Source organism: Eubalaena glacialis, chromosome 13, assembly GCF_028564815.1.
Source record: "Eubalaena glacialis isolate mEubGla1 chromosome 13, mEubGla1.1.hap2.+ XY, whole genome shotgun sequence".
Taxonomy (NCBI): Eukaryota; Metazoa; Chordata; class Mammalia; order Artiodactyla; family Balaenidae; genus Eubalaena; species Eubalaena glacialis.
The window spans coordinates 40,106,795-40,178,883 of NC_083728.1; the positions used below are offsets into that span (position 1 = coordinate 40,106,795).

The window sequence follows — 72,089 nt, forward strand, 5'->3', positions numbered from 1 at the left end:
GCTCACCCAAATCCACCAGTTTTAACAAAATTTGAAAATTCATCATCTCGTTGGGGAAGGCACACTTCCCTCTTAGCCTCCATTAGTAACAAGCATTGGTACAAACTATACTTTCTTAAGCTCACAGATGGTGAGAGGGAGAGGGAGCTGTTCCCTCATTTCTAACCATACCTTGACCCCAGCCTCAAGATTCAGAACGTTGAGGGGGATGATGGTTGCCTGAGTCAGATGACTCTGCAAAAGTTCATCTTGGACTGCAGGGTATTGCAAGGCCAAGGAGAAGTTAGGAAGAAGAAAGCTCAATCCCTTGCAGCTGTTTGTCTCTCTCTCTCTCTTTCTACTCTCACTCTTTTTCCTGACACAAGTCCAGTTATCCAGTGCTGCCCGCCCCTAGCTGGCACACCACCCATGGCAACTGAATTTACTCCATGCTCTTAACATTTTCTCTGTGAGCTGCACTACAATTGCTTCTGCTTCTCTGGTTAATGCAGGTTCCGTCTCCCTCGCTGGACCTATGCTGCTCACCTCTCATTAATAGAATCCAACCTCAGTCTGTGCGTTGCCTCCACCCCACTCACCAGTTCCTTTCCTTTCCTCTGACAGATTCACCTTTATCCCGCAGGACTGACTTCCTTTTGGACCCCAAGAGCCTCCTAGCTCAGTAGCTTCCAGTCATGAGAACAAAAGCAGAGACCCCCTTTTAGATCTGCATGGCATCATCATAAACAAGAATCCTGCAACACCAGTAGTGGAATGGGAGCCATTCATCTTCAGAAGAAAGGCTTTTTTCTGAATCTTCCTTTCCCAACTGATAACCAGTCTGTCACCGCAAGAGGGAAGGGTGGGGTGGCAAGGCATTGAAGAAAGGGGAGGAGGGTGCAGAGCAGCAAGCTTATTAACCTTTCCAAGAGGCTTGTGATTCAAGCTTGTGGAGCTTAACATTTTTTTTCTCTCCCAATTATTTTAATGATGCTGCAGAAAGTCCTAACTTCTGTGCTGAGACTGTGTTGCTGCCACAGTCTGGGCTGATCACATGGTAACATTCCGACCCAGGCTGGGTCACCCCTTAAGAAAAATCAGCTTGGGAAAACCACTCCTCCTGCTGCGTGCATCTCACTCTCTCTCTTAAGGGCGGGGTGGCGGGGGGGGAAGCCTCCTTTTTAAGAGCTTTGAAGCTTAAGTCTCAGATGTGAGCTTTTGCTTCAGAGTTTATTAGTTATTTTTTATCCCCATCTACCACCCCCCTCCAAAAAGTTTATGTTCACTCAGAATGGCAATTATTTGACTCTAATTCAAACCATTTTTGTGTCATTTAGATCCAGGCGCATTGCTTGATCTCAATAATAAGGGAACGTACCAAATATTTTTGTTGCTAGAGGAACTATAGTCATATAAGCCAGTTCATCAATCATGTGTTTTTTCCTTTCGCAGTCTTAATGTATTCCTCATTTCATTTTTGAGCAAGAAAATTAATCCTATAACATAAACTTAAAAGCCAACTACTGTAGTCTGTACTTTGAACCCAGATACAAAAGCAAACATTCCTTCCTATTAGGTTTAGATCAAGATGTATTGATTTAGGAGGTTAACTAATACTTAGCAGGAGGCTGATTGGGGTCTGGAAATGTGGGAGGCAGAAGGCAGGGGGAAGCAGAAGAAGAAGTGGCTTTTCTTCTTGTATATGCACATATATACTTATCTGCAGGCATTGCTAGATTTTCAATAATCCACCATGAACATCACCATGACTATGGGGACTGTAAAGATGGAGAACATCTTTCTGCAAGGCCAGGCTCCCTTCCCATTTAACAAGAGCAACTAAACATTGCTGGGGATTAGATGTTCCAGTCTGGATTGTCACCTGCCATATATTAATTTTTTAAACTTTTATTGACATATCATCCACATAGGAAGAATTGTGCTTATTGTAAGTGTACATTTTGATGAATTTTCACAACTTGAACACACCTGTGTAACAAGAGTCCAGATTATAAAATGAAACATCAATAGCACCTAGAAGCCACTCACACACAACCCCACCCAGTTACTATCTCACCAAGGGTATCCACTATCCTAAATTCTAATACCATAGTTTAATCTTTTTCTTTGAAGTTTCTATAAATGGAATAATATAGCATTTATTCTTTTATGTCTGGCTTATTTCACTCAATATTATGTTTGAGAAATTCATCCTTGTTATTGTGTGTAGTTGCAGACTGTCTACCCTCTTTGCTATTGATATTCATTGTATGAGTACACCAAAAATGTCTATATCCATTCTACTGCTGATGGCTATTAGGGCAATTTCCAGTTGGCTATTATGAATAGTGCTGTTATGAACATTCTAATACATGTCTTTTGGTGAATATATGTCCACATCTTTGCTGGGCTTATTCCTAGGAGAGGATTGCTGAATGTGGAGTGTGCATGTGATTAATTTTAGTAGAGACTGCTAAACAGTTTCCACGCTGGCTGTAACTAATTGATTCTCGCACTAACAATGTATGAGAGTCCCAGTTGCTCTATATCCTCACCAGTACTTGATATGTTCAGTGTTTATTTTAGTTATTTTGGAAGGCAGGTAGTGATATTGCATTGTAATTTGACTTTGCATGTTCCACACCCATTTTCATTTCTATGCTTCAGTTAATTTCCAATCATCCCTTAACCTAGCAAAGGCCAAACTGACCAAGCAGTCTTCCCTCTGCAAAGACTATCTTTCCTATAATGATATCCCCACATCACCTCCTCCACCCACCAACATGGACTTTTCCTTTTGTCGAGCTCTTATTGAATTTATGCACGCAACCACCCCATTTACGCTTGATTAGCCACTGGGTAGTGTTATGCTCCAAATGTTTCTCCTGTGTTATTCTGTCTTTCCAACTGGTGGCAGAGTCCCTTGAGGACAGAGTCCAACTCAGCAGGCCATGTATACCCACACAAATCCACCGGGCTGAGTTCACATGAATACAGGCTATGCCCGGATTGGACTGAACTTTGCACTTTTTGCCCAATCATTATGATGCCCAAGAGCTTTAGCCTAGATGTCTGATATTGATTTAAAAAACCACTCAAGACTTAAGACGTTAAATAGGGCAGGAAGTTGAATAATATGGTTTAAAAAAATGGTTCTTGGAGTTAGAGTTGGATTTGAATCTCACACAGACCAATTTGGTTCTTTGTAATCTTAAGAAGTTATTTTATGATTCTGAACCTCAGTTTCCACATATACAGAAAGAACAGAGTTGTAGTGAGGATTTAACAAGAATAGATAGCTAAGTGTCTGGCATGTTGTAGGTGCTGCAAAAGTCCATTCTTTTTTCCATACTCTCCTTCTTTGAAGAGGTCTCAATTTCTCAGTCTTGTAAGAGGATAAAACTCAAACAGCTTTGTAGATCTTTCATTGGCCAAGCCTTCTTTGTCAGCCTCTCTGAAATCAAGCAGTATCCTGAATTAGGTGGTGAATTTTGAAATAAATTTAATAACATTTTCCAACAAATAACTTTTTTGAACTAAAATTAAAAAGAATGTATTTTCTGAAATCTAATTAGGCCCCTTAACAGCAAAATCTTCTTTGAGGCAAGACTAGTTAATGGCTTTCTATGTAATCTCCATCTTTCTATCTGCTCAGCCCACTAGATAGAGGTACCTTAAGTGCAGACAATGCAATTTTCACCCACCTCTGTTCTTAAGTACATGATTAAAGTTCCAACATGTCTACTTCCAGAAGGGCTCTTAAGAAAGTGAATAAAGAAAGGATTTGTCTTAGGGCTTTCTTGCTCTTCCCTGGAGGTTTTTGGCAGCCTTTCTCAATGGACAGGCAAGTTCTGGAGTCATGTACTGACTTTGGCCCTTAAAAGTGACTCAGGGCTTGGAATGGTGGCCTCTATTTTTCTTCTTCTTGAACCTTACTGTGCTGTGCCAGGGTGGGTTGGTGTGTCCAAAACTAATTTGGCAGGTCATTCATTTGTTTCCTCTGATAATGCTACACTGGAGGCAGGTTTACAAAATACATTCCAGCTGGCTGGACTTCTGATATGAGTATCTCAAAAAGGTTCCACAGCCTTTAGTTAGATTTAGTGGTCAAGATTCCGGTAGAATCCCCTTTCTCTTTCCTTTTTAATTTCCAGCCAATTTCAATAGAACCACATTATAATACAGCTCAATGTATTATATATATTTTTAATGCCACAGGTCAAACCATGAAGTAGGAATCTTAGATGTTAATCCTGTAACCTGATTTGCTTATAAAGAGGTTCCCATATAGATGCTTGCTTTCTGCCCCCAGTAGGAGAGGGATGAATGGGAGTGTTAGAGGGAGAGACATAGAATATGCATTTGTTAACTTTTCCAAGGCTCTGTCACTTAATCATGTGACTTCCAAGAGGAAGAGGTATTATTATGTCCATTTTACAGAGGTGAGACAACAAAAGCTCAAAGTGGTTTACTCTCTTGTTCAAGGTCACAAATTGGAATCAGAATCTTGGACTTGAATTTTTCCAAAGTCTGAACTCTTTCTTCTCTCCTACCTAGAATCCATGTAACCTTGACATAAATCTTTCAATATTAGACTTAGACATGACCTAAGAGGTCAACTCATGTCCTATCAAGTACAGGAATTGCCTCTGTGAGGTCCACGACAGCTCCCTGTGCTTCAGGTGACCTACAATAATGACTACCTCATTCCTTCACAGGGCAGCTGATAGCCATTTTGGATGGCTCTTCCTCTTATTTAGAAAAAATCTGCTTCCTTGAGACCTCTACCCAACGGCGCACTAGAGCGGGTCCGTGCTTATTCACACCAACTCAAGAGCTGACTGTGCACATCTATTCCTAACTCCACGCTTGGTGACCTCAAGTTGGCACCTTGAAATCAACTATGGTGGGTGTGTTTACACTACAGAAGTTGCCAAAAGCCACAAATCAGGGCTTCTCTCCCCACCCCCTCCCACAGTGAGAGACCATTATTGAACATTTATCACCACACCACTGCTTCTACCCCTTGGGGGTGATTCTGCCTTTTGTCCTCACAGAAAAAAAGTCCAAGTCTTCTACAGCAGCTTCTCAGAGATTTCAGGACAGCTGTCCACTCTGTCTTTCTATGATAGCTTCAGAGAAACTGAAGTTTGAGTCTCAGGTCCATTCTTTAGTTGTTGTGGAACCATAAACAAATTATTTAATTTTTCTAAGTTTCAATTTTCATATATGAAAAATAGGGATGATAAAAAATCTTTACCTCTGGGGTGAATGAGGCTTAAATGGGACAATGCATATAAAATACACTGCTTGACCTACAGAAACCTCTCAATTAACTTTGCTATCAGAATCATTATTACTATTAACCAGAGTACCACAAACATTTAAAGAGTTGCTCAGGACTTCTAGGAAAAGAAATTATATTTTTCAGGGTCTGAGCAGGAGCAGGTGGTCCATACAAAGAGTCTGGTTACAGAGAGTTTAATGCCTAGACCATGTGCAAAAGAGTGAAGATAGTTGGAGAGTTAAGGGAACTAATAAGGGATATTGAGATACCCAGAATCCACCAACAGGAAGGAATTTTTACCATCCTAATTCTGAAGGCACAAGAAAAGCTACACAGGAGTTGTAGCACAGCATAAGATCATATCCACTCTCAGAAATGAGGCCCAGAAGGAAGAGATTCTGAGAACAAATACTGTGATTTCTCCATCTCTCTCTTGCCCTCCAACCTCCTGTCAGTACCTCCCAGAAGCCAAGCCCGAGGACACAGGGATGGGATGATTCCATCCATAGATATCACTTCATGGGGCATAAAGCAGGATAGAACAAGGAGGAATGTGGATTGGGGGTGGGGTGGCATGGGGTGGGTGTGGGAACAAACAGAATAACCAACCAGCGTTTGAATTTTCAATCTTATATTCAATCTATTGAATCCACCTCTGGCCTCTTTTTCCTGTAGAAGATCCAGACTAAGAAATTGTACAAAAATATAATTGTCAAGAGTGGGGCAAGTTCTCAGTGTGAGGAAGTGTGTTTTGTTCTTGGGCTTAATTATGCTTTAAATTCAATATGATGCACTGAAAAAAAATCTACACCTGGGATTGGCAGAATGCCTATTATTATAATGTGACATTAGAGTTCCCTCAACACCCCACCAAGGGAAAAATGTCCCATGTTACCTTATTGATTTATATGATCCCATTTAGATTTTGGTCTTATCCAGTGCTTGCCTTTATTTTCTTTCTCTTCAAAAATGTATCTTTTGGTAAATGCCATTGCTGTTGTCTATGCATGTGTGTGTTTCATATTTTAAGGGTCTTCAACTGTTCCATTCTAATAGCATTCCCCTCCCCTTTGAACTACCTGTGTAGTCTATTACAAAAAATCTGCAGGACCTGAAATGTATTAAAGTCCTCAGATTTCCCCAGTACAATGTTTCCATCTGTTTTTAAAAAAGAGACATTTTATAGCTTTGGGAGAGTCACTTAAGAATTTCATGTACTGAGGCAGCACGTGCCCCTGTGTGCTGAGAAGTCTTGACTGACAAGAACAGCTTCCCTCTCACCTGGGTCTCCCTAATCCTGTCAGGTACAAAGAGGTCAATGACTTTCCTCAACTCACTCTTTATATACAAAATTCTGTGGTTATTCACACAATTCACTAAGGATAGTATCATTTACCCTTTAAAAGCTATTTCCAGAAATTATTTTTTTACAAAAATGAAAGTGGAGGCTTGATGGTTCAAATAAATCCTAATGATCTGAGGAGATAAATTCTTGAGCCCAGCCACCTCATACATTTTTATGTCTAGATCCATATGCTGTCTACAGAACAAAGATGGAAGCGATAACACTCTCCACAAGTGAGCATGTATGTACCACAGATTGACCACTGTCAAACTCACTGTCATTTGCACGCTTCTAGTATAAATGAGTATAATTCAGGCTTTCAAACTCAAATGCCTACAACAGCCATGAGTGAAGTAAAACAGGTATAAGAAAACATTCCTTGGCATTCATAAAGGCTCTCGGTCTCTCTTTTTCTTACAGTTAATGATAGAGATGTTCATACAAAACGTATTTTACTTTTATCTTATTCTATATTTAAAAGGAACAATATGTGAGTGTGTTGATAAATGGCCACAGAGACCAAGGACAATAGGGAGTAATAGGGTCTGTGGAAAACTGGGGAACATGTATCCCCAGAGAGACACCCCACTGCATTGGCCCAGCATGCTGGGGTTATATGGGAATGAAGACTTGGTGTTTTCAAATCTCTCTCTTTCAAAAAGCAGGAATTCTAAGTTTTTACAGAAATTTTTCCAAATTTTAGATATTGGCAACAAATTTGCAAAAGTTATTATGTTCTTCATAGGCCAAATCTAACTAACACTTCTTAAGCTAGATAGCACCTACTGCTACCAGTTAGCAGCTACTAGACTCAATGAGTCCATGAATGAAAAGCCACTGGGCAGAGTTTTACATGCAGTAAGAAGAGGGCTGGCTGCTCCAATTTCCTTCTACAATGATAAAAGTACAGAAACTGTAGAATGTTCTAGAAGCCACTAAGAAGTTACTCAACTGCTTTTTGGAGCAATCCTGACTCCTGATCACCTTCTTCCTATGCCTCAGGGTCCCCTCTTCCCCAACGTCCTCATGCACAAATACTCCACTCTTACATACATACACACACACACACACACACACACACACACACACACAGAGCATGGTTATCTAAGGATACCATCCTTAACATCCAGTCTTTGTCTACACGATGTAACTCCCTTCTTGTGTATTTTGCCATTACTATGTGAAAATATCTCTAGAACTATATTCCCATTTTGCCAAACTCTAATTTATCCTTGATTCAAAGTCGTCTAGGCACAGCCATTGAAAACCTCTGGCTCACGTGATCTGTAAGCATTTCCCAGGTGCCTCTTTACTAGCAGTATAAGTCGACGGCTGATTTATAAGCACTCGCCTGGATCTCATTGACAGCAGCATAATGTGTGCTAAACACGAAGGAGAATCTTGGGATTTCACAATCCATTGATCTGGTTAGATAATCCGTCTAAATGATTGTTTATCATTGTACAGATAAAGGCTCCTCAAATGAGGGATAAGTATAGGGGATTGTGTATGTCAGAAGACATTCTTCAGTACTTTAAGGCTTTCCAGAGCAAGCCTGTGGCTCCTGCTCCTAGGAGGGACATGTCACAACCCTACAGTATCTGAGTGCCATAAGGAAACAGGATAACTCTGAAAGTAGCCCATGAGACAGTCTCTTGCCTCTATTTCCCCTCCCTCTGTCTCTGGACTGTCTGATTGGGGTTGTTACGGTTCTGGCATTGGCCTGCTGGCTGGACTCACATCCTCTGGCTTTCTGAAATGGTCTGCGTCATGTTTGCTGCATTTGCTTTCCTCAGGTTCTGTTGTCAGTTTTTCCAACCAAAGTGCATTAACTTTGAACCCTTGACTTCTTTGCTAAGAGGATGCTGTCCTTGACAGCATGAGGCCAATTTCCCACCCCCTCCAAGAGCATCTACCTCATGGAAGGATACACAAATTTTTTCCCCTGACAACAACCCCTCTTGCCAGACTCCATGCCTTGGAAACCCTGCCTGAACATTGCCCATTGTTTGCACTGAGTTACATTGGCTGACTACTTGTGCACAGGGACATACCAGAGTCACAGCATTGGAAATATTATTTTATGTCTTTCCCTTTGGTTTTAAAAAGAGATTTAAAAACAAACTGGTTCCATAATGAACAGAAAGCATGACGTTATTGACCTGAAAATAAAAAAGGCAAATGCTTATTAAGGCATGTTGGTCACTATGTGTTAGAGGACAGGAATTCCCAGTGACGCAATCTGCCTCATCCAAAAACTGAGCACAGAAAACCTTTTCATATGTGCTAAGTCTGCAGCTGCAATAAAGCCTCCATGCAAACAGTCAGCTCTGACTGCAGATCGTAGCCTCTCTACTGAGGTTCAGATCCCTGGGGGTGCAGTGGCATTTCCTGATGGAATCCAGCATGCACGTTCTATATGCAGGCCCCCAGATTGATACCTTGCAAGAAAATAAAATGGCTTATGGGGAAGTATTGCTACCAGGTCTTAGTGGTCCTGAGGTCAATAAAAAATGTTATTTGAGGAAAAGAATCATCAGTGTTAAAGATTAATTATCTGTTAAATCATGGTAGTGAGAGTAGCTTTTTCTAATGGGTGATGAGTTTTTACGCATTACATGCCATGCATGAGTTTGACGTACTGCACACTTGACAAAACAGAGAATGTACAGTGAGGGCCCCATAGAAAGGTAAATTAAAGAGAATTTGATTGCATCTGAGTATATAATTCATTCTCTTGAGCAACTCAACTTTCATGTCCTCTAAATGAGCAACTAGAATTATATGTCCATGTGTATGAAAAACAGCTCATTTAGCTCAGGAGAAAATAAAAATTAACATGAGTGTCATAACATCCTTAATATAGGCAAATGGTACAGTCTGTCTATAAAAATGCCAGGCCAATAAAACAACACTATTCCTGCAAGCTTTATATCAGAAACAATAAAAAAAAAACAAAAAAAAACTGCTTATGGGTATCTGTGAGAATTCAGTCAGGAAAACTGGAATCATTTTAGGTGTTTCAAACAGAAGGGATTTAATAGAGGGACTCAATGACAGAGATGAGGAGGAGGTAAGAAGCCCTACAGGGGATAGTGAGGCAATCCAAAGATTAATAGCGAGAAGCAGATACCACCTCTAAGGTTAACAGAAGGAAAAGTGATTCCCAGGACCAGCATCTGGGTTCATCTATTGGAAGCTAGAATTCATGGTGAGGGTTTCCCAGTGAAAGCTGAAATCACAGAGATGATGTAGTCTGAAGCAGTGGGAGTAGGGGAGAAATATCCTGGCTTCTCACATCTTCCATCCCCCAGTCTTCCATCAAAGCCTCCCTTTGGCTGAACCTACCAGGAAGCCAGGGTGCAAGAGAGCCTGGGAAATGTAGTTTCCAGAGCAGAGTGTGGGAAACATTGATGACTGGCAAATGACTAGCACATTTGGCATCTCTGAAGACATGTATATTTGTATATTTGCATTAGCTAATTGATCTATATCTTAAGTGGGCTTTGATGAGCAAATTTTAGCTCCCCTTTCATTCATTTTCATTCTGAAAAATGAACGAAGGAAAACCACAGATGATCCGGCTGTGATGTGTTTGCCAGTAATTTACCCTGTGAGGTATCTAGTGAGGTCTCTCTGTACCCATATATCTTCATTTCTCCTTAAATGTTCCTTGCTGTCTCCCCAGTTCCTTTTTTTATTTTAGCTTTGGGATTATCCAGTAAACAAGAATGATGATTTCATTCATTTTTATAACCTAATCCCTCACAGGGAGAGGCAAGCTGCGGAGTGGGGGAGTACATGCTGGTAACTATATTAGACTTGTAAGTTTTATAAGTTCAAATATCTTACTCAGTGCTAGAACATGAGTAGGGAAATGCTTGGTTCAACGACGTAAACACAGCAAACATCCGCCTAGAATGTAAGAAGGGAAATACAAGCCAAAGAGTTTTTCAGAAGCATCCCTGCTTTTCAGACACTAGCATTTTCTTTGGCCTGAATTGCTCAAGTTCATTAGAGCTTTGAACAACCTTTTTACTTGCTACCATGGGGATCCATTCTCTGAAATCCAAAATGCAGAATGGTTTGCTTTTGAACTGTATTGAGTACAATCTGCTTCTAAACCTATAAGGCACATTCAAAAGGACGTGTGTGTTTTATTTAACAAATACTACCATTTTTGTCTATTATTTGCCAGCACTATTCTAAGCTATTAAGACATTTGACCCTTTAAACAATTGCATAAGGTACAGGTAAGAGGACAGGTGTTTGACTCTAGACTATTATTTCTCCTCATTCTATGAATGAGGAAACTGAGACACAGAGAGATTAAGTAATAGTCCTGAGGTTAAACAGCCAGGTAGAGCCAGGATTTTCAGAGTTACTGCTTGGCAATTCTGGGCTCCAGGAATGAGTGTTTCAGTGAACAAGGTGGAAGCTACCTGGCCTTTTAGGATTTGGCAACAGAAGTCACCTAGTGTAACTTCTTCTGTATCTTGTTTGGAGTAGTGACAAGTCCAATCAGATCTAGCAGTGCAGGAGGGGTATCCAAGTGTCAAAGTATTTGCAACCATGCTTTGAAGCCATCACAGTGAGCAAAGTACCAGCAGCAATGACCACAATATATGATACCCAGATGGTGGGTTGGTTTTTATTTGCTGAAATGACCTTATGGTTTCCTATATTTGGTCCTCATTTATCTACAACAGGAAATGGAAGGAAATAGAGTCTTTCCTTAAGGCAGTTTTCTGTTCCAATTGGTATTCTTCTAACGCCTCCATTTGCTCTGACAACTTTCTAAATGGCATCGGACAAGACTTCCACTGACTCAAGTTTCATTGATGTAGTTGTACCCAAATAGAAAATGTTCTGTTGCCTATATTCAAAACACATTGCTAAGCCAATTTTCTTTAAATTCTCCTGAATTTCCTCCCCTGAGAGGATCAAACAACTGCCAAGTTTGAGTTTTAAACTTTCAGATACTTTTGAGTAATACTCAGCGGAGAGAAAAAAAAAGCATTTCGGTAAGGTGATGTTGGTGTGTGTGCGAGTGTGCTGTACTCAGAGGAAAATGCAGGTTTTCTATTTTAACTTCACTGTAAAATGCTGAACTAATTTAGCTCAAATCTTTTGAAAACACGTTCGATTTATGGGGCCAGTGACTATCAAAAATTTTAAGCTGAAAAATATTGGAAAAACCACTCAACTCACCAGAATTCTGTTTTTGATTAAAATCTGAGTTTGTGACCAAGTGTTGCTTTTTAAAAAATAGCTCTGGTGAATGCCTCAATTAGAGTATTCAATGACGTTTCTTTATGATGTGTCCCGAGGGAACAATTTGATTGGTATACAGAGAAAATTTTCAGAAGAGGAACATTTCCTTCTGTGCCATGGTCTAAGACAGGAATTGCACATGCAAAGAGGCAAACATTGGAGTGATCTGGCTGGGTCATCTGTCGTGCCTTCACGGCCAATGTTAATTCTAATCACATGGCTGGCTGCCAAATCTGTCCTTTTCTCCCTCACCAAGGCATAAGTAGACAAAAGATGGCTCACTGCAACCTAACAGTTCACTGTTACATTTTCTTTGTCAACCTCTAAATGTGCAGACAAAAAGGAGCTATCAATAAAATTGTTTTTATTGATTAAGAATGAGCCAATATGAAGTCGAATCATCCAAACAATTCAATAAGAACTTTGTAAACCCAGTCACCAGGAGTATTGTACATGGAGTATCTAAATGAATGGATGGAGTTGACTTAATTAGAAAGCTAGCACAGTCTTCTTAGGACAACCAAACTTTTTTTAAGGTCACATGTGCAATACAGAAAGCCTCATGTGACTTGGCAGTATAAAGTAAGGGTTAAAATCACCACTTCTGGGACTGGACCCCCAAGATTTGAGTACTATTTCTACTACTTGGAGCTGGGTAGCTTTGGAAAAATTACTTTACCATCCTGTACCTTTTATTTTCCCTCTGTAAAAAAAGGATAATTAAAGTGCATATTTTATGGTGCTACTGTGAGGAGCAAATGAGTTCATTCATGCTCAGTGCCCAGTCGGGTATCTGGCACATTGTACATGTTCAATAAATATGGCTATCATTTATGCTATTGTCTGCTTCTGATATTCTTACCAATTTATCGACATGCTTTCTCTAGCCACCAAAACTGAAAAAAATTTATCGACATGCTTTCTCTAGCCACCAAAACTGAAAAAGTAGGATAAGTCCTACCTTCAACATAATCATCTGGTGGCCATGGTGAAGTTATTTATTGTCAATGAACTTCGTGGGATTTTAAGGCTATTCTTACACAGTGGCATCTGCTTTTAAATCAAGCAAATTAAAACACATGACATAGCACATGGTAAATAAATAGTTGATATGCAGAGTCTAAAGAAAAATGGCAGAGTGAAACAGAACAATAATAAGTTAAAAAAAAAGGAAAAGAATTAGAAAAAAAAAAAAAGAAAGAAAGAAATATACCAATAGGGATCAATAAAAGGAAAAGGCACACTACCTAAAGGAACACCTTTGAAATGTAACAGTCAGAATCAGAAAGAAACGAGAAACTCTGGCATCCCCCCACCTCCCAAATGGACACTTCACTTCTACCCAAGCTCAAACAGATGGAACAAAGACTGTGAGTGGACATCTATCTCAAATTTGTAGTGATGTGCACTCAGAGGGTGTGAAGGCAGTCCATGGAAAATGTGAAGAAAACTTCTCATAAAGAAGTCATGGGTTGAGGGTCTTGAGCATCACCTTCTGGGGAACCCAAAGATCCAGGAGGAGTCAAGCTGTGACTAGACTTCTGATAGACTCATCACAGAAGCTGAACCCAAACTGGATCCTGTCTTCTCAGATGGCCAGTGAAGAAGATTCCTGGGAAGGTTCCTCACAACATATCTCAGGAGTATTAATAAAGAACCTTAGTAACTTTACTCTCAAAAAAAAAAAAAAAAAATCCAATTACAAACTCCCAAGAGATAAACAGGGGGAGCTCCATGTATCAAAGCCCATAGCCTAGTCACTTTTCAGAAGAATGTCTGTGAACTTCAGTTCATTTTAAACAAAAGGCTGAAAGCAAGTGAACCATATGCAACTCAAGAAACTAGAAGAAATGAAGATGAACAGCACTTGATCAATAAAAACAAAAAATGGCTGTTAAAAAGGGAGGTTTGCTCAAAGAAAAGATACCAATAGGCCAGGGTTTTGAATCTCACCACTACAACCATTTGGGGCCAAGTGATTCTTTGCTGTGCCCTGTCCTGTGCACTTAAGATGTTTAGCAGCATCCCTGACCCTTTCCACTAGATGCCAGTAGCACCTTCCTCCCCAGTTCTGAGAGTCAAAAATGTCTTCAGATATTACCAAATGTCCTGGGGGGAGGGGGATAAAATTGTACCTGGTTGAGAACCATTTTAATAGACATTGGAAAGGAGAAACGGGACAACAAATAGACAAACTCAATCATGATTATTAAGTAGGACTTTACCCCAATCAATTTAGAAGACTCAATAAAATGGTGATCATCCAGGAAGATATAAAATTACAGTCTGAATCATGAAAGAAAACGGAGCAATAACAATTTAGAAAAACTGCTATGTCAGAGATGTACCCCAAGGTAAATTGTTTATTGTTCAAATATCCACTGTCCTTCCCAGGAGAATTATGCTGCATGGTCCCATCACTGCAGGCTTGGACGTGTGACTGGCTCTGCCCAATGGAAGAGGAGCAAAACTGATGAGTCACTGTTAGGCAAATGCTTTTAAGAACCAGTGCCTTGGGAATTCCCTGGTGGTCCAATGGTTAGGACTCCTGTTCGATCCCTGGTACAGGAACTAAGATCCTGTAAGCCACTCGGTGTGGCCAAAACAAAACAAAAACAAACAACAACAAAAAAAAGCCAGTGTCTGGTTGGCTACACTGGCTTCTCTTGCCCAAGATGACCTGTAACGTTCCAGATCAGGGGTTGTTTGGTTTTTTGTTTTTTGTTTTTTAAGTGTAGTTGGTGTACAATATTATATATTTCAGGTGTACAACATAGTGATTCACAATTTTTAAAGGTTATATTCCACTTATAGTTATTATAAAATATTGGCTTTATTCCCTGTGAAGAGCAGGGGCTCTTTTTTTTTTAAATAAATTTACTTTATTTATTTAAAAAAAAAAAAAAAGAAGTCATGGGGATGTAATGTACAGCAAGGTGACCATAGTTATAGTACTGTATTACAAATTTGAAAGTTACCAAGACAGTAGATCTTAAAAGTCCTCATCATAAGGAAAAAAAAATTTGTAACTGTGTAAGTGACAGATGTTAACTAGACTTATTGTGGTGATCATTTTGCGATATATACAAATATTGAATCATTATGTGGTATACCTGAAACTAACCTCAATTATACTTCAATTGTACTTTAATTTAAAAAGTTTAAATTTTTTTTTTAAAAAAGAACCTGACAAGTAATGCTAACATACGGAAGAGAGAAGGGGATTAAGACATACACAGGAGAAAATGTCACCTAAATGAAAATGATTTAAATTAACAAATCTATTAAAGGGGTTATGTAGTGTGTTCTAAGGTAAACTAATAAATAATGACAAACACAGGCACGTCAGCTAAAATTTGAACGTCAAGGATCAAGATGTTTTTCTTCAGGAATACAGATAGAAAAAGCAAGTAAAGTATAAGGGTAAAAGTCAAGCTGGCTTCAGACTTCTTTACAGCAATATCTGTTGTCTTCAAGTTATTTGGGTTGGAGGAGTTGATACAAAAATCCTAAACCAAGCCAAGAGGGTATATAAATTTAAGGTCAATTAAATTATATGCAAAAGTTCAAGAACAATACCTTTTTGTGATTAAGTTACTTAATATCTACAAAGCACATAGAACACTGCCAGGCAGATAGAAAGTACTATGTAAGTGTTAGTTAATTCATTAAACAAGAATAAAATAAATCTCATGAAACCCATGAGCTCTTTTTAATAAAATCTACCTTAGGAGAAGCCCTGATCAGACTACAGGTGGGTGCACTGAACCTATTTACACATAGAACAAAAATTAAATCAACATGGGAAATATGATTTCAGAAAGTCCATATTCTAAATATTGAAATTTAAAAAATAATAATAGAACAACAGGAAATCCGGAGATGAAAGGCAAAGCTAAGGAGATGTGTCTGTGTACTAATCTCCCATTTTTATATGGACAATCAAAAGATTATATCTAAAGTTGATGAACGAAGAAATAGAGCTTTTTATTATTCATGTGTTCAACTAGTATTTTTGAAAACCTACTATGCATCAGCAACTGTTCTAAGTGGTATGGATTTAACTGCAAACAAGGCATATAAGATCCCTGCTCCTTCACAATTTAGTAGGAAAAGACTAGGCCATGCAATTAGATAAGAAAAAAAGAAGTGGGTGAACAGATCAATGAAAGATTCTTAAATATAAATGAGAAATTACATGATAAAGATGTCATTTCAAACCAGTAACAATAGATGGATAACAATAAGTGTTATGGGAAACTGAGAAGTCAAAAAAAAATTCCAGATGAGTCAAAGATTTAAAGATAAATATTGAAATCCATTAAAATATTATAAGAAAGCATTGGTGAATCTATGATCTTGCAGTATGAAAAGTCCTTTTGAAGTAAGACATACAACACAAAAGTCACAAAATTAAAGTTTAATTCATTTAATTACAAAAATATTTGAAATTTCTATACAGAAAAAATGCATCATAAAATCATAAGCCATCAACAGATGGAATAAATATTTATAACACATTTCTGACAAAAGACTAATTTCTTTAATATGTAAAGAACATGTAAAAATTAATTTAAAAATTTAAGTGTGATAATAGTATCATAATATTTTTCTGTTTGCTTGCTTAAGTCAATGAGAAAGAGACAAGCAATCTAGAAAAATAGGTAAAGAATGTGACCAAACATTGAAATATAATAGCCAGTAGCATAAGGTAAGACTTTCAACCATGCATAATAAGAAATACAAATTGTAATATAGTGTTTGTACCTAATCATTTTACCAACATTTGATGACACACAAGATTGACGAGGATTCTGTTGATGGTAGAATAAATCAGTATATACTTTTTTGAAGGACAGTTCAGCTATACTCTTTCAATTTTTTTTTTAATAAACATATTCTGACCCAGAAAATTTATTGTTAGAAATGTACCCTCTGAATATTCTTGCCAACTTTTACATGAATTTCTTATTAAACCATTCTTATAAGAGCAAACAAAACAAAACAAAACCTGAAAATATCTAAAATATCAGGAGGGGGAGATTAAAGAAATCATGGCAATAATACTACCTTTATAGTAAGACAGATCTGTGTGGTCTGTCTTATATATATATACATATATCTCCATGATATATGTATTTTAAAAATCAAAAGATGTGGATATCAGTGTGTAGGATATCAGTCCTTTGTGCAAAATGTTTTCACACAAATACACATACATGCATACATGCAAATGTGTATGTATATGTGTAATGTCTTGATTTCCATAAGATTACATATGCATCCATTAACCTTGGTTACCTTTAGAAAAAGTCATTTTGGGGTAGAAAAGGAGGAGGGAGACCTTTATTTTCATTTTATGCATTTTGGTAATGTTTAATTTTTTTATATACATGTGGATCATTTTTTAAGTTAACAGGAGTTATCTGGGTAACAGAATCATGAGTCATCATAAATTTCTTTCTCTGCTTTTCTCTATTAAAAATGCTTTAAAATATTATTTAAAATAAAATGTGGCATCATCATTATTCAATTTTTAATAGTTTATAAACTTCTCTTATGTTAAAAAGAAAGTGAATTCTGTAAAGTATTCAGGTATTTTGTAAACCGGGAGCAATGCTTTCAGTTTATAGTGTGAGGAGTGATCTGGGGGTTAAACAAGGCTATCATCATTGGCTCTTGGTATTCTCTTTCTCCCCTGGTGGTAACCTGGTCCATATGGCAAGACAATGGCTTCTTCCCCTAGTTCTCCTTCTCCAAAGTGAAATCTTTAAACTCCATTAAAAACAGATATCCCTGGAGGCTTTCCTAGTATGTGGACTTGGAGGAGAGACCACAGAGCTCTGAAAACAGTATGAAGCAGAAAAGGAAAAGCAAGTTAGAATACACTTCTGAAAGTGTTCATTAAAGCAGGATTTCATGAAAGAATTAATTAGTCATTCATTTTTAAGATCCGTTCACCTTACTCAAGTTATTTCAAAAAGAGAAAGATAACTGAGGAGCTGGTACCATTCAACTTCCATTGTGGCTTAACTGAAGGTAGAAGCCAAATTGACAAAATGGGAAAAGCATCCAGTTTTGATTTTTAATTACTGACATAGGACATGAAGCAAGAGTCAGCTGATCTGAAAGTTTCTTCCTATCTAAAAGTGCTTCATTTGTTGAGTGTTGAAAATGAAGGCGGACATATGGGGATGTAATTCAGACATCTCTTGGTAGTGCCATAATGAAAATCACTCAGTATACATAAATGAAATAAATTATAGTAAATACACTTATACTGAAAATGGCCAAATAGTTCTGGTTCTGTCTGATTCTATGTTTGGCACTTCGGGACACTGTATTAACTCTTTAGCTAAAGTCAAGCAAACTTAAATTTACCCTGAATTCAAATAACAAGAACACTCAAACAACCAGAGATCTTTATTCCTTTATACTACTTTCATGACAAATGAATGAATAGCAGGTAGAACTAATTTCTTACCCCCTCCCTCCCTCCTTCCTTCCCTCCCTTCCTTTCTTTCTTCCTACCTCCCTTTTATTTTTCTTTCTTTGAAACACCCACTCCATAGTGTCTCAAATGATTAAGACAAATATGATGTAATTTCTATATATTATTTTTAGATTAACAGCTGGTACAAGGATAATACTTGGTCATTATCAAGTATTATGGTACTGAGGTTTTCATTATAGAAAACTTAGCAAACTTAAAATTTTCAAAAATATATTAAATTGTGCTTAGAGACATTTGCTTATAATTATATGTAATGTATAAATAAGTAAAATGTAAACTTGCATTTTGATTTCACTTTTGAAACTTTACATATGATAGGTCTATTCATCTGCATATTAAAATAACTAAGTCACCTAAGTCCCCATCTTTTCTGTATGCATTTTCTGTTTACTTGCCTAATAAGATGCTTAAACAGTAATTTGCTGAGTTAGCAAAAATTAATTGTTAGAAAAGGAGGAGGACTACTGTTAACATTAATTTTCAAGGCATGGAATGTAATGATGGCTGATTTCCTTAATTGTCTTACAACTTTTCTACCCTGGATTAGACCAAATATTGCCCATCTTTTAGCTACTTCATGAATGCCAATTGGTCTTTTATTAATTGTTCACACACAAAATGGCACACTAGTAACTTAAATTTACTAGTTTCAGACTGTAAGTAGACTTAGTTTACTGCTGGATATATACTTACTGGCATGAATGACCTTGAGGGAATAATCTTAAGAACACAATCACTGATAGTTGAATCTTAAGGACATAATCATTGATAGTTTAAAATTGAAATTTTGGATTCTGGAAGCCACATGAGTTTTTTCAAGAATTTTCTCAATCTCTATATATTTGTAAGTTGAGCCCTTCCTACACTTTCTACATCTCCTTTTTCATTCCTCATGGGCAGTTAAGTGCCATCAGATCTTATCTTTTCAATCTCCTATAGCCTTCTCATTCACCCCATGCATCTGCTGAGTTCAAGGACGCCCCATCTCTTGCTTAAATAATTATAACAGCCTTTTAATTTGTTCAGAAGAAAAAATAGCACCTTCAGTCTGGCGCTACTCCAAGGCATCATGCTCCCTTCTACCAAAAAGCTTTTTCTCAAAGTAGATTCTATGGGGAAAAGTCCAAATTCCTTTGCCCAGCAAAGTGCTGGCACCCCTCTCTCCTCTTCTGTCCAGCCACAGTAAATTGTCAACCATTTCTTTAATGCATCTTGATGTTTTATGCTTTCCTGCCTTTACCCCTACTGTTCCTCCTGTCTGGAATTCCCTTCCCCCTTTCCTATCTGCTCAACACCTGCTCAGTTTTCATGATTCAACTCAAGTATTATGTCCTCCCAGCAAACCTCTGACCTACAAGGGTAGGTGGTAACTCTATTATTAGTTAACATTCTGGACCTTCTGTAAGCTTCTATTTGATCAATTTGCATAATTCGCTGTATTCATCTTTGTAGCCCCAGAAACTTAGCAGTCTGGAAAAGTAAAAGTCACTGAATGAGTAAAAGTAAAAGTCATTGAACAAATGCAGGAGGTAGGTTGCTAAAGCTAACCATTTTATTTCATTCTTGGAATAGTGCAATCTGAATTTGAGGTGCTATCTTAGGTCAGTAGAATACCCAGGGTTTATTTGAAGTTCCTCTAGAAGCTGACACTAAGACAAGGGTTTTAGTACAGGTAGGTTACAGCGAGGTGGAGAAAACACAATTAGGGAAATGGGGAAGTGAGGAGGGAAAGGGAAGGCCAGTAAAGGATGCATTATCAAGCCAGTTACACTGGGGGTGACAGGGGCTGTGGGAGTTCAGATCACCATGCACCCCAGAGTTATCCCTCCCAGAGATGTGAGGGAGGTGAGGTACTCACTCACTAAGTCCCATTGGTCATTGATTGAGGGCTGTTCCTGGGAGGTATTAACTCCCTAGCACATCTGGCCAGCAGCACATGTGGGCAAAGCAAACTCCACCAAATGGGGGAAATTGGCAATCAGGTGTGTACTGGTGTGGTCAGGGCATTGACATGTGGGCTGCATCTGGTCTTTGGTGACACTGAGTGGTCATTGTAAATATGAGAGGATGAAATATGATATGATTTCTCAAAATCTCTTAGCCACATATACCCCACATTATTTGCTCAGCAAACAAGTTCTATAGTAGTTAGGGCAGGAAGCAAAATCTTTTGTGTCTAATTAAGACAATTTGTGAAATATGCCCAGGATGAGAATATCCCTTAAGAGTCACCAGTCAGAGTGATTCTCTTGGATTGCTACTATTCATAGCAAAATGAATTTTATCATAATTCTAAAGTCACAGCCCTCAAACCCCTTTTGCCTTTGCAAAATTCTCTTACTGAACTCCTAGGTAACCAAGATGAAAAGGATTTGCGGTCGAGCCCATGAGAACACTGTGGAGAGATGAACATGACTGACAGTTCAGTGATAACTGTGCCAGGCTTCTCAGGCTTCCTGTACTCCCAGAAACTGCGAAAGGTGCAGAAATATGCAAATAAAGTTTTAAGTAGACGAAGAAGCTCTAGGTATTAATTACAATGTTAAAATATACTATTACGCTAGGAGATTCCTTCTTGTAAAAAGCAAATGACCACACAAAACTTCTCCAACAAAGCCAATTATACAAACTTGTTATTGATTTTGGTAAGGCTCCCAGAGAACTTCTACTATTTCATGAACTATTTGGAGATACTTTTCACATACTGATAATTCCTTCTCTTTCACTCATTTACTCAACCTCCTCAGTACTCCTACCTCAGTTCCATGAAGCCCCCTCCCCACTTCACTCTTCTTTTATACCTGTCATCTAGAAACATCGCCAAGGAGATCTTGTTAATTCTCAGTCTCTCAGTTGTCCCCCAGACCTCACAAGCATTAGGACTGTGGACATGATTCCTCTTCTGGAAGCTCCTCTCTGATGAATTCTAAGACAAATTACCATTGTCTGTTTTTCACTTCTCTGAAACTTTTCCTTCAACATCTATGCCCTTCCTTGGCAATCTTTTCCTCTCCAAATGGTTAAGCCTTAGCTCAGAAATCTGCAATGCACCTAATCCTTTTCCTGAACTACAGGCCCACCTGCTCTAGACTTCCACGAGGATATTTGACCAGAGCCTCATAGGTAATTCCAAAAAGAACCACCCCTGCATCTCTCATCTGGCTTCTGCACACACTCCGCTCTGTTAAGGGCACCACTAGGTTTTTGTCACCTGGGCTCCAAACCCTATAGATATTGTTGATTCTCCCCCTACCCAACGACATTGTCTTGTTCTTCACGTGGACTTCAGGCCCCCATTACCACCTGAGTGTATAATTACAGAAGCTACTATCCAGTTCCTTCATCTCCAGTCTCTGTCTGTACTCTCTACTCCTACCACTATACTCCACCAAATATGACATTGGTTTTCCTAACATGCATCTCCAACCAGAGCACTCCTCTGGTAAAATCATTTCACAGTGATCCATTTACACGGGATAGAGTTCAAACTCCTTAGACTAGCACTCAAGAGTCTTGAGGTCCTGAAGTTTGCTTATGTTTCAAAATATACTAAATATCTGTACCCAGATCCACTCTTCACCTTGTTCTGTGCCTGAGAGGCTGATCTCTATGGCTGCATGGACTGACATTCCCAGCCTCTACAGGATCCCCTCCCCTTGAGTATGATCTGGATCTACAGATATAATGGAGGGATATTACTCCCCTTATTAGGTTATGTTATATGGCAATGAGTGATGGGATTTTTGCAGATGTAATTAAGGTCCCTAATCAATTTAATTTGAGCTAATCAATGGGGAGATTATGCTGGGTAGGCCTAGTATAATCAGGTAAGTCTTTTATTTTATTTTTTTTTAACTTTTTATTTTATATTGGAGTACAGCCGATTAACAATGTTGTGATAGTTTCAGGTGCACAGCAAAGGGACTCAGCCATACATATACATGTATCTATTCTCCTCCAAACTCCCCTTCCATCCAGGCTGCCACATAACAGTGAGCAGAGTTCCCTGTGCTCTACAGTAGGTCCTTGTTGGTTATCCATTTTAAATATAGCAGTGTGTACACGTTGATCCCTTTTAGAAGACAGTCTAGTAGTCAGAGATTTCTCCTGCTGGCATTGATGATCATGAGTGAGTTCTGCTGCTGCAAGGTCATGAATTCTGCCAACAACCCTATAAGCTTAAATGAGTACCCTGAGCCTTAAATGAGGCTGCATTCCTGGCCACCATCTTGACTGTAGCCTTGTGAGATCCTTGGTAGAGAACCAGCTAAGTTGCTCCTGGATTGCTGACCCACATGAGATAAGAAATGGGCATAAAGCCACTAAGTCTGTGGTAACCTGTTACACAGCAATAGCTAACTAATACCCTTGTCCTTCTGGGCAAATTAGGTCAATGGAATATATCAAGATTGTTCAGAGAGTAGGAGGAAAGAGATCTTGAGATACTTATTCTCCCTGCCAGCTCCTTGCCAGCTGACACCCTACCAGAGCTCCCCACTGCCCCCAACTTCTGCCAATGGCTTCTCTTTAGCTGCAGCCATCTCAGGGAGCTAGTAACTGTCCCTCCTGTGCCCCTGTAGACTTAAGGTTGGTAAAGCATCTGGTTTGGATTCCTAATGTAGGGCCAGAGTACTTCATTATCCCTGGTTATTTTTCCTCAACTCTCCCCACACCTTGAGTAAATGTCCCTTTGCTAAACTTTGTTAAATTCTTTTTTAAAGAATGTTATTACTATTACTTTCCTGCTGGGATCTTACCTAAAGAATAAACTTACCTCCTAGTATCCTATCCAAACCCACCTCCAAATCTGAACTACCAGCCATGCTCCGCAGAACACAATCCGACATTTTCCCACCTGATGTCTTGCCTTTGGGTTGCTTCTACTGTCTAGAATCTAGAGACTGTTGGCATGATGGGGGAAGAAAATCCAAACAAACAAAAACATGAGTTCTAGAACAAACTACTGACTGTGCTCCTTGCTACCTGTGTGACCTTGGGAAACTGTCTTAACCTCTCTAGGCAGTTTCTTCATCTGTAAGATGGGCGTAATAATACCCACTGAGCAAGGGTCTTGTGATGATTAAATGAAAAAAATAAGTGAAAAGCATCTAGTACATGAAACTCAGTAACTAAAGGTGTTGGTGGAAATTCTGCTGCTGCTAATGCTTTCATTCATAAAGACACCTACTGATCCTACTGAAATTTTACACACCCTGAATTTTTCTCTCAAGTTCTCTCACGTCTATGAATTTAGTGAGTTCACATTTCAGAAATGAGATTGCTCTCCATTAAACCTATAGAAATTGTTTCTCACTTCTCTTAAAGTTCTTACTTCATATGTCTTATATTCATTTACCTGCAAACATGTCCCATTGTTAGGGGAAACACTGACTGAAACTGCCCACCCTGGCCAGGCACCACAGTAACCATTTTCACGAGTTATTTTACAATAGGAGGTCCTGGTAAGGAACAGGGAACTAATAAGCCACCACAAACTGGAAGAATTCAGGAAAGGTCAAAAGGAGATGCAAGTCCATATGTCTTACCAACCTCCTGTGTTAATTATATTATGAAGAGTCAAAGATAATATTTCTCATTATCATCCTCGCTGGAATCCATGTTGGCTGAGCCATGCGTGCGCCACCAGGAAGGACCCTGAGTCAGAACAACTGACAAGAGACAACTCAGAAACTAATCTCATCACCATAAAACCTGAGACTGCAAACCACATGGCAGAGCAGTCCTCCTGGTTTCACTTCCCCTGCTGCTCTCTGCCCCCCAGATGCCCCTTCCCAATAAAGTCTCTTGCTTTGTCAGCATGAGTGTCTCCTCAGACAATTCATTTCTGAGTGTTAGACAAGATCCCACTCTCGGGCCCTGGAAGGGGTCCCCCTTCCTGCAACACCATCTCTTCTGCTGAATTCTAAATGCATTACGGGCAGAGATTTTATATCTTTGTATTTCCTGGGCCCGAAGTGGACAGTGCCATGCCCATAATAGCTGCTCAAGAATATTTTCAGACTGGATATGTAAACAGAAATATTATCATTGACTCTTCACAATATAATTAACACAGATTTTAATATCATTGACAAGATATGCAAATATATTGATATGAATATAATAAAATAATATTTAATGGATATCTAAAACAACATATTAGGAAGCTTATAATTATTTTTCAGAAGCGTGTGCTCATTTAACATTGATTTTTGCTGTCTACCAAGTACAAAAGAAAATAACATGAAACAAAATTAATCGTCCAAGAACCACTGACGTTAATTTGCATGTGTGTAGTAATTCAAATTGGGCAAATTTTGTTGTCTTGACACATGTCTTCTCACTTATTTTTCACGACAGCTCTGTGAGGAGATAAGCAGTTAATCTCTACATATTATTCATGAGGGAGCTGAGACTATCAGAATTTGTTATTGGCTTAATCAACCTCAGTGGTAAACTTTCTGATGAAATACCCACTGCTAGGCAACATGATAAAAGCTGTTAGAAAAGAAAAAGAAGAAAAGCATACGAAGTCTATCTCAAAATCAGGCCATAATATTTCAGGCAGAAGGCCAAGAAATACATTTAAAGATACATAGAGTAAATAGCAATCAAAACCTTGTGTTTGTATGGCATTTTTTACTTCTCCAAGTCCACACATGCTAAGCATTTGACCTTTATCATGCCATCTGAGGCAGGTAGAACATATCTATTTACCTCGATTAACAGATGAGGCCAAGAGATGGTCATTTTAATTTCAGCCATCCATAGCCAAACCAGAATTAGAATGTAAGTCAGCCAACTATGTCTTGGGCCGTAAGCAACGTGTGTATAGAGCACCTACTATGTGTATCCTACAATACAATACAATCTAGTTAAATGCATAAAATTTATTGTCTCTTAATTTTTAAGGAGTAGTCAGTATTTGCCTGAAAGGAATAACCCAGACTCAGAATACTAGGCCTACTAGTTGGCAAATAAGTCCCTTTACCCCACCCATCCTTCCACCACATCTAATTATACATCACATAGGTAAAAGTTTGATTTACCAGATGCTGCTCTTTGCTGTGGCTCCTGGTTCCTGTGAAAGAACCTCATCCAGGTGAAGTGGAATTGCTGTTAAGTGTCACACTAGTTACAAGGTGACAGGTATGCTACCAAGCCTAGAGGTTTCCCTGAGGAGTTGATGCAGGTTTCAGTGGAATAACAATTACAAGGTAGATGGATCATTTCATGCCTTCTGTGACCTTTACAATATGTGAGAGTCATTATTTTAATGTTAATTTGCATAATGGTAGGTCTGAAAGAACAATGGTGAATGCTAATAGCTGCAGGATGCAATAAAATTAAACATCATCTGGGCTGAACTGCTAAAGGAAAAGTTGCCAAAGTATGACTGTTCAAGCACTTAATTTCATCCCAGGTCATGTCCACATTCAATCAAATGCGATTTCTGGTATCTCTTGAAAAACTGGCAATAAGTGACTGGAAGGGAATAGCAGCAACCTCCTTTATGTAGAATCCTAACCTGGTAGGCTTTGCTTTTTTACATAACTTGTGTGTCCCCTCTGAGGAAGTTGAATTTGCAACTACCATCACCTTCCCCAAATGACACCTGACCCCAGCTCTCACCACTCCCCACATCTGGCACATACACTAAATTTGATACACCCAGAAAGAAAGACTCTTACCTTATGGGCTGAAAAACTTGCAATAAACCTTTGAAGAAGGTAGCATGGACCATGGCTAGCAGCAAGTGATATTTTCAAGGGAAATAGACACTGTCACCTCAAAGTAATAACCCTGCATTCTGAGCTGCAGGTGGGAAGGTGGCTGTGCACAAAGAGAATAAAAAGAGGTCATCTCCATTTAGATTTATTGTTTCAAACTATTCCTAATGCCTAGAAAATGGGTAGGTTCGATCATCCTGTACTTCGCACCCCAAATCAGTCTTTGGAGATTATTTATTTACTAATATATTTACTTCTTTATTTATTGACTTCTTTCTCCCAAGCGTTCAAACTCATTTCCACCACAAGAGGGCAGCCATCTCTAAAAAACAGCCAGAGAGCCTGGATCTTAAGAGAAATAGGGCCAACATTTAGGAAGTTGTGCGTGGGCAGGGCATTCAGCAGACCCTGGGTAGTCACATATCACACACAAGAGGTTCTGTGATGGGCAACACTGAAATGGGATAGAGTGTCCAGAAGTGCCAATTTTCCCTCCGATTCTTGATGATCAAAGATTATTTCACAGACTGACAAGGCTCCCAAGTTATGAAGGCCTGCAGCTGTGAGACATCCTTGATGTCAACACCAAAGATTTATTTTTCATCCTTACTTGAGGCACATTCAATAGCCGTCAGCTTTCTCCTCCTCTTTAAAAGCTACACACTGATTTAGGTTTCATATAAGTTTTGTTTTGTTTTTTAAATCTCACTGATGACAGAAACTATTGTTAACTCCTCAATTAAACTTGATAGGGAAGGAAATTGTTTCAGAAGCACAATAAACACTTTCTGACTTAAAGTGTCTGTGAAGAGAATATGTTCTCTTGCCAACTTGTTTGGTCTCCAATGATTCAGAGTGCATTTTCAGGGAAAAATAGTACCATGTTCCTGAATATTTTGTCCCTCCTCCTCCCCATTTATTTTCCTAGTAGGCAGGCTTCCTCATAAATACCTTATTTGACCTTTATACTTGCAGAAACAGCGAGTGCCTAATTCCCCTCTGTGAGTTGCTAATCCGATTTACGTGAGCGGAACCTAGAATTATTTTAGCTTTCCAACTGAAAAAATAATACACATGGATAATAGATTGTTATGAGTTCCTGCTTCAGGCTTTTCTCTTTCTGCTCTGCAGGCTGAAGGTTCTGTGCAAGCGAACTTGATTTTGCCCATCTGGCTTTTTCCAAAAATTTTCTCCCTTTGGGTAAACTTGTTGAGCTGTGCATGGGGGATCCTGGAATCCTGGAAAGGATTGAAAGCCTTAGCCTTGAAATTTGTGGTGCAGCAAATTTGGGGACTCTCTCAGCTGAGGAAGACAAGTCACTTGACCACATGTCACAGATCAGCTGCTGGGGCCTGGTGTAAGTGGGTGGGGCAGAAGGTTCTAAGGTCTCAGACCAGAATTGTCCTGTCTGCTTGGCTCACACTGTGCGTTATTTTACCTTCCTCTGAGTTGCCTCTGAGCTGGGCAAGATAAATAGCACAAGGCATGAAGTGATTGCTACCATAAGAAGAAATAAAATCCCTCTCATCCTCTCTTCTCTCTCTCTCTCACACACACACAGAGTCCATTATGCGCATGTCACGTATAGCAGGACATCCATTTCACATAGACATATATTTACAGAAATGTGCGCTTTCGTTAGCAAGTATTTACATATATGGATATATTTAGAGACATACACGTGTATATTTGTGTATTACATATATACTTATTGGAGTAATAGTGCACATTTATATAAATACATTTACATATGTAAATAAATATATCTCTCTGTGCTAAAGTTTAAGTAACACCCAATATCCAATCTCTAGTTTTCTTTTAATTCTCCTCCCACCCCGGGGAAACACAGAAGTGTGTACCCCAAGCCTATGCCAAGATGCCTTGTAACTTGGTTGAGTTCTTCTTTTAATCGACTATTATTGAACATCTTCAAACTGAAAGTTGAATAACGGGCCGGGAGGGGCAATAAGGCCCGACCCAGCATTCGTCCGGGATTTCGCTCCCGGAGTCCTAGCCAGGGGCCGCCGCTCCGACGGATCTCCCCTCTGAGGGCAGGGGCTGGAGGCGCGAGCACCCCCTCTGCGGCCGCGAGTCCCCGCCCTCGGCCCCACCCCGCCGCGGCTGCCCCGGCGCGCCGTCCACACCCCTGCGCGCTGCTCCCGCCCGCTCGGGGATCCCCGGCGAGCCGCGCCACCGAGGGGGAGGTGTTCGGCCTGGGCCGGGAGGGAGACGGCAGGCGGCGTCCCCTTTAAAAGCCGCGAGCGCCGCGCCACGGCGCCGCCGCCGCCGCCGTCGCCGCCGGAGTCCTCGCCCAGCCGCGCCGCGCTGCGCCCGGCTCGCGCTGCGCCCGCCGCTCCGCTTCCCACACCCGGCCGGGGATTGGCAGCCGCCGCCGGACATCGGCTGCCACAGGCTCCGCCGCCCACCCGGACGACCTCGGGGCGAGCGCCTCGCGGATTACTGCGGGCTCCGAGGCACCCGCGCCCGCAGACCCTGCGCGGGTTGGAGCACCCGGCCGTGCGCGCCGCTGCGCCGTGGCCTCGGCTGCCCGGGCCGCGCCGGAGCCGAAGACCGGCGTGCAGAGCGCCGGGGAGCCGGGAGCCGAGCCCGAGCGCCGCGATGCCGATCACCTCCCGCCGGAGCTCGGGAGCCTGGGACATGCCGGCCGAGGTGTGATCGGACCCCAGGCTGGCCACAAAGGGCACAGCGGCTTGGCCCGGGGGCGAGGAGAGCGAGGGGAGAGCGCGGCCACCCGCTTCGGCGGCCCGAGACTCGGCTCGACTCGCTGGAGAATGCGCCCGAGGACGCCGGAGCGCCGGAGCCGCGGTGGTTTCAACTGGCTAGCGCTAATGGGGGTGCGCTGGAGGAAGGCAGAGTGATGCGGGGGGGCAACTCGCCCGGCACCGAGATCGCCGCTGCGCCCTTCCCCGGACCCGGCGTCTCCCAGGATGTCTGGCCCGAGCCATGGGCCCCGGCGGAGCTAGCGCCGAGCGCCCGACCCCCGCCCCCAGAGTCCCGGAGCCAGCCCCCCGCGGGGCCACGCGTCCCGCGGGCTCTGGTTCCTAAGGACGACGACAGCACCAGCTTTTACTTTCTCCCTTCCCTTCCCTGCTCCGCACTCCTCCCCCTGCTCGCTGTTGTTGTGTGTCAGCACTTGGCTGGAGACTTCTTGAACTTGCAGGGAGAGTAACTTGCGCTCCCCACTTCGCGCCGGTGCCTCTGCCCCAGCGGACCCAGCCTCGCCGCCTGCGAACCCCGCCTACCCTCCACTCCACCGCTGGGCCCGACCCGAGACGCCGTTCCCTGCGTTCGGAGAGAGACTGCCCGGCCGGCACCCGGGAGGAGAAGGAGGAGGCGAAGGAAGGGAACCCGGTCCCTGCGCCAGGTCCTTCAGCCAGAGCTTTTTCCATGTGGAGGCTCTTTCAATGGACGTGTCCCCGCGTGCTTCTTAGACGGTCTGCGGTCTCCTAAAGGTAGACAACGTGGCCCGGGGCCGAGGCCGGGGCTGTGGGTGGGCGCGGGGCCCCGGCGGATGAGCCCTTCCCGGGGCCAGGTTGGGCCGGACGTAAACAGAGCAGGTCCACGTGCTGCCGAGCTCCTGCGGGGATGCCCCCATCCTACCGCCGCCAGGCGACCGTGGGCTTTGCACTCCCGGCTCGCACTCTTCCGCCCCTCCTCCCTCCCTTCTTTTCGGCATTTTATTAGGGCTGTTAACACTTAGATGATTTTTTTTTTTTAAGTCAAAGAAATCCCTTGGAGAGGGTGGCCCCTGGATTTCACCCGTTAGCTGCCAACCTATACGCCTTGCCCTGGCGATCCCTTCTGACTTTTTCAAGTTTCTCCGGGAGACCTGCTCTCTGTACTCAGAGCTGCGTCCCATTTGGGAAAATATTAGAAGTTGGGATTCTCCCTGTTTGTTTCCAGGAATGCGAGGGGGCAGTTCTTTCGTGCCACCTTGTGCTGACACGGGAATTAATAGATATTAACCATCTACGTAATCCTATGAAGATACCTGCGTATCTTGACTGCATTGGGGGGAGGGGGTTCGGGGATGGAGTGGCCTGCCCTGACACCTCTGAGGTTAGAGACGTGGGCCACAGGTTGCAAGTGACTTCGGAAGTTGTGCCCTTGAGTTTACTGGCTCTGGAAGTTATAGACTGTGTGTGTGTATCAGGAAGTTCTATACAGTGCCTCTAAGGAAGTCACATGCACCATTTGTGAGTGTTTATATGCAAGCGAGCGCTGTGTGATTGGGTTAGTTTAGGGGACGGAGGGGTGTGAGACCAAACGGTGGTTTCCCCAGGTTCCCTGCACAGGCTGTCAGCGTGTCACAGAAAGAAAAGGTGACAGTCACTGACGCGGGGTGGGGTGGGGGCAAATCTTGTCAGACGGATTGAGAATGGAATGGGAGGGGGAAATCCATCTGGCTCAGGAACTAAGGGTCTTCCATTCTCCCAAACGTTTGAGCTTCAGCTCCTCTGAAGTGTCTCCGCGAGTGTTGTCAGCCGGGTGGGCACCCTCGAGGAGGAAGCAAGGGGACCGAGCGGGAGCCGGGACCGCGGGGGCGGAAGGGGGGAGGGCTGGGCGGAGAACTCCGTGACTCACGTCGGCCCTGTCCTCAGGTCGACCATGGTGGCCGGGACCCGCTGTCTTCTAGCGTTGCTGCTTCCCCAGGTCCTCCTGGGCGTTGCGGCCGGCCTCATTCCCGAGCTGGGCCGGAGGAAGTTCGCGGTGTCTGCTGGCCGGTCTTCGTCCCAGCCCTCGGACGACGTCCTGAGTGAGTTCGAGTTGCGGCTGCTTAGCATGTTCGGCCTGAAGCAGAGACCCACCCCCAGCAGGGGTGCCGTGGTGCCCCCCTACATGCTGGACCTGTACCGCCGGCACTCGGGCCAGCCTGGCGCGCCCGCCCCGGACCACCGGCTGGAGAGGGCAGCCAGCCTCGCCAACACCGTGCGCAGCTTCCACCACGAAGGTGAGGCTTGGAGCCGGGGCGCGGGGGCGGAGACGGGGGCGGGGAGTCGTCCAGCCAAGCGCCCCACAGTGGGCAGACAGCAGGCGTCCCTGGAAGGGCAGCTTGGCCGGGGCGCTGCAGACGTTTCCATGTTTGCCTCTGTAAGAACCTTTACGAACCTGGCATTCACTCACTGCCTGTGTGGCGGGAGAGCCAGGGATTCCCCTTTGGTAAATCTGCACCCTTTTCCTGGCTGGCGGCCAGAAGAGCGACTCCTCCTCCAGGAACTGGAGAGAAATCAAGTGATGGGGAAGATGAGGGCAAAAGGCTTGCCCCTAGTCAGCTAAACGTGCAAGAATTCCATAGGAGAAGAATGAGAAGGAGGGGGACAGATTGGGATCTCTTTAGGTCTGTTTGGAAGCCTTTGCTCTATAAATCTGCTTCTCTTGCTTAAGCCGGGGTTTCAAGCATGACAGAGCCAAGGGCAGAATTTTCAGAGATAGTATTGAAAAATCAAAGCCCAGGGCTCCAATGTCTTTCTAATTTACAGTAGATCTGGACCTGGTTTGGAATATTTCAAATCCCTATCTAATCCTCGTGGGAGATCAATTCCACAATCAATCTTATTGTTTCCACAATGACTTTCTTGTCTTGTGCTTAAATCTGAGATGAACTCCGGAGTGGAGACAAGGCTAGCCTTCAGATAAAAGCTTTTGCAGCAACTGCCTGTTTTCCTTCATGTGCATTGAAATGTGGGGTTTTTTTTCTTTTATGATACTGGATGTGGTTTTTCTAAGGTAGGATATTTATGCTTGTTTCATCAGAAAGGCATTTAGTGGATTTGAAATGTCTTAGAGCAGCTAGTGAGATCTGTTGTACCCAAGTTCTTAGGGCAATTGGTCAAAAATATTTTCCACTTCAATTCTTTTTCTACACTTTTAAGTGTTCCTTTGGCTTAACACATTCTAAACGAGCCCAGGTTCGTTCAAGTTCTAGAGAATGGTCCAAAGTTGTATATCACAGAGCAGCCACTTGTAGGATATCAGGGAACTGAGATATTGTTCCAGTTTTCTTGCCTTGCCTTGCTGAGGTGGTCAATTTCAAGTGGAAATCTACCCTCTGATATAAACAAATCAGTAGTGTCACAGCCAGGCATTTTCTGCCAGTGTGAAGGAGAACTTATACTTGTGAGAACAGCAGTCGATAGTGGGAAGGGGTCCTAAAGGCCGGTCACATAACAAAAGGGACTTCATCAAGGCAACCATACATAATGAAGGGGACATGAATTGAAAAATCAATTCATTTTTCAGCACATTTCTAAGTGAGGTGCTCTCTGCTAGCAGAAATCATATTTGAAAGGAAATAAGATCTCATTTTACTCCTTCAGGATTCATCCACTGAAAGCAGAAGTTGTCTGTTGTCATGCAGAAATGTTCTTGTTCCTGTACATTCTGTCATCACCACCTTGGGGAGATTATAGATCCAGCTCATCATTCCCAGCTGCTGCTGATTAGAATTGATTTCTGGATAGAAAAGTAATAAGAATTGCTATTTCAGCCACCTCTCCTGGAGATATAGCATGGAAACCATTCTGAACTTTATTTTTAAGGCCAAGAAGGCACTGTGTATGTCTCTTAGAACTTTAAAGGAAGATAGATCATTTAAGGCATTTGACACCTAAAAACGTTCAGTTGCATGAGGATTCCGTCAATGAAGTCTGCATATTTCTCCTTCCTCTGGAAGTGGCTCGACCAAAACTAAACAGGCTAGAACTTATTGGAGTGTATGATTTTAACTTAAATAGCATGCTTGAGTTTATAAGTCAGAATTTATGTCTTTAAACGTGTAAATGTTATACACCAAATAGTGCAGAAGTTACCAACTTGCTTAAAATCAACTTGCAATAACTTCAGATCTTTATGCAGTTAGATAATAAAAAAAAGCTATGTAATGTTTGCCCCAAGTTTCAACAAACCCATTTCTTTTCTTCTTAAGACTAGCATATAATCATTAAGCTACAAATTACCCTTTTTTGAAGACCGTTTCATTTTTACGTAAACCAGAATTTGGTTTTTGTAAACATTCTTGTTTATAAAACATCCATGCATGACACTAAAAAATCTTTTAATAAACCATGTGATTAAGGCTGCAGGTTTAAGAGCAGAATTTGGTCCCTAGAGCCTTTGTGGACGTTTATTTGGTAAAGGACCAAAGGACCTGATTACGAGAATTACCTCTTGGTTTTATTTGCGGGTGGGATCTGGGTGATTTGGCGGAATACAAGACAAGAAGTATCATGATGGCATTCTTTCAACCGATGCGTGAAGATAATGGGTCCACATCATAGGTGATCTGACACAGAAATTATCAGTTGTCATTTCTCCTATTAAGCTTTGTCTAGTCCTTTCTCCAGTGGCTTTTATTCGGGAGAGCCCAAGCGCTGGAAAAATTTTCTTTTTTCAGAGTTGTTAAAAAGTGCTTCGGAACTGCCACTGAGGATAGAAAAATCACTTCTTCAACTGGAAACAGTGTTTTGTGTTTTGCTTGTAGTTAAAAACACATTGAAATTGGTTGACTTTATTGGCCTTGCAAAAAATCTTCATTCTTTCCTGTCAGATTGGAATATGGAAGGACCACGTGCTCGCTCTCCAGACTCTGAAGGACACAGTTCTCTTTTTGCCCAAAATAACTGAATTATTTGCCTCTATGACTGAAGCTTTGAAAGAGAGATTAACCCTGTTCCCACAAATGTAATTTTCTTGAAAATATCCATTTAAAAAGAAAGTTCAAGAAACAACCACTGCTCTGTGATGGAGCACTGGTATCACAAATTCCCAGTGCAACCAAAGGATTTGGACACATACATCCCCCCAAACCAGTGCTCACTTGGGGTGCTTCCCTAGTGTCCCCAGGTATTTCATTGTGATTGTGAAAGGCCCCCTTTAGGTAGAACAGGCGTTCTATTTGGAAATGCTCATAGAGATTGAGGCTTTGGTGCCCAGAGATAGTTCTTGCACTTATGTTTTCCATTCTGCCTCTTTTTTACTGGTTCCTCTCTGTTCCCCCTTGATCCCTCCTCATGGAGCTATTTTTTCTTTTTTTAAGATTTGCCCCTTTGTGTATTTCACCAAATAAGCAACAATAAGAGGGCCCTGGATCATTCCAAAGGTGTTGGAGCTAAGAGAGTGGGTAGAGGCCAAATCAGGGTTGGTGACCACGACCATGCTCTTTCTTTTAGCTGCCATCTCCTTTGTTGTCTTTGTTTTTTTAACTGATTCATTTTAACCTTTTGTATTTTATCGGTTTTTTTTCTCCTTGATACATCAATTCTCTAACCATTATTTTATATTTTGGAAAATTTTATTTATTATTCTCCACTACTTTCATTTTATTTCAGGGCAGTGATTTCCAACCTTACTGATTTGCTAGAACTTTCCGAGGTTTTTATTGTTGTTTTCTTAATGGACATTTTTTGTCTAAAGAGTGTTGCAAAATTCTCAAAATGTAATGACAACTCACTTTTTGCTAAAACTCGGCAAAACTTGTCCTCGTCATACTGTAGGACAAACAGGCAGTCACAAAATATCAGTGGTTCCACACAAGATCTGTATGTTCCAGTGGCCCCTGCCACTTTACTTTTCTGCTTTACTTTTCTGTTCTGTCTGCTTCTTCCACCATTTCTATCCCTTTAACTGGGACAGAACTTGCCCTACAGTTATCATTGTGTTAAATATAAATCTGCCTCTAATGGTTTTGACTTTTGCTTGAGTTTTTGACTCCTCCCCTATGTTAGATGGTGCCGTCTAGTGGCCAGAAACTTGGGAGCTGCAGTAGACTCAAGTTCATAGCTATGTTCTTAGTTTACTAGCTCTGTGACCTTAGGAAAGTCACATAACCTCTCTGAGCTCCAACTATTTCATTTACAAAATGGAGCTAGTAACAGTTCCTCTCTAACTGATTTGTCATAAGGTAATTCATATAAGGTTCTTAGTGCCAGACCTGGCACAAACAACCATTCAGCACACTTGCTGTCATTATCGTGATGACTTGTTTCTTTATGTCCTATTCTCCGCTGGTCTAGGGAAGAGGAGGCCAAAGTGGATCTAGGCTAGCTGAGGGAATTCAATCTCATCTTTTCGAATGTAGATGAATAATTGACAGCATAGATGATTAAGTTAGAACTTCACTTTTTGGAGGAGAGGTCAAATGTCATTGTTGCCTTATTTTTCTTTACTTTCCCACATTTTTGCAGCCATAGCTCCATCTATTTGGATAAGAACTTAGAGGTTCAAGAACCGATGTCTAAGATAGGCTGGAATCCTCCGATCCCTTGGCAAGTGCAGCTTATTCAATAAGGGTTATTTACAGAGAATTAATAATTGTATATACCTCTAGAAAAGCATACATTACCTACTTAGGTAAATGCTCCATATTTTCAGAATCCCTAGGTTTGATTGATGTGGTGATTTGCAGATTCTTTACTTCATTTCAAAAGGTTCAGATTTTTTTCTACCTTCTAGAAAAAATTCATGTTCCCTTGAAGATCAAAGGAGAGGGTAGTAGGTGCCCTAACCTTGGTCAGTTGTTTTCCTGGGTTTGGGGGTTCCTGTGACCTTCTGACTTATCTCTGTGACCAGAGTCTGCAGTCAGCAGTCTTGTCATGGAGGCCTTTGTATTAAGGAGGGATAGTGGTCCTTCAGGGATTAGGCTGATTGAGATGAAACTGCAAAGTTGGAGAGGGATCTTCACATTACTTGTTAATGTTTAATAGTGTAATTTTTTCCTTTGCTAAGTGATTATCCTTTTGGCCACTTACCTCCAATGAGATTTTGAAGCACATGAAACTGCTTTTTTATAGGTTAAATCCAGTTGAATGATGGCAGTTTTATATAATTCAGTCTCATATTAGTCTTTTGGAGGGTTATTGTTCTATTTAATGCCCCTTTTATAACCATCCTCTTTACTTCATTTACTTGTCTCTCGTGCTTACCTGGGAGATTGTTCCTTCATCCTCCTCCTGGCTGTGTGTGTGTGTGTGTGTGTGTGTGTGTGTGTGTGTGTATGTATGATTTCTCTGGGCACCTTTGTTAATACAGCTGTTCCCCAAAGGCCCTGGATAATGTGCCATTCCTTCCTCTCCTTAAAAGAAGAGAGAGCGCTTTTAGGTGTGCTGGGATCAGCGAAGTCAGTTGCCCGGGTCCAGGCCTTGGCTTTGTGTCATCGTGTCTGAAGGATGTGCTGATTTTTAGGTCACTCTTCTTTTCTCTGGTAGCTGGTGGCTTCTCTGCTGAAAGAATGCCTTCAGGGGAAACATCAGAGGGCTCCTGAATTGCAGGGAGGAAAGGAAAGAAGGGGCTAAACACAACCCTTGATACTTGTCGGAGCCACAGAGGAGAGCTCTGGTTGATTGGTGGGAGGGTTATTTTAAAAATAGTGCCTGGCCCGAAGTACCATTAGCCAGCAGCGGGGTTTAGAGCGGCTCCCCAAAGGTATCCGTACGGGTGCGGGTTAGCAGGCTTGAGGGGACCGTGGGGAACTCCCTTCTTGGCCTGATGGTCTCCCTGTCCAAGGAGAGGGGCTTTAGATCTTTCTGTTCTGAGTCTGGCTGCTCACCCCTGGCCTCAAGTCTTACTCCTTGGCCAACGCTAATGGTTCGTCTATTCATTTCTATATTATTTAACAAAAAGGCACTTTAAAATATGTTCCTGGCAATTTATACTTGCATGTGAAAAACGTTCTTTAAAACCTTTAGCCTCGAAGGGCAGTTCACCAGCTTCCAGCATTACCTCACCTGGGAGCTGCTAGAAATGCTGCATCTCAGGCCCTACCCCAGACTCACCCACTGAATCAGAATCTGCATTTGAAGAGTTAAGGTGTCCTATAGGTGTTTTGCACACAAGTTGAAGTTTGAGAAACGTCTCATTAAAGCATTCCTCCATAATTCGGTATAAACCACCCCTGTTGACCTTAGCTTGCAGTGATGACTGTTGCTTTGATGATGAAGGTTTACACAGGTAGAACCTTTGAGTGAGCGATCTGAAGTGATTATCCTTTGCTAAGGTGTCTAAATTTTGTGAACAATGAATAGCTGTTTGGTTCAGGAGAAATACAACCAGAAAATTAATGAAAACATGGTTTCCTCTTATGGTGATGACATGGCCAAATAGATTTTGTTAGCACTCAGGTTGGATCCTGAATGAAGCAGGTAAAATTTGTTGACAGTGAAATAACAGGATGTGGTAAAGCTAGAAGAAAGTAAACCCAAATATCCCAAATTCTAGTGCTGTTTACTATCAGTTTAATAATAATGTGCACCTTTGATGATTTGCAGACTATACATTCAAGGTGCTATGCTATATTTTATTGTTTGCTCGACAAGCAGTACTCCTTAAAATTGAAATTCTGGAATTTTAAATCAGGAAGAACTTTTATGAATAGCCCACTTAAATGGCTATTTTAAAATAATGATAATAGATATAAAATGATTATTCTGTAATTAGATTATCCCTTACATCATGAATGTCATAATGGCATTTCTGTAGATTTTTATAAAGTGGGGGGGGGTTATCTGTATCCTGTAGCCTATTATTGGGTAGGTGTATATTTTTAATATGGTTTATTTTTTTTTTAAGATAATGGAATTACAAACAGAAGAGAACTATTTTTTTCCCAAAAGCATCTGAAATGAGATTTTGATTTTTGAGGTCATAAAGAGGTGAGAGAACAGACAAAGTTGGGAAGTTATTTCTCTTGAAATCATCCAGCCTTAATTACTACAGTGTCCTAGTACCACCCTTACGTTTCCAAAGAAGTAGATCCCTATAAATGCCTTTGTCTCTGGACTTTTGAGTAAAATAGTAGGGTGTACTTTGCAAAATGTCATCGTTGATGTTGAGTTTCAGAGTCTTTAATTAGGAAACTGAAATCTGTATATCGAGATTTGTAAATCATCTAAATTGCAGAGTAATGTTTTAGAATACTGCTTAAGGGATTGACATTAAAGTCTTTTTCTTTTTAAGAAATGCAATAATTTCCTCAAATCCTCACTCATTAGACCTCTACTAACTATAGTGCTGACTTTTTTTTGCCCTAAAGTCTGTGAATTCCAAAGAAATGCTTCACCATTTCCCCCATTATTATAGCCACCTGGAAGCAGTATTCACGTATTAGATTAAACACATAACAGTGAATTGTGAAATTTTGTTTCATGGTGTGTATATTGACATAAATGTATAGAAAAGGGAGGATCATTTCTTTATCTAAAGGGGAAATTTTAACTTTCTGGCTGCAGATTTTTACATGTGTTAAATCAAACCCTGAAGTGTTGTATATAAATCCTTATATACAATCAAATTGTCATACTTGCCTTACTGAATGATTTTTCTTTTTTTCCACTTTTTTATATTAAATTAGAATCTTTGGAAGAATTGCCAGAAATGAGTGGAAAAACAACCCGTAGATTCTTCTTTAATTTAACTTCTATCCCCACTGAGGAGTTTATCACCTCAGCAGAACTTCAGGTCTTTCGGGAACAGATGCAGGAAACTTTGGAAAACAGTAGCAGTTTCCATCACCGAATTAATATTTATGAAATTATAAAACCTGCCACAGCCAACTCCGAGTTCCCCGTGACCAGACTTCTGGACACCAGGTTGGTGACTCAGAATGCCAGCAGGTGGGAGAGCTTTGATGTCACCCCTGCCGTGATGAGGTGGACAGCGCAGGGGCTCGCCAACCACGGGTTTGTGGTGGAGGTGGCCCACCCAGAGGACAGACACGGGGTCTCCAAGAGGCACGTGCGGATTAGCAGGTCTTTGCACCAAGACGAGCACAGCTGGTCACAGAGAAGGCCCTTGCTGGTCACTTTTGGCCACGATGGGAAAGGACACCCTCTCCACAAAAGAGAAAAGCGTCAGGCGAAACACAAACAGCGGAAACGCCTCAAGTCCAGTTGTAAGAGACACCCTTTGTACGTGGACTTCAGTGACGTGGGGTGGAATGACTGGATCGTCGCCCCCCCGGGGTATCATGCCTTTTACTGCCACGGGGAGTGCCCTTTCCCCCTGGCCGATCACCTGAACTCCACGAACCATGCCATCGTCCAGACGCTGGTCAACTCAGTTAACTCTAAGATTCCCAAGGCGTGCTGTGTCCCAACGGAACTCAGTGCCATCTCCATGCTGTACCTTGACGAGAATGAAAAGGTGGTATTAAAGAACTATCAGGACATGGTTGTCGAGGGTTGTGGGTGTCGTTAGCACAGCAAAATAAAATAAAATAAATATATATATATATTTTAGAAAAAAGCAAAAAAAAAAAAAAAATCAAGTTGACACTTTAATATTTCCCAATGAAGACTTTATTTATGGAATGGAATGGAGAAAAAAAAACACAGCTATTTTGAAAATATATTTATATCTACGAAAAGAAGTTGGGAAAACAAATATTTTAATCAGAGAATTATTCCTTAAAGATTTTAAAATGTATTTAGTTGTACATTTTATATGGGTTCAACCCCAGCACATGAAGTATAATGGTCAGATTTATTTTGTATTTATTTACTATTATAACCACTTTTTAGGAAAAATAGCTAATTTGTATTTATATGTAATCAAAAGAAGTATTGGGTTTGTACATAATTTTCCAAAAATTGTAGTTGTTTTCAGTCATGTGTATTTAAGATGAAAAGTCTACATGGAAGGTTACTCTGGCAAAGTGCTTAGCACATTTGCTTTTTTTTTTTGCAGTGCTACTGTTAAGGTCACAAGTTCATGTCCAGAAAAAAAAAAAAAAAAAAAAAGTGGATAATCCACTCTGCTGACTTTCAAGATTATTATATTATTCAATTCTCAGGAATGTTGCAGAGTGGTTGTCCAGTCCATGAGAACTTACGTCCTTATTAGGTGGAATATTTGGATAAGAACCAGACATTGCTGATCTAATATAGAAACCCCCCACCCCTTAGTTTGCAGAAAGAATAAAGCAGGACCAATAGAAATAATTAAGAAAACGATGAACCTGCAGGAAAGTGAATGATGGTTTGTTGTTCTTCTTTCCTAAACTAGTGATCCCTTCAAAGGGGCTGGTCTGGCCAAAGTATTAAATAAAACATAAGATTTCTTCATTATTGATATTGTGGTCATGTATATTTAAAATTGATATCTAGTGGCCCTCATGAAGAGTTGAAAATTGATTTGTATTTTACTTTTACCTCACCTGAGAGCTCTTTACGCTCAAAAGGACTCAATTTTCTAACTTTGCCCCTCCACAGCAAAATTGTTTTCTGCCCACCCCTGTTCTCTGTTCCATCAGCTTGCTTTTCTTTCCAAGGTTATGCGTTTGAACACATTTCTCCAAATGTTAAACCTATTTCAGATAATAAATATCAAAGCTCTGGCATTTCATTCTATAAAGGCCAACCTGTAAGAGAAAATGGTGCATTTGTACAGCGTTCACAAAGATTACCTTGTGTTTGCATTTTTGCTTCTGAGGCTACTCATTTTGGAGGGAGGTAGGGAGAAGGCAAGGAATGGTTGGAAATTTGCAGGCAAGTCATTGGCTAATTCCTAGGAATTAATCAGTGATTTAGTATTTCACATGAACCTCTTTGGGGCAGGAAGATTTAAGAGAAAACCAAAGCAACAAAAATCAAGCAAAACCTGGAGAACCCAAGATAAAGTTTCAGAGATGATATCCCATGCAATAGAGGCAATGGTGCCAAAAAATTAGAAAGGGAAAGTGTCTGAGATCAAGCTTCTACAAGGACATCTGCCAGTTGGACTGAAGCCCAAGCAGAATGAAGTCAAATTAGGCCGCTCAGAATGAACACATACCAGTGGCAGGGCTTCTGTGCTCTGGGTTGAAATCAGACCCAAGGAAGGGTTTGGTAGGTATGCTTGTATGGCCAGGGGACCCACAACCCCACAATTTTACTGGAAGTATTTTAAGGTCAATTTCTAGGACTTGGTGTCACCTCTGATCCTGCTGTGATTGGTGAGGCCTAGTTCTAATTTCCTTTCCTAGCCCTGCCTTGATTTGGCCGAAAAAAAGTGTGTTAGTAAAGGAACAGACTATTATCATCAGATTCTTCCCAGGAATTAACTTGCAATGACCCTGTTACATTTTGGGTTATATTTTGGGTGTGATAGGTTTAACCCTAGTTTTGAGATTACATAGATCATATTTTTCTAAAAAATTAGTACAAGTTATCTTTTATTCCTTCCACTGTTAAAATCTTTTAGTCTCTTTTTATCCCTATTCTCTTGCTTTTATGTATCATTGGTGTTAGACACCCCTGTGGAGGGCGGGATCGTCTTTGTCCCTTGGCATTCTTCACCCTCTCTTGCCATGGATGTGAGGGGCAGGCTGCACAGTCGTAACATCTTAAAAAATAATAATCCATGTTTTCTCATCTCCAAATACTCCAGATAAGAGTGTAAAAGTACAGCACAAGAATTTCCATACATTTGGCAGTTCCGTCCCTTTTTATTTCTCTGCTTCATTGGGTCTGATTTTCTCAGTTAAAATGGTTCTCAAATGTTCTTTTCTCAAATGGTTCTCAAATGGTTCTTGCATAATATATACGTGTAAATATATAGACATATATATGTGTAATATATATAAATATATACACAAATATATGTGTAAATCTACATACAAATATATGTGTAAATACATATAAATATATGTGTAAATATATATAGACATATGTAATATGTATAAATATACATATGAAGATATATGTGATTAGTATTACATATATATAGATGATGGCATTTTCAGTTTAGTTTCAGAGATTTTTTCATAGTTGAGGACTCTGACCCTCTTGGCAGCTCATTTGAGAAACATAATATTCTTACATATATTCTACATTCCTACAGACATTTTGTCTCACATTCTTCATTCTGAGAAAAAAAGTGTCATAACTAACCCCATGACACTGAATGTCTTCAGTTTTCAGTCACTATTCTATAGGAAACTTTGAATCTTTTTAGAGTTGGCTTTTCAAAAAATGTAGTAAGTTTCTGAATTTGGGGAGATCACCTTTCAAAATTGATTAAGTTGTGTCATCTCGTTTTGTGCTTGTCTGGGCTGTGTGCACCTCCCTGGCACGGTTTTAACCTGTATGGCAGGTCCAGATTGCTCTGTTCATTTTTTGCCTTCAAAATTGGGGAAGAAGAAGATGAGTTGTTTACATATTTCTCTGTGCTTCCATTTTTTCGTAATTTCTACTCCATTTGCTGCTTTAAATTGTACCTAAAGAGGACAAGAGTGGAGAGATGATCTATCAGTCTGGTCTAGGTAGCAGGCTACATCATTACTGGATAATCTTAAGTGTTCCATATTTTTTTCCTCAGTTTTTTATTGGAGGTGGAAAAATCATTTGTGCAATTCACAGCACTTTTTAAAATAGTGTATTTCTATTCTAGAGTCATATTAATGTTAAGATATTGATTCACGGAGTGTTAGATGCCACAGCCCCCCAATCTGTTACAAGGCAAAAAGAACCTAGCCTTGCAGTAAAGAACAATTTAAGTGTAGAAATAAGTGTGACATGGATGGGCAATCACAAAGAAGTAGGACTGCCCTGGCACTATTCTATTCCTTTTCTGCTTTATTTTTTGCAGGGGGCAGGTAGGGTGAGATGGGATTAATGCAGGTCTGCTTCGCTCAGGTAAATTGCTTTTCCTCTTGCCTCCACCCCACTGACATAAATTACAGCCTTATGGTATTCTCCAGGGCAGAGTTTTCTCACTGTTTCCCTGCCCTGCAAACTTCAAAGTGAACTTCTACCTAACTTGGGGGACCAATGCTCTAAATAAAACTTTTTAGATTTTATTGTGCATGCGAATCACCAATACTAGCTCCAGGAGAATGCAGCCTTGATGTGTATACAGACCCCTTGGGATCATGTTATAACATAGGTTCTGTTGCCATGAGTCTGGGGTGGGGCCTGAGATTCTGCATTTCCAACACATTCCCAGGTGTAGCTGCCTTTACCCACCGGCTTAAGGTCTTACACATTGAGTAGCAAGGCTCTAAGAATTCTCAATCACAACAGCAGAAAGTGGGACTAAGTTTAGGCCCCTTGCTAAGAAGTAGCACTAAAAGGAAAAACAAAACAAAACAACAAAACCTGTATACAGGATGGCATTTGGATACATTTTATCTGAAATGATGCCCTACATATTTTTTTCAAAGGCATTCTTTTCCCCCACAAGATGACTGGCAATTTTGTGTTCTAGCCACCCTCAGACATGAAAACACTTGGTTGCTTATCTTGTAAAATCTGCTCAGCTTGCTTGCTTGGGCATGTATGTAGTCAGTTTAGTCAAATACGTGTCAGTACATCTATGTGGATGGGGGAGCAGGTGCAAGCCCTTAACGTACTTTTAAAAAGTTTTAACACTTAAGTCAGTCCACTGAGTTGATCCCGTGTGATCTTAGTGCCAAGCGTCTGAGTTAAAAGTTTTCCCTTTGAAGGCAGCAAATAGATGTCATACATTTGAAGCATTTGTTTATACTAAAAATGATGCTTTATTTTTTTTTCAAGTTCTAAGACAGTTCACTCTACAGCACCATTGAGCCTAGAGGGTGATATAAAGCTTCCCAAGCTAGTATTTGACATTTGATTTAATGGATATTGGAATTTGTGATGCCACGGTTGGCTTCGAAGAAGGTGCTGAAGTGAATGGGCTCTGACTAGAAAAAGTTAAAGGAATTGATTTCCGTCTGCAAAGGGGGTCAGCAAAGAAAGAACTTTGACTTGGCCCCTCTTTTGTAGCAAAACGTCTTAGGACGGTCATCTGTTTAGTAGCCTCATTTTACTTTCTAAGGGAGCACTTTGAAGGTTTCTTACAAGCAACTCAGATTTGAATATTTGTTGAAGAAATGCTGAAATGAATGAATCCTAATCTCAAATACACTCTTTATATACATATATAATGTATACATATATAGATATAGATATACACACACACACAGATATATATATATATACCTATGTTTTCTCTTGCAGGTATGTATACCCCAGGGGAAAAAAATCTTGGTTTGTTCCTGTCTGGGGTCCAAATGCTGAGTGTAGGGTGCCTAATTTTGTACCCATTGGGTCTATCATTTCGTTTAGGTCTCCACACTTTGGACTGAGTCCCTCTGAGGTGCGTAAGCAGTGTGCCAGATATTGACTTGAACGCCACTTCCAGCCCGTGTTTGCCCTGCCTTCTGGGCCACACTCCGAGCAGTGCCAGGACTGCATTCTCGCTGCAGTGCGTGCCGGTGAGCAGCTCTCTCTGCAAGCCGCCCATTGCTGAACGCTCCCCTCGTGAGGGGCAGGCTCTCATCTGGTCTGCATTTACACTGGAACTGCTTGGCCACAACACGATGAGAGAATAATTATTGAACTATTTTACTGTACAACTATTTCCAAATTGTTGATTCTTTATTGATTTCAGGAGGCAAGCTAATTGCCCCATGACAACTTGATGTGAACATTTAATGAAGATCAGGAAACAGAGTTTATGAAAAGCTTTGTATAGTCACTGCAAAGTTTCAAGAACTGTTTTATACTTCCTGACAGTGCTGGGCCGAGCTTAATGGTTTGTTTTTATTACTTAAGAGTGTAAACCTTGCTTTAGCCCGGTGTGTGGAAACTATACCCTCATCCCACATTACGCATTTTCGAGTTGCTTTTTCCTTACTCCCAACTTCCTTTCCTGCCATCTACAATCAGGACTTTTTCTGTCTTAATTGTCTGAAAGCAAGTTTCTATCTTTGCACCCTGAGAACCTTAATACACACACACTCCTAAATAAGTGTCTGCATTGTTTCACTTTGTTTTGGGTGGAGTTTCTTTTCGGCACTTGGTTGCTAGACAACCAACCAGACAAAAGTTAAAGATTGAAAAGGTATTTTTAAAGATGTCGAATCTCGGCTGCTGTGATGTTTTATCTTTGTCTTTATATGGAAGGCTTAGTTCTCTTACCAGGTTACCCTGGTCTTTTGTTGCCGAGATGGCTGGTAGAAGATTTGTTGAAGTTGAGCTCTTAAAGCATTAGCTGTTTGAGAACTTTCTTAAGTGTTGTTCCCATTTGCTGGAACACGCTTCCCACCTGGATGGACAAAAAAAGAGCCAGCTTAGTTTCCAAGGGTGTGTTTTAAATCACTAATAAAGTGAGCTCCAGCCCCCAGCTGCTTCAGTTGTTGCAAGGCAAAGAGGTAGAGAAAAGATTGCTTTTTGAGGCAACATTCAGAAACACAAGATGTCAGTTTATGGAGAATCCTATCTCCATGAAGCTGCATTTGGTTTTTGGTAGATAACATTGGAAATGTTTTCAAAAATTCTTAAAAGTCTAATTCTAATTCAAAGTCACTTAAATCATCATCATTTCAGTAAGATGTTTCAGGAGCACATTATAAATACCCAATCTTTAAACATCTGCCAAGTTGGACGTGTGTTCACAAGTTCATCTTGCATGTGTACACAATTTGTAGCTGACGTGCTTGTGCTTTGCTCACTTCAGGTCTGCCCTTTTCAACCTCCTCCATCCTCTGAGATGCTGTCTCTCTGCCTCTCCTCTTCGCAGGGTTCCCTGTGCTGTAATTCAGTCAAATCCATGGAAAACTTTACCAGCTTTACTGAATCATTTACAGGCAGGATTTCCTGGCATGGGAATCAAACAGGGATCCCCGAAGTTTGTTCATCGTAGACTGTCTTGGAAATTAGGACCTTCTGAAGCCCGTCTGGCCTGTACATACCGATTTGATAAAATGTTCTCCTCTAAAGAAATCTTACTACTGACTTACTTAAACATTGCTCAGTCACTTGGCTTCACCAGTAAACCTACTGTCCTCACTAGCACATTTGTCTTGTCAATATTAGGAGGCACGACAATAATGATGCTTCAACGTCAAGGCCCTGAAATGAATCAAACTGCAAACCTCATGACAATCGAAGGGTGAGCTAAACAAAAATAAGAAAATAGGCCCAGGAGAAAATTCCAATATTTTCTAATCTCAAAGGATTTGCTGTGTGTTTAACTACCTGAAGATCACTTGGCTGAATAAAAGAAAATGGGGAGAACTGGAGAAGTTAAGCGTTGTTTGTGGTGAAAAGAAATACATATGTGAGTGAGATCAATGCAGCTTTTATGAGCAGAGGGGTGATTTTTAAACACCACCATCGCACAATAACTCCTTCCTTGGTGATGCTACAGAATATTTTACCTGTGTAGAGAAGGCACAGAAGTGACTTTTGATACCTCCCTTTTTATTGAACTGTGGAGAAACTGAAAAAGAGTTTCAGTTTTGTTACCTGAAAAAGAGCTGAAGACTAAGAATTCTAGAATCCTCTTACCAACAATAGCAGCCCAAAGGAAAATATATTTCTGCCTTGTTGGGGAATAACATCTAAGTGAACTCTAGATCCTCTTTCTCTTTTGTGAGCACCTTTTATACCTGAATATCACTTTCACTGACTGGGTCAGGTTGAGGCCAGGATGGTCCTTTGTACCTTGGTGTATTCATGAGTTCGCTAAGATACTTTTAAGGATGTGGCATGAAGGAGCAGAGAGGGAGTTGCCAGATACTCCCAAAATACAGGTGCATTCTCATAACATGGGGGGGGCAGTGTCTCAAGGATCCCCCCTTCCTAGAACCACATATTATGTACCATTTCTAGGAAGTTCAGGGAGATGGTGGTGTTTCAGCCCCAGTGGTGTAAAAATAGGAGCCTCCCTCCATAGCAGCTGTTGCCAAAACACAACTCTCTCAAAGCTCCTGCCAAGTGGATCTGTGGGGGTTTGACTTCTGGGTCCCGAAGGACATCACAGGCTGTCCAGTGATGAGGTAAGTCAAGTGGTGGTCCTTATTTAGCAGGAGTGGAAATTGATATATTTTGTCCCCATCACTTGCCTAATCTTCAAAAAACCAATTAGAATTTTCCTATACTTCTATTTTACATTCAGCTCTCCCTCTGTCTCTCTTTCTCTCTCTCTCTCTTTCTCCCTTCCTCCGGGTACCAGGACAGTCTGGGAGATGAGGAAATGCATTTGGGAAAGAGGAGCTAGAAAAGCTAACCTGATCTGATTCAAAAGGAGAGGGAATTGGTCCTATGTTGTCACCAATCTGGGAGTTTGCTGAACCGAAGTGTAACTCTGCTGAAGGTCTCTTCTGAGACGCCAGCTTGGACAGAGAACACAATCCTATCGTGATTTCCTTTTTTTCCAGGGTTGTAGGACTGAGTTTGGGGAAAGGAGTAACGCCACAGCCTTTCCTTGTGGAAAATGCTCATCGTGGGGGAGGAATTGCTCTGCTCCTCTCCATAACCCAGCCTATGGGATGCTGGGGGGAAGGGCCAGTCAGGCAGGTGGGGGTGGGGTTAGGTGGGAGGGAGCTGGCAGCCAATTGCCCGTCAGCAGAGTATAAGCACAGACCAAAGTGCTTCTGCTTTGCAGGGAGAAGCCATGATTCATTTGATTTTAATTTTGACGTTAGCATTTTTCTCATGACTCATTGATAATTTCATGTGAAATTTCAAAGGCTGAAACAGTTATTTACTTTTTAGGAACTTAAAACATTCACCAGGTGGAATACACTTTGCCCCCTCTGAAACGGAAGATGGACTAATGCTTCAATTAAAAACACAAAGTCAAGGGGGCATTTTTCAGACCCTTCTCCTCCTGGGTCCCGCTGGCTCCTCTTCCCCAGCGCATCTTCTCTCTAACATTGACCAACTGTCAGGCAGCCTGTCTCATCTTCATGTTTCTCTTATCTTGAATTCCCTTCACCACTATATGGAATGTTACTGTAGGTATTTTTTAAAAGATGTTTCTTTATCAAGTTGAAGAAACCCTTCTCTATTCCTGTGTTTTGAGAGTTTTTAACATGCAGAAGAGATGCATTTTATGCTTCAGTTGCTGAGATCACATGATTTTTCTCCTTTCCTCTGTTAATGTGGTAGATTACATTGATTGATTTTCAAAATTTCAACCAGCCTCGCCTCACTGGAATAATCCCTACTTGGTCATGGTATAATACTTTTTATACATTGCTGAATTCTGTCTGCTAATATATTATTAAGGATGTGTACATCCATATTCATGAGGAATATTGGTCTGCCTTTTTCTCTTTTTGGTACTATTTTTGTCTGGTTTTGTTATAAGGGTAATACTGGCTTCATAGAATGAATTAGGAAGTGTTCTCTCTTCTTGAATTTTCTGGAAGAGATTGTATAAAATCGGCATTAATTCTCCTTTGACCATTTGGTAGAATTCTTCAGTGAAACCATCTGGGTTGAAGATTTCTTTTTTGGAGAAGTTTTTAATTATGAATTCAATTTCAATTTTTAAAATAATTATAGGGCTACTCAAATTATCTATTGCATATTGAGTGATTTATGTTTGTTTGTACTTCTCAAGGAATTGGTCCATTTAAATTATCAACTTTATGTGTAGAGTTGCTTGTAATATTCCTTTATTATCCTTTTGAAGTCTGCAGGGTCTGCCATGATATCTTCTGTTTCATTCCAGATATTTTTAATTGTGTCTTCTCTCTTTTATTTTCTGTCAGACTTACTTTATAGAGTTTATTGATCTTTTCAAAGAACCAAATTTTTTGTTCATTGATTCTCTGTGTTTTTCCTGATTCTCTGTGTTTTTCCTGTTTTCAATTTTTATTAATTTCTGTTCTTTGTTATTTCCTTCCTTCTTCCTATTTGGGTTTTTTTTCTCTTTGTTGTCTATGCTCTTGAGGTGAGAGCTTAGTTTATTGATTTGAGACTTTTCTTCGTTCTTCATGTAAGCATCTAGTGCTACAAATTTCCCTCTCAACATTTCTTTATCTGTGTCTCACAAATTTTGATATGTTTTATTTTAACTTTCATTCTATTGTTTTCAATGAGACTTCCTCGTTGACCCGTGGATTATTTAGAAGTATGTTTTTTAGTTTCCAAGTGTTCGAATATTTTCACTTTGCCTTTCTGCTATTGATGTCTAGTTTGATTGCATTATGGTCATAGAACATACTGTATTTGATTTCAAATATTTTAAATTTGTTAGCGTTTGTTCTATTGCCAAGATTTGGTCTATCTTGATATATGCTATGTGAGTACTTGAAAATGTGAATTCTGCTGTCATTGTGTGGAGTGTTCTGTGAATGTCTTTAGATCTTAAACCTTGTTGGTTGATGGTGGTGTTGAATTCTTCTCTGTCTTTGACTTTCTGTCTAGTTATTCTATCAAGTGTTGAGAGACGGGAGTTGAGATATTCAACTATAGTTGTGCATTTGTTGATTTTTCCTTTCAGGTCTATCAATTTTTGCTTCACATGTATATCATAGGCATAAAATATACTGCATCATATATCTTTTTCCATCCCTAACTAAAGTGAAGAAATCTTACCTCCCTGAATGTCACTTTACTCATCCCCATTTGTAATACAGATGTTTTAAATATTTCCTCTACAGTCATTGACAATCACATTAGACAATGTTACAATTGTTACTTTAATTATTGAACATAATTCAGAAAAATCAAGGAGAAGGAAAGTCTTGTGCTTAACCCATATATTTCCTCTTTCTGTGGACTTTCTTCCTTACTGGTGTTCAAGAGTCCTTTTATCATTTCCCTTCTGTTTACAGTGCTGGCTGGGGAGGGGTCTGGATGCACCCTCACCCTGGAGCTGCTGCTGCCCATGGGGAAGGAGGAGGGGAGCTCCCTGTTGGCCTTGGCAATGGCTGCAAGTCCACCACAAAGCAGGGCAGCCAGGCCAGCACTTGTCCCACACCGTGTGAGCAGCCAGGACTCTTCTTTAGCTATTCTTTCAAAGTAGATCTGCTGGCAATAAATTCTTAGTTTTTCTTCATCTGAGAATGTCTAAAGTTTCCCCTTCATTCTTAAAGGATATTTTCACTGGGTATAAGATTCAGAGTTGGCAGTTCTTTTTCCTTCAGAACTTAAAAAAATCTTCTGCCCCTTCCTTCTGGCTTCCATAGCTTCTGGTGAGAAATATACTGCCATTTGAATTGTTTTTCTCCTCTAAGGGATACCTCATTTCTCTCCAGCTACTTTCAAGATTTTGTCTTTAGTTGTCAGAAGTTTGACTATGATGTGTCTTGGAATGGATTTCTTTGGCTTTTTTTCTGTTTGAGTTTCACTCAGCTTCTTGAATCTACTGGACCCCACCAACCTCCCTTTTTTTGCCAGATTTAGGAAATTTTTTGCCATTATTTGTTTGGGTACGTTTTTCAGCCTCATCTTCTTTCTCCTTTTCTTCTAGGACTTTGATGACAGGGTCTTTTGTTATAGTTCCACATACCCCTGAGACTGTTCATTTCTTCCAGTCTATTTCCTCTCTGTTTGGATTGGATAATTTCTATTGTTCTATTCAAGTTCATTGATTCTTTCCTCTGCCTTGTTTCTTCTTATGTTGAGCCCATCCACTGAGCTTTTTATATCAGTTATTTTCGTTTTTTAGTTCTAAATTTTCCATTTGGTTTTCTCTCATGTCTTCTATTTCTTTGCTGAAATTTTCTATTAATCATTTATTTCAGGTATGTTTATAAATGTTCATTGGGGCAGCTTTATGATGGCTGTTTTAAAATCCTTGTCAGAGAATTCTAACATCTGTATCATCTTGGGGCAGCATCTGATGATTGTCTTTACTCATTCAGTTTGAGCTCCTCCTGGTTCTTGGTATAAAAAGTGAGTTTTTAAAAATTGAAACCCAGACAGTTTGTGTGTGCTATAAGATTCTAGATCTTATTCAGAGCTCGTGTTGTAGCAGCCCTCCTCTGACAGTGCTCTGGTGGGTGAAGGTGGGGGGTGCCACCACCTTACTGCTGGGTGAGGTTGGAGTCCAGGTTGTCCCCTCTGCCTCCACTGACACCCAGGGGGTGAGGGGCTCTTTGCTGCTGCTGGTTGGGGTGGGATTTCAGGGTCCCCGTATGGCTTCCACTAATGTTGTGGGTTGGGGTGTTCTTGTTACCACTTAATGTTGGTGAAAATCCTGACTCTCCATTAGGCCTCCTCTGACAAACCCTGGGGGAGAGAGGATTGGAGGCCCTGATTTCAACCTGCCAAGGGTGGATGTCTAGGCTCTCCACTTGGCCTTTGCTGGTGGAGGTAGGGGTTGGGCTGCAGTTTTTTTCTGTGTTGCTTGGCTGGAGTAGACTGGTTGTTATCTAAAAGTTTTTTACCTTTCTAGACTACCCCGTTCCTTATCCTTTGGCCAGAGAGAGCAGGCTTTCCTTTGGGGTTTTTTTTTTTTTTTTTTCCATCTATGGTGTTGGTAGGGTGCCACTTCTCCAGTATTCAGTCTGGAATACATGAAGTGCCGAGAAACCTCAGGGAACTTACCACCTATGGTCTTCAGGTCCCAAGGCCTCTAGCTGGCCTGTCTTCTTCTTATCACCTTTAGGATCTTCTTTTTTTTAAAAAAAAACATCTTTATTGGAGTATAATTGCTTTACAATGGTGTGTTAGTTTCTGCTTTATAACAAAGTGAATCAGTTATACATATACATATGTTCCCATATCTCTTCCCTCTTGCATCTCCCGCCCTCCCACCCTCCCTATCCCACCCCTCTAGGTGGTCACAAAGCACCGAGCTGATCTCCCTGTGCTATGCGGTTGCTTCCCACTACCTAGCTATTTTACGTTTGGTAGTGTATATATGTCCATGACACTCTCTTACTTTGTCACATCTTACCGTTCCCCCTCCCCATATCCTCAAGTCCATTCTCTAGTAGGTCTGTGTCTTTATTCCCGTCTTGCCACTAGGTTCTTCATGAAATTTTTTTTTTTTCCCTTAGATTCCATATATATGTGTTAGCATACTGTATTTGTTTTTCTCTTTCTGACTTACTTCACTCTGTATGACAGACTCTAACTCCATCCACCTCACTACAAATACCTCCATTTCATTTCTTTTTATGGCTGAGTAATATTCCATTGTACATATGTGACACATCTTCTTTATCCATTCATCTGATAATGGACATTTAGGTTGCTTCCATATCCTGGCTATTGTAAATAGAGCTGCAACGAACATTTTGGTACATGACTCTTTTTGAATTATGGTTTTTTCAGGATATATGCCCAGTAGTGGGATTGCTGGGTCATATGGTAGTTCTATTTTTAGTTTTTTAAGGAACCTCCATACTGTTCTCCATAGTGGTTGTATCAATTTACATTCCCACCAACAGTGCAAGGGTGTTCCCTTTTCTCCACACTCTCTCCAATATTTATTGTTTCTAGAGTTTTTGATGATGGCCATGCTGACCAGTGTGAGATGATATCTCATTGTAGTTTTGATTTGCATTTCTCTAATGATTAATGATGTTGAGCATTCTTTCATGTGTTTGTTGGCAATCTGTATATCTTCTCTGGAGAAATGTCTATTTAGGTCTTCTGCCCATTTTTGGATTGGGTTGTCTGTTTTTTTGTTATTGAGCTGCATGAGCTGCTTGTAAATTTTGGAGATTAATCCTTTGTCAGTTGCTTCATTTGACAATATTTTCTCCCATTCTGAGGGTTGTCTTTTGGTCTTGTTTATGGTTTCCTTTGCTGTGCAAAAGCTTTTAAGTTTCATTAGGTCCCATTTGTTTATTTTTGCTTTTATTTCCATTTCTCTAGCAGGTGGGTCCAAAAGGATCTTGCTGTGATTTATGTCATAGAGTGTTCTGCCTATGTTTTCCTCTAAGAGTTTGATAGTGTCTGGCCTTACATTTAGGTCTTTAATCCATTTTGAGTTTATTTTTGTGTATGGTGTTAGGGAGTGTTCTAATTTCATACTTTTACATGTACCTGTCCAGTTTTCCCAGCACCACTTATTGAAGAGGCTGTCTTTTCTCCACTGTATATACTTGCCTCCTTTATCAAAGATAAGCTGACCATATGTGCATGGGTTTATCTCTCGGCTTTGTATTCTTTCCCATTGATCTATGTTTCTGTTTTCATGCCAGTACCATTCTGTCTTGATTACTGTAGCTTTGTAGTATAGTCTGAAGTCAGGGAGCCTGATTCCTCCAGCTCCATTTTTCGTTCTCAAGATTGCTTTGGCTATTCGGGGTCTTTTGTGTTTCCATACAAATTGTGAAATTGTTTGTTCTAGCTCTGTGAAAAATGCCAGTGGTAGTTTGACAGGGATTGCATTGACTCTGTAGATTGCTTTGGGTAGTGGAGTCATTTTCACAATGTTGATTCTTCCAATCCAAGAACATGGTATATCTCTCCATCTATTTGTATCATCTTTAATTTCTTTCATCAGTGTCTTATAATTTTCTGCATACAGGTCTTTTGTCTCCTTAGGTAGGTTTATTCCTAGATATTTTATTCTTTTTGTTGCAATGGTAAATGGGAGTGTTTTCTTAATTTCACTTTCAGATTTTTCATCATTAGTATATAGGAAGGCAAGAGATTTCTGTGCATTAATTTTGTATCCTGCTACTTTACCAAATTCCTTGATTAGCTCTAGTAGTTTTCTGGTGGCATCTTTAGGATTCTCTATGTATAGTATCATGTCTTCTGCAAACAGTGACAGCTTTACTTCTTCTTTTCTGATTTGGATTCCTTTTATTTCCTTTTCTTCTCTGATTGCTGTGGCTAAAACTTCCAAAACTATGTTGAATAATAGTGGTGAGAGTGGGCAACCTTGTCTTGTTCCTAATCTTAGTGGAAATGGTTTCAGTTTTTCACCATTGAGGACAATGTTGGCTGTGGGTTTGTCATACATGGGCTTTATTATGTTGAGGAAAGTTCCCTCTATGCCTACTTTCTGCAGGGCTTTTATCATAAATGGGTGTTGAATTTTGTTGAAAGCTTTCTCTGCATCTACTGAGATGATCATATAGTTTTTCTCCTGCAGTTTGTTAATATGGTGTATCACGTTGATTGATTTGCGTATATTGAAGAATCCTTGCATTCCTGGAATAAACCCCACTTGATCGTGGTGTATGATCCTTTTAATGTGCTGTTGGATTCTGTTTGCTAGTATTTTGTTGAGGATTTTTGCATCTATGTTCATCAGTGATATTGGCCTGTAGTTTTCTTTTTTTGTGACATCTTTGTCTGGTTTTGGTATCAGGGTGATGGTGGCCTCGTAGAATGAGTTGGAGAGTGTTCCTCCCTCTGCAAAATTTTGGAAGAGTTTGAGAAGGATAGGTGTTAGCTCTTCTCTAAATGTTTGATAGAATTCGCCTGTGAAGCCATCTGGTCCTGGGCTTTTGTTTGTTGTAAGATTTTTAATCACAGTTTCAATTTCAGTGCTTGTGATTGGTCTGTTCATATATTCTATTTCTTCCTGGTTCAGTCTCAGCAGTTGTGCATTTCTAAGAATTTGTCCATTTCTTCCAGGTTGTCCATTTTATTGGCATAGAGTTGCTTGTAGTAATCTCTCATGAGCGTTTGTATTTCTGCAGTGTCAGTTGTTACTTCTCCCTTTTCATTTTGAATTCTATTGATTTGAGTCTTCTCCCTTTTTTTCTTGATGAGTCTGGCTAATGGTTTATCAATTTTGTTTATCTTCTCAAAGAACCAGCTTTTAGTTTTATTCATCTTTGTTATCGTTTCCTTCATTTCTTTTTCATTTATTTCTGATCTGATCTTTATGATTTCTTTCCTTCTGCTAACTTTGTGGGTTTTTTGTTCTTCTTTCTCTAATTGCTTTAGGTGCAAGGTTAGGTTGTTTATTCGAGATGTTTCCTGTTTCTTGAGGTAGGCTTGTATTGCTATAAACTTCCCTCCTAGAACTGCTTTTGCTGCATCCCATAGGTTTTGGGTCATCGTGTCTCCATTGTCATTTGTTTCTAGGTATTTTTTGATTTCCCCTTTGATTTCTTCAGTGATCACTTCGTTATTAAGTAGTGTATTGTGTAGCCTCCATGTGTTTGTATTTTTTACAGATCTTTTCCTGTAATTGATATCTAGTCTCATAGCATTGTGGTCGGAAAAGATACTTGATACGATTTCAATTTTCTTAAATTTACCAAGGCTTGATTTGTGACCCAAGATGGGATCTATCCTGGAGAATGTTCCATGAGCACTTGAGAAGAAAGTGTAATCTGCTGTTTTTGGATGGAATGTCCTATAAATATCAATTAAATCTATCTGGTCTATTGTGTCATTTAAAGCTTCTGTTTCCTTATTTATTTTCATTTTGGATGATCTGTCCATTGGTGAAAGTGGGGTGTTAAAGTCCCCTACTATGATTGTGTTACTGTCGATTTCCCCTTTTATGGCTGTTAGTATTTGCCTTATGTACTGAGGTGCTCCTATGTTGGGTCCATAAATATTTACAATTGTTATATCATCTTCTTGGATCGATCCCGTGATCATTATGTAGTGTCCTTCTTTGTCTCTTGTAATGGTCTTTATTTTAAAGTCTATTTTGTCTGATATGAGAATTGCTACTCCAGCTTTCTTTTGATTTCCATTTGCATGGCATATCTTTTTCCATCCCCTCACTTTCAGTCTCTATGTGTCCCTAGGTCTGAAGTGGGTCTCTTGTAGACAACATATATACGGGTCTTGTTTTTGAATCCATTCAGGCAGTCTGTGTCTTTTGGTGGGAGCATTTAATCCATTTACATTTAAGGTAATTATCGATATGTATGTTCCTATTCCCATTTTCTTAAATGTTTTGGGTTTGTTATTGTAGGTGTTTTCCTTCTCTTGTGTTTCTTGCCTAGAGAAGTTCCGTTAGCATTTGTTGTAAAGATGGTTTGGTGGTGCTGAACTCTCAGCTTTTGCTTGTCTGTAAAGGTTTTAATTTCTCCATCAAATCTGAATGAGATCCTTACTGGGTAGAGTAATCTTGGTTGTAGGTTATTCTCCTTCATCACTTTAAATATGTCCTGCCACTCTCTTCTAGCTTGCAGAGTTTCTGCTGAAAGATCAGCTGTTAACCTTATGGGGATTCCCTTGTGTGTTATTTGTTTTTTTTTCCCCTTGCTGCTTTTAATATGTTTTCTTTATATTTAATTTTTGATAGTTTGATTAATATGTGTCTTGGCATGTTTCTCCTTGGATTTATCCTGTATGGGACTCTCTGTGCTTCCAGGACTTGATAAACTATTTCCTTTCCCATATTAAGGAAGTTTTCAACTATAATCTCTTCAAATATTTTCTCAGTCCCTTTCTTTTTCTCTTCTTCTTCTGGGACCCCTATAATTCGAATGTTGGTGTGTTTAATGTTGTCCCAGAGGTCTCTGGGACTGTCCTCAGTTCTTTTAATTCTTTTTTCTTTATTCTGCTCTGCAGTAGTTATTTCCACTATTTTACCTTCCAGGTCACTTATCCGTTCTTCTGCCTCAGTTATTCTGCTATTGATCCCTTCTAGAGTATTTTTAATTTCATTTATTGTATTTTTCATCATTGCTTGGTTCCTCTTTAGTTCTTCTATGTCCTTGTTAAATGTTTCTTGCATTTTGTCTATTCTATTTCCAAGATTTTAGATCATCTTTACTATCATTATTCTGAATTCTTTTTCAGGCAGACTGCTTATTTCCTCTTCATTTGTTAGGTCTGGTGTGTTTTTACCTTGCTTCTTCATCTGCTGTGTGTTTTTCTGTCTTCTCATTTTGCTTATCTTACTGCGTTTGGGGTCTCCTTTTTGCAGGCTGCAGGTTCGTAATTCCTGTTGTTTTTGGCATCTCTCCCCAGTGGATAAGGTTGGTTCAGTGGGTTGTGTAGGCTTCCTGGTGGAGGGGACTAGTGCCTGTGTTCTGGTGGATGAGGCTGGATCTTGTCTTTCTGGTGGGCAGGTCCACGTCTGGTGGTGTGTTTTGGGGTGTCTGTGGCCTTATTATGATTTTAAGCAGCCTCTCTGCTAATGGATGGGGCTGTGTTCCCGTCTTGCTAGTTGTTTGGCATAGGGTGTCCAACAATATAGCTTGCTGGTCGTTGAGTGAGGCTGGGTCTTGATGATGAGATGGAGATCTCTGGGAGATTTTCATCGTTTGGTATTACGTGGAGCTGGGAGGTCTCTTGTGGACCAGTGTCCTGAAGTTGGCTCTCCCACCTCAGAGGCGCAGCCCTGATGTCTGGCTGGAGCACCAAGAGTCTTTCATCCACACGGCTCAGAATAAAAGGGAGAAAAAATAGAAAGAAAAAAAGAAAGAAGATAAAATAAAATAAAGTAAGATAAAATAAAATAAAGTTATTAAAATAAAAAATAATTATTAAGAAAAAAAGAGAAAAAAAATTTTTTAAGTAAAAAAAAAAAAAAACCAGACGGACAGAACCCTAGGACAAATGGTGAAAGCAAAGCTATACAGACAAAATCTCACACAGAAGCATACCCATACACACTCACAAAAAGAGGAAAAAGGGGAAGAATAATATATCTTGCTTCCAAAGTCCACCTCCTCAATTTGGGATGATTCGTTGTCTATTCAGGTATTCGACAGATGCAGGTACATCAAGTTGTTTGTGGAGCTTTAATCCGCTGCTTCTGAGGCTGCTGGGAGAGATTTCCCTTTCTCTTCTTTGTTCACACAGCTCCTGGGTTTCAGCTTTGGATTTGGACTCGCTTCTGCGTGTAGGTCGCCTGAGGGCGTCTGTTTTTCGCTCACACAGGACGGGGTTAAAGGAGCAGCTGCTTCAGGGGCTCTGGCTCACTCAGGCCGGGTGGAGGGAAGGGTACGGATGCGGGGTGAGCCTGCGGTGGCAGAGGCCGGCGTGACGTTGCACCAGCCTGAGGCGCACCGTGCGTTCTCCCGGGGAAGTTGTCCCTGGATCACGGGACCCTGGCTGTGGCGGGCTGCACAGGCTCCCGGGAGGGGCGGCGTGGATAGTGACCTGTGCTCTCACACAGGCTTCTTGGTGGCGGCAGCAGCAGCCTTAGCGTTTCATGCTCGTCTCTGGGGTCCGCGCTGATAGCCGCGGCTCGCGCCCTTCTCTGGAGCTCGTTTAGGCGGTCCTCTGAATCCCCTCTCCTCGCGCACCAGGAAACAAAGAGTCACGAAAAAGTCTCTTGCCTGTTCAGCAGCTCCAGACCTTTTCCCGGACTCCCTCCCGGCTAGCTGTGGTGCGCTAACCCCTTCAGGCTGTGTTCATGCCGCCAACCCCAGTCCTCTCCCTGGGATCTGACCTCCGAAGCCCGAGCCTCCCAGCTCCCGCCTGCCCCGGCGGGTGAGCAGACAAGCCTCTCAGGCGGGTGAGTGCTGCTCGGCACCGATCTTCTGTGCGGGAATCTCTCCGCTTTGCCCTCCGCACCCCTGTGGCTGAGCTCTTCTCCGTGGCTCTGAAGCTTCACCCCTCTGCCACCCGCAGTCTCCGCCCGCGAAGGGGCTTCCTGGTGTGTGGAAACCTTTCCTCCTTCACAGCTCCCTCCCACTGGTGCAGGTCCCGTCCCTATTCTTTTGTCTCTGTTGTTTCTTTTTTCTTTTGCCCTACCCAGGTACGTGGGGAGTTTCTTGCCGTTTGGGAGGTCTGACGTCTTCTGCCAGCGGTCAGTGGGTGTTCTATAGGAGCAGTTCCACGTGTAGATGTATTTCTGATGTATCTGTGGGGGGGAAGGTGATCTCCGCGTCCTACTCTTCTGCCATCTTCTCCTAAATCTAGGATCTTCTTATATTTGTTTTTAGTTTAGTTGTTTTTAGTTGAACTTAGCAGGAGGAGTAAGTAGAAGGATGGCTACTCCATCTTCCTGGAAACAGAAATCCCAGCAGGTAGGTTTCATTCAATCTCTAAATGCCCTTACAAATTTGCAGATCAAAGGTGATACATTATTTCAATTTTCTAGAGGGAAAAATTGAGACACTTAGAGGTAATTTACCTGATCAAAGTTTGTTAGAAACGTGGCCTTGGCTTGAAGTAAAACCTTGGAATTTTAAACAGTTATTATTTTTGCTTTTCCTTTTTCTTTCTCTGTTTGTTAGAAAGAAAAACACTGGGAAAAGGTGTGGTGGGGGTGAGGTAGGAAGGAATAGTTACCAAAGAGAAGACTAAAGGATTACTTTTTGGCTTGGAAGCAGCAACTGTTTAGAATTACAAAGCTAGGGCTTTTCAGTGGGATTCAACTGAACTTTGAAATGTTGTTAATTTCCACAGATTGATTATATGATCTTCATAGTTACTCATTTATGTCTCATCTTGTAAATGAGTGACTTTGATTATTCACACTGTATCCTGAAGCTTAAGAGACATTTAGTAATCACTACTACTTCCTTGATTAAAGATTTGCATAGAAATGGGAAGGATGGGGAAAATCACCAGTTTGCAGTGATGAAAGTTTGTAATACTTTCGTCTGAACACTTTTGGTCCTGTAAATTCTCTAGATTGCTTAGTATTTCAAAAACGATTTTGGACTACTCTCTTAAAACCCATTATCTAGAGTTCTTGAAAGGTTTCCAACACAGCAAAGGCAATGATGAGCTCAGAGAATTACCTTTTCTAAGCAAAATTCCCTAATTCTAATATATTTCCTATTAGAGCTTTCAGAAGCCCTCTTTCCCTATTTTAGTTTTGATTGCTACCACCATTCTTCAAAACTTCCTGAGTCTAAAATCAAGAGGGGATAAGAGATGGGAAGGACCTTTTAGGAACAGTGAAGTGGACTATCTCCTTGATCATTTTGTGGCCATTTTGGTTCATCCAGTTCTTATGGGTTCAGATTGGCATACATTGCAGGAAGAGCAAAAATGCATAAGTCATTTTATTTTATTTTATTTTATTTTTTTTGGCTGTGCCACGCGGCATGCAGGATCTTAGTTCCCTGACCAGGGATTGAACCCCTGCCTCCTGCAGTGGAAGCACGGACTCTTAACCACTGGACCACCAGGGAAGTCCGAAAATGCGTAAGTTCTTAAAAAGAATATAGGGGCACAGAAGAGGGTGGTTGGCAGGGAAGAATATGTATAGTCATTCCTATGGAAAATTCTCTTTGCTTCCAAGAATAGTCAAGAGTTATAACAGTTCTGGTTTCACCCAGAGATTTGGGGTTCTACCTGGGGTACTTACTATTTGTGTCTGTCTTCAATTCTGTCCCCTGGTCTTCCCACAGAATTTGATGGGAAAAATATCTCTCTGAAGGCAGCAATTTCTAGGCTTTTGTAGACATTTTAGCTACCGAGATTTTGTTTTTCCTAAGTTGTTCATGGTGTGTTCCAGACCCTCAGCTATAGAACTGGCTTCATTGATGCTTTCAAAGTTGTTTCAGGTGGTGCATGATGCTCTTTTTTTCCCTTTCATTGCCAGGGAAAGCAACAGGTCTTTTTCCCTATGCTTCCTTTGTGTGAAGCACAGACCATTTTCTGCTTGAGGAAGGGAAAAATGGATGATAACATTTATCCCCTGCTTTCTCTTTTCTTATTCCTATATATCCTTCTCTCATGAAAAAAAAACAGTCATTCATAAACTTCCTGGCCAGAGAGAAACCTTATATCCTATGAACTTGTCAGGAGGCAGGCTTGGAGTTTAGGGGCAACTGATAAGTCTCAGTTACAAGTTTGCATTTGTTTCCATGAGGCTAATTGTCACCTCCACAAATCAGTCCCCAGAAGGAATAAATGCATTTCTCCCTGATAAGAGAAGGGGGATAAGAAAATGGGGGTTGGGTATTAGCCCTTTCACAGGAACTGACTGGGCCTCTGACAGTCATCTGAGATCTACTACCAAGCAGGTGGGGGTACACGAAGACTTTACATTGGCATTGACTGCTGTGAGGATGGCTGTTATTCCCTCTAACTTCAGAAAAGTTGCTTCATTAGGGTATTAGAGTTGGGAAGTACCAAGGGTCACAAGTCTGAGTGGATTTTGTTTGTTTGTTTGTTTGGTTGGCTGTTTTTATGTTTTACAGTCTTCCATTTGAAGTTTTTTGTTTGGAGATAATGTTCTCTCTCAAGAGCCATCAATCTGGGTGAATGCATGGAATTCAGGAAGGCATCTATCCAAGTGGCTTCACTCCTTCTACAGAATGCAGAGCTACTGCTGAGGGATGCAATCAGAAAGAAACACTTAGAAAGATGTAAAAATATTTCAGAATAACTTCTTAGAAAGTATTAGAGGTCCTTTCAAATCTAAATCCCTTGCTCTTATATTTTCTAATGAATCAGAGTATATTGTGTTAACAAAAGAATATCTCATTTCAACATTCATTTCTGTATTTCAATATGAATTTGGATAGTTTGTGTCATTTTTACATGCCACTTACCCTTGTCCTGTATGAGAAGGCATGTTAAAAATTTGCAAAGGGATAGTCAAGAGGGCAGAGTGGAAAGACCCTGAGCTCACCTCCTCTCATGAGCCCACCAAAATCACAACTATCTGCAGATGACCATCGATGAAAAAGACCAGAACATACTAGAACCTACAACTAAAGACATAAAGATGGAACCACAACGAGATGGGTAGGAGGGGCGGACTCATGATAGAATCAAATCCCATACCCACAGGTGGGCAACATACAAACTGGAGACTAATTGCAGAGGTTCTCCCACAGGAGAGAGAGTTCGGAGCCCCACGTTGGGCTCCCCAGCCCAGGGGTCCTGCACTGGGAAGACAAGCCCCCAGAGCATTTGGCTTTGAAGACCTGTGGGGTTTAATTTTGGGAGTCCCAAAGGACTGGGGGAAATAAAGACTTCACTCTTAAAGTGTGCACACAGAATCTCATGCCCACTGGGACCCAGTACAAAAACAGTAATTTGATAGGAGCCTGGGCCGGACCTAGCTGCTGGTCTTGGAGAGTCTCCCAGAGGGACGGGGTGGGGGGAGGTGGCTGAGACTCACCCTGGTGATGTAGACATTGGTGTCAACCATATTTGGGAGGTTTCTACTGTGTGAACACTGGTGCAGTTAGGCACCATCGTGGGATCCACCCTCTAGTTCATTAGCACCAAGACCTGGCCCTACTCAACAGCCTATAGGCACCAGTGTTGGGATGCCTCAGGCCATACAACTAATTGGGTAGGGACACAGCCCAACCCATCAGCAGACAGGTTGCCTAAAGACTTCCTAAACCCACAACCACGTCTAGACATGACCCTACCCACCAGACGGCCAAGACCCAGACCCATCCACCAGGGGGCAGGCACTGGCCCTGCCCTCCAGGAAGCCTGCACTAGCCTCTAGACCAACCTCACCCACCAGGGGGCAGACACCAGATGCAAGAAAACCACAATCCCACAGCCTACGGATCCAGCCCACCCACAGCAGGCCAGAGCTTACCCTGGAACCAACTGAGCCCCAGCCCTGCCCACTAGCCAGCCAACACAAGCTTTGGGACACCTAAGACCCCATACCCAACTGTGTCAGGAGCTGGGCTCTGCCCTCCCCACCCCCCCACCCCCATTGATCTGACACCAGCTCTAAGAACCCTGGGCCCTGCAGCCAGACTCCAAGATCCAATTCTACCTGCTAGTAGTCTGCCTCCACCCACCAGTGGGAGGGCAACAGCCCTGGAGTCTTCTGGACCCTGACTCCACCCACCAGTGAGCCAGCACTAGCCCTGGAGCCCCCTGGGGCTCTGCAATCAGCCATTCATGACCATGCCCTGCTAACCAACAGCCAGCAGCATCAACACAAGGCAGGGCCTGGCAACCAACCAGACTAGGGTCCAAACAAGCCTACCAGATCATGCCCATAGTCAGCCTGCTACAATAGAAGAACCCATACAGCCCTCTTAGGGGAAACCCTAGAGCATATAGCTTGGGTGACAAGAGGGGAGTGCACTACTATGACACATAGGACATCTCCTATAGCAGGCCACTTCTACTATCCTTCTCAAACTATTACAAAAAAATTACAGAGGAATACTTCCAAACTCATTATACGAGGCCAGAATCACCCTGATACCAAAAGCAGACAAAGATATCATAAAAAAAAATTACAGGCCAATATCACTGATCAATATAGATGCAAAAAGTTCTCAACAAAATATTATCAAACCAAATCCAACAATACAGTAAAAGGATCATACACCATGATCAAGTGGGATTTATCCCAGGGATATAAGGATTTTTCAATATCCACAAATCAATCAACGTGATACACCACATTAACAAATTGAAGAATAAAAACCATATGATCATCTCAATAGATGCAGAAGATTTTGACACAATTCAACATCCATTTATGATAAAAACTCTCCAGAAAAGTGGGCATAGAAGGAAAATACCTCAACATAATAAAGGCAATGTATGACAAACCCACAGCTAACATCATACTCAATGGTGAAAAGCTGAAATCATGTCCTCTAAGATCAGGAACAAGACAAGAATACCCACTCTCGCCACTTTTATTCAACATAGTTTTGGAAGTCCTAGCCATAGCAATTAGAGAAGAAAAAGAAATAAAATGAATCCAAATTAGAAAGAAACAAAACTGTCACTGTTTGCAGATGACATGATACTATACATAGACAATCCTAAAGACACCAGCAGAAAACTACTAGAGCTCATCAATGAATTCTGTAAAGTTACAGGATATAACATTAATATACAGAAATGTGTTGCATTTCTATACACTAACAACAAACTATTAGAAGGAGAAATTGAGGAAACAACCCCATTTGTCATTACATCAAAAAGAATAAGATACCTAGGAATAAACCTACCTAAGGAGGTAAAAGACCTGTACTCAGAAAACTACAAGATCCTGATGAAAGAAATTGAAGATGACACAAACAGATGGAAAGATATACCATGTTCTTAGAATGGAAGAATTAATATTGTTAAACACACCATACTACCCAAAGCAATCCCTATCAAAATACCAATGGCATTTTTCACAGAACTAGAACAAATGATTTTAAAATTTGTATGGAAACACAAAAGACACCAAATAGCCAAAACAATTTTGAGAAAGAAGAACAGAGCTGGACGAATCATGCTCCCTTACTTCAGACTATGCTACAAAGCTACAGTAATCAGAAAATATGGTACTGGCATGAAAACAGACACATAGATCAATGGAACAGAATAGAAAGCCCAGAAATAAACTGACACACTTATGATCAATTAATCTATGACAAAGGAGGCAAGAATATAAAGTGGAGAAAAGATAGCCTCTTCAATAAGTGGTGCTGGGAAAACTGGACAGCTACATGTAAAAGAATGAAATTAGAACACTCTTTAACACCATGCACAAAAATAAACTCAAAATGGATTAAAGACCAAAAGGTAAGACTGGATACTATAAAACTCTTAGAGGAAAACATAGGCAGAACACTCCATGACATAAATCACAGCAAGATCCCTTTTGACCCACCTCCTAGAGGAAATAAAAACAAAAATAAACAAATGGGACCTAATTAAACTTAACAGCTTTTGCACAGCAAAGGAAACCATCAACCTACTGAATGAGAGAAAATATTTGCAAATGACATGATCAATAAGGGGTTAATATCTAACATATATAAACAATTCATTCAACTCAACATCAAAAAGACAAACAACCTGATTTAAAAATGGGCAAAATAACTGAATAGACATTTTTCCAAAAAGGAAATGTAGGTGGCCAACAGGCACATGAAAAGATGCTCAACATCACTAATCATTAGGAAAATGCAAATCAAAACCACAATGAGATATTCCCTCATACCTGTCAGAATGGTTTTCATCAAAAAGAACACAAATAAATATTGGCAAGGATGTGGAAAAAAGGGAACCCTTGCACACTGTTGGTGGGAAGGTAAATTGGTGCAGTCACTGTGGAACAGTATGGAGGTTTTCCAAAAACTAAAAATAGAACTACCGTATGACCCAGCAACTCCACTCCTGGATATATAGCCAAAAAAACCCCAAAACACTAATTTGAAAAGATACGTGCACTCCAATGTTCATAATAGCATTATCTATGACTGCCAGGATATGGAAGAAACCTAAGTGTCTACCAACGGTTGAATGAATAAAGAAGATTTGGTATGTATATACAATGGAATACTACTCAGCCATAAAAAGGAATGACATTTTACCATTTGCAACAACCTGAATGGACTTGGAGGGCGTTATGCTAAGTAAAATAAGTCCAACAGAGAAAGACAAATATTGTGTGATATCAGTTGTATGTGGAATCTAAAAAATACAACAAACTAGTGAATATAACAAAAAAGAAGCAGACTCACAGATATGGAGGACAAACTAGTGGTTACCAGTGGGGAGAAAGAAAGGGGGAGGGGCAATATAGGGGTAGGGGATTAAGAGGTACCAACTATTAGGTATAAAGTAAGCCATAAGGATATATTGTACAATATAGCCAATATTTTATAATAACTATAAATGGAGTATAACCTTTAAAACCTGTGGGTCACTATAGTGTATACCTGTAACTCATATAATATTGTACAACAACTATATTTCAATTTTTAAAAAGTTTGCAAAAAATAAAGCAATTTTCTTGGAGGCTCAAACATTCAATAATCTTTGTATATAATACTTCTAATTGTAAAATTTTGTGCACCTGGAAAATAGACACTCTGTCTAAATATTGATGTTTCAATTGGGTTATTGAGCTGTTCTTACCAAAGTTCTCAAGGAAAGGAGACTTCCGTAACTTTCCAATTTCAAAGTGCAAGTGTTGTATCACTTATTCATTCTGTGCTTTCAGAATATATTGGGTGTTTTAAATAATATTGGAAAAACTCAAAGGTTGACAGTTGTGCTTGGAAAGGGTTAATGGATTAAGAAGATCTGTTACCTGCCTAGCCATCAGTTTCCCAGTTTTTTGGAAGATAATTCTTCAAAACTCAACAAATATTTTTAGGATACCTATTATGTACTTGGTAGTGTTATAGGCCCTGGGAATTCAATGGTGAATAAAAACAAAGTTGCCATCTTCAGGAAGCTTACAGCCCTTCTATATCTAGTCCACATAGCCACTATTCCTCTGTACTCAGAATGTAGGCCTTCAGTGTTTCCTGGGATGCTAGAAATGCAGAATCTCAGATTCCACTCCAAATCTCTTGATTCAGAATCTGCATTTTACCAAGATCCCCACAGGGTTCATGTGGACATGTAACTTTGAGAAGTTTGCCAAGGGTCAGTTTAAAAACCCAGGTTATAACCAATCAGCATATGGCATTCCTCTGACCAAAGGAATTGGCTCAGAAATGGGTATGTTTTCAAGGAAATGTGGTAATGGGAGTTTTTTCGTTAGTGAGAGAGCCAGAGGAAGTAATAGTCCTTTTCTCCCTCTCTCTGAGATGCTGTGCAGGTATGATTCTTGAAACTGCTGCAGCCTGATGATGAAGGTAAGGATGGGCAGAGGCAAGAACCTCATAGGAAGCCTGATTGAACCACACCTGATCCTCACCCTGACTTTGTCAGCTATAAGAGCCAATATATCCCTTAACATCCTGATTCACTTGGAGAGGCTATTTCCTAGAGCCTTGGTAGAAAGGCACACATATCAACAAACAGTATACACCAGAGTGGGTAAACTTGGCCAGTAACACGTCAGCCTGGGGAGCACCCTTAGTGCCACCTGCCAAAGTGGATAAATGAGACACAGTTTTGGGAAATCTCTGGGCTTAGGACCAATTTGGGAGGCAAGGTGGAGGAGTGAAACTGCATATTTTGCTGATAGAGAAGAGAGGACAGTGAGTCATAGAGATATATAGATGCTTGGGGTTATTGTGAAAGAGAGAAGGGAGAAGCCCTTGGGTTCCTGAAATGAGATCCATGATGTGGCCTTAGGCAAAATCAGTCTTCTGTGCTCCCTGCCTGCTTCTTGTCACCCTCACGGGTTCTCACCTTGTTTTTTCTACCACTAGAAACAAATCAGTGGCCTTCTGTGACCTTCTGTTCAATGGCCCCTTCTTTGTCATCTTTCCTATTTCCCACCTCATCCCATTGCACCTTCCCAATTCCACATTATAGGGTTGTGAGGTTTATAGCAGGTACTGATATTTATTTTACGGAGGGCTTTACTAGCATGACCTATCCCAGCATCAATCTAGGAAAGGGGAGAGAGATCTGGTGTGGATTCCCACCTTTATACACACAGCCACTTCCACTGCCAGTTCAGTACTACTCCTGGAGATATGAAATAATTATACCTACTACCGTTTATGGAGAATTTATGTGCCACACTCTGTGCTGTGAACTTGAAATGCCATATCTGTTTTAATCCTCTTAGCTGTCAAAGTGATACATGATTTTCGACTCATTTTTCAGATGAAAAACTTGAGGCCTAGAATGGTTAAGGATTCTCACCCACAGTTACTAAGCAGGGAGCAGAGATTTGAAGTTTTTTCTTTAGATGAACAAACAGCATGTTATACTTGTCATCTGGGGTGCTTAGGCCTTGGTTATCTAATTATTACTTATATTATCGAGCAGGATATTGTATGTTTTGATTATATGAGCATGTCAAAGGTCTAGTGACACATTCACATTCTCTGAGTGTGTGCTGAGCCAAGTCCATGTTCACCAGTGGGCTTTACCAAGGAAGTGGCTCTGGGTATTTTAGTGCAGCAGACTTTCATTGTTTACTTTCATTGTTACTGTGGTCTTTTAAGCATCTTTTAGCCATTTTTTGCTGTTTTCATCTGAAGTGCAAATATTAGACCTAGAAAGACTCTTATGGGGACTTTTGTTTGACAGCTGAGAAATATGAGGCTCAGCTAGATGAAGCAGTACACTAGGATTGGCAGCTCATGAACAGCAGCATCAGAACCAGAGCCCAGTTATCTTAATTCCCAGATGAAAATATTTTTTGACTATTCCTTTTTGATGCTATTCAATCAAAATGTCCAAACTCCAGGTTGTTGATTTTTATTTTATTTTGTAATAAAGTGATATTTTCTAGATTTCTTCCCATCAGTAATCTCTTTGCTGGGATTCCAAAGACACACAATTTTATTCTAGAGTTCAGGGATTCCAGACAGAAGAAATAAGGAGCAAGGCAAATCCCCTTCCCAGAAAGCAATGATAAAATAGGGCAAAATTGTGAAAACAACTATTTAGAACCCTTGAAATAAATCTACCAAAGATATAAAAACAAATTTAGAACTTTGGGGTAGAACAGTGAAAATTTCAGCCTGGGGATGCTTCCATTTCAGTTAGTACAGAAGTTCTGTTGTGGCATGGTAAGATAAGAAGACCAGCAGCTTCACTGCTGGAAGGAATGACTTGATTTGGAACAGAGTGCAAAAAAATCACATCCCTAAGTGTTATTGAAAATAGTGTGATCTCGGTGGCAAACAAAGAATGCCAATAATTCAACTAGCCTGAAGCTGTGATCTTGCTTGGGGGAAAATTTTTACAGGGAGAGCCAGGGAATAATATAGGCTTGATGGACCTTGATAAGCTCCAAGATATTTCTGGTCATCTGGAAAGCTGTCTGCATGGTTTGGCTATACACGTACTCAGGAGAGGTTGGAAAGGTCCCTAGCTATATATTTTGGCTGATTGTGAGGTTTTGAACACACAGACAGTAAGTCAGGGCAGTTTTGTAAACCACCTGAACTTTAAATACATTTCCCAGTCTACACATAGCTCTATTGTCAAGTGGTAGAATGGCTCAAGGTGTTTGAGTACAACCTCTGACCAATCATTGGCTGACCATTAAGCCACGCTTACACAAGAGCAAATCAAAGGAAGCTAAACTCAACAAATTAAAGCAAGAATGAAGAAAAATCTGAGCAAAGACATTAGTGGTCAAATGCAATGGGGGAGGCAGACTCCACAGAATTAGTTCAAGCAAATTGCTAAACAAATAAAGAAACAAACAAAACAGCAGCAACAATAATAGCTCCCAGGAAAGAAAAATAGGAAACCTTGAGTTGTTGTATCATGTTACATAAAATGTCCAGTTTTCAACAAAGTGTTCAGTTTTTGACAAAAAAAAAAAATTGTAAGGCATACAAAGAAATAGGAAACTATGACCCATGCTCAGGAAAAAAAGTGAATACCTATTATCTCTGAGGAGTCCAGTTGTTGGACTAAACAAAGACTTAAAAACAGCTATTATATATACATTCAAGCAACTAAAAGTAACTTTCAAGGAATTAAAGAACACTATGATAACAATGATTAATCAAATTGAGACTCTTAATAAAGTCTTGATTAATAAAATCTCAATAAATAGAAAATAATTAAGTGGAGAGTCTTCATTTGAAAAGTAAAATAACTGAAGTGAAGAATCACCATAGGGGCTCTATAACAGATTTGAGATTGTAGGAGAAAGAGTCAGCAAATTTGAAGATGAATGAGTAGAAATTATTTAAGCTGGAGAAGGAAGAAAAAAAATCAAGAAAAATGAGGATAACCTCAGAGACCTATGGGATGCTATCAATCATACTAGCATATGTATATTAGGAGTCTCAGAAAAAGAGGAGAGAGAAAAGGTCAGAAAAAATTTTTTGAAGAAATAATGGCCAAACATTTCCCAAATTTTATTAAAAACTAGTCCACAGATCCAACAAACTCAATGAGTTCCAAGGAAGATAAACACAAAGAGAGTCACACCTGGAGGTGTCATAGTCAAATGGTGGTTATAAACCAATGACAAAGAAAATCTTGAAAAGAATAAGAGAAAAATGACTCATCACATACAGGGGAACAACACTATGATTAACAGCAGACTTCTTATTGAAAACAAAGGAAACAAGAAGACAATGGGATGATGTTTTCAAAATGCTGAAAGAGTATGACTGTTAACTAAGAATTCTAAATCCATTACAATTATACTTCAAAACTGACATTCCAAAATTAAAGACATTACCAGATAAATAAAGAATGAATGAATTTGTTGCTATCAGACTTATCTTACAACAAATACTAAAGGAATTACTTCAGGCTGAAAGGAAATTATACTAGATATATTATACTAGATGGTAGCTAGAACTCATGTGAAGAAATAAATAACACTGCAAAATTAAATATACAGGAAAGTACATGAAATTGTATAAATATAATTTCTTCTCTTTTCTCCTCTTAACTGGTTGAAAATATATAATATTGCATAAAACAATACTCATAAAACTGCATTACTAATCTTATAACATAAAGATATAATATATATGAAAATAATAGCAAAAAGGAGGGAGGAAGAAATGGAGCTATATTGGACTAAGTGTATATATTTTATAAAAATTAAGTTAGTATTAATTTGAAATAGGTTGAAATAAGCTAAGATCTGTAGTGCAAGTCTTAAACCAACCACTTTAAAAACCCCAAACCATTTAAGAAAAAAAATAACAAAGGAATTAAAATGATGCACTAGAAATATCTATTTACCACAAAAGAAAGTAGTAATGCAGGAACAGAGGAACAAAAGAGACATGAAACAGAAAATAAAAAGTAAAATGGAAGATATATATCAAACCATATCAATAACTACATTAGGGGCTTCCCTGGTGGTGCAGTGGTTGAGAATCTGCCTGCCAATGCAGGGGACACGGGTTCGAGCCCTGGTCTGGGAAGATCCCACATGCCACAGAGCAACTAGGCCCGTGAGCCACAACTACTGAGCCTGCGCGTCTGGAGCCTGTGCTCCACAACAAGAGAGGCCGCAATAGTGAGAGGCCCGCACACCGTGATGAAGAGTGGCCCCCGCTTGCCGCAACTAGAGAAAAGCCCTCACACAGAAACAAAGACCCAACACAGCCATAAATAAATAAATAATTTAAAAAAAAATAACTACATTAAATGTGAATGGATTAAAAACTAATCAAATGCAAAGATTATTAGACTGGATAAAACTTCAAGCTCCAACTGTCTATAAAAGAAACACTTTTGATCCAAATAGGTTAAAATTAAAAGCATGACAATGATATTTTATGCAAACAATAACCTTAAGAGAGTTTGAATGGCTCTATTAATAGCAGAAAAAAATAGACTTTAAAAATGTTGCTAGAGACAAAATTTCACGTTTTATAATGTAAAAGGGCCAATTAATTAGGAAGATGTAATGCATATCAACCTACTTCAACTAACAATCTGTAGAATACTCCACCCAACAACAGAGCACATGGAATATTTTCCAGGAAAGACCATATGTTTTGCCATAAAACAAGACTCAATAAACTTATAAGAATTGAAATCATACAAATTATTTTCTATGACCATAACATAGTTAAATTAGAAATCAACAACAGAAACAAATTTAGAAAACCCCCAATTTGGAAATTAACACATTTCCAAATAATATTTGGGTCAAGAAAGAAATCACATGGAAATTAGAAAATACTTTAAATAGAATGAAAACCAAAACTTTGTGGGATGCGACCACAGAAGTGCTTAGAGGGAAATTTAAAACTATATTAGAAGTGAAGAAAGATCTCAGATCAATAACTGAGGCTTCTACCTTAAGAAACTATGAAAAGAAGAGCAAACTAAACACAAGGCAAGCAGAATAATGGAAGCAATAAAGACTGAAGTAGAAATCAGTAAAACATAAAACAGAAGAGCAATAGAGAATATTAATGAAGCCAAAGGTTGAAAAATCAACAAAATTAACAATTATTTAGCTAGGCTGACTGAGAGAAAAAGAGAGAAGACACACTACTTATCGAAATCAGGAATAAAAGAGAAGATATTAGTACTAACCCTGAAGAAATAAAAAAGGCTTATAAGGGGAAATATTAGGAAGAATTTTACATAACACATTGGACAACTTAGATGAAATGAAAAATCCTAGAAAGACAGAAATTACCAAAACTGACTCAAGAAGCAATAGAAAAATCAGACTAGCAATCTGACAAGTAGAGAAATTGAATTGGTTATTAAAACTCTCCTATGTAGAAAAGTCCAGGCTCACATGTCTTCTACTGTGAATTCTATCAAATGTTTAAAGAGCCAACATTACCAATCCTTCACAAACTCTTCAAGAAAATAGGGGAAGGAACGCTTTTCACCTCATTCTATGAGGCCATTATTACCCTGATAATAAAGCCAGACAAGGCATTACAAGAAATCTATAGACCAATATCCCTTGAGAATACAGATGAATAGTTCTAAAATGTTAGAAAACCAAATCCAGCAACATATATAAAGGATTATACACCATGACCAACTGGCATTTTTTCTAAGAAAGCAAAGTTGGTTTAATACCTGGAAATAGATTAATGTACCA

At 40.3% G+C, this 72,089-nt stretch overlaps 1 protein-coding gene across 1 annotated transcript; it reads left to right on the top strand.

The window, feature by feature from the left end:
- Window positions 1-29,515: 29,515 nt before the first annotated feature.
- BMP2 (bone morphogenetic protein 2) lies at window positions 29,516-39,505 on the top strand. Its single transcript, XM_061207952.1, has 3 exons — window positions 29,516-29,602; window positions 30,752-31,101; window positions 38,494-39,505. Exons 2-3 carry the CDS (start codon window positions 30,759-30,761, stop codon window positions 39,336-39,338), a joined length of 1,188 nt encoding a protein of 395 aa, XP_061063935.1. The 5' UTR covers window positions 29,516-29,602; window positions 30,752-30,758; the 3' UTR covers window positions 39,339-39,505.
- The last annotated feature ends 32,584 nt before the right edge of the window (window positions 39,506-72,089 follow it).

What these genes read in the sequence shown, in the direction of transcription:
- BMP2 (XM_061207952.1), top strand. Translation starts at nt 30,759, where the DNA reads ATGGTGGCCGGGACCCGCTGTCTTCTAGCGTTGCTGCTTCCCCAGGTC. An exon ending in GCGCAGCTTCCACCACGAAG is followed by an intron (nt 31,102 to 38,493) that starts GTGAGGCTTGGA and finishes ATATTAAATTAG; the next exon opens with AATCTTTGGAAGAATTGCCA.